This window comes from Episyrphus balteatus, chromosome 1 (genome assembly GCF_945859705.1).
Source record: "Episyrphus balteatus chromosome 1, idEpiBalt1.1, whole genome shotgun sequence".
Classification (NCBI taxonomy): domain Eukaryota; kingdom Metazoa; phylum Arthropoda; class Insecta; order Diptera; family Syrphidae; genus Episyrphus; species Episyrphus balteatus.
The window spans coordinates 145300478-145372566 of record NC_079134.1 but is presented as its reverse complement, the minus strand read 5'-3'; the positions used below and the strand labels follow the sequence as shown (position 1 = coordinate 145372566).

Here is a 72089-nt window from a genome sequence, read left to right as displayed (position 1 = left end):
GGCTTTTGAACTTCTTGAGGGGAGGTTAAATGTGTTTGTTTTTTGTTTTTTTTTTTCATCAAGTGGAGAGAAATTGTTTGGAGATGAAAAAAAAAAAAAAATTCAAGTAGGTATCGGATTTCGCACGTAATTTCATTTAAAACAAATGATATCATTTTGGGTTTAAAGAAGTGATAAAGTGTATCTGTCTCTGTCTCGACCTGCAGCCCAAACTACTGCAGCAATTTTCTTCAAACTTGGCAATTAAGACTTTTGGTAATTTCCTAGAGGGTAAATTGAATTTATTTTTTTTAGGACTAAAATTAACGGCACCTGTCATATAACGGAAATAGAAAAGTTACTTTTATTTCGAAAACGGCTCTAAAGGCTTTGATTAAAAATAATACGTGTACTAAATCAAATAAAGTCTTACCTACTTTGGAAATAAAAAAAAATATTTTTTTAACTGTTATTAACGGTACCTGCCATAAAACCGTTTTCTTGATTTCTGACTTATGATTTTAGTTTTGTGAAGCTATGAAAAACTTTAGCTTTTTAAGCAACTTTAACAATAAGAGCAAGTACGTGCACTTTAATTTAATAATGACGACGACTTTTATATTTAAGGGAATTTTCCTTGAAATAGGGATAAACCAAGCCATTTTGAGCTGAGGAGTTATAGAAGACTAGATTTAAGGGGTTAGTGCGAAAAAACGTTCTTTTTTGTGGATTATTTGTGAAGAGGCATTTAATTATATAAACATAAAAAATACATGTACATATAGCAAATTTAATGTTTTAAAAGAATTCGCTTTGTATTTAAAAAAATATTGGGTTCCGTTATTTTTGTAGTAGATATCCTAAGACGACCTAAAAAAAAAAGGTGTCTGGCGGTGAGCAAGATATCTCTGATTCAAATCACCTTAAATAAAAAAACAATTCCTTTTCAGGATAGACGAATGCAGGTAATGAACGAAGGAATAGTCAAAATTTTGATTTTTGACAAAATGGCGGCTTCCCAAGAAAAAAATCGTTTGTTTTCACGAAAATTTACACTTTAAAGTGGCTTAAAAAATCGAATTATTTTCAAAAACCTTATTCCTTCGTTCATTACCTGACGAAAGTATCTAAGAAAATTGTGTAAGAATTTCAAGATGATCACTACAGCCGTTTAGGAGAAATTTTGCTCACCGACTTTGAAAGCACAGTTTTGAGAAAAATTTTGGGAACCATGTAAACTAAGTAAAAAAGTCTTCACAAACACGCTATTTTCTCCGAAACTAATTGCGGTATCAATGTGATGTTTTTTTAAAACATAAATCTTTGATGTAATAAAATCGCCTTAAGAGAATGAAATAGTTGATTTAACAGGGTAAGTAATACATGTTACCAAGTGAACATGTGGATTTAAGGCAAAAAAAAAAATTTTTCAATTTTAATTCAAACTCATTTTAACTGGTCAACTCATAGATTTCCTTAAATCAAGATTTTACAGTACCAACCTCAATACTCAATTTTTCAAAACAATTATTCTTCAATAAAACAAAAATTGAAACAAAAATAAAATTAAAAAATGACATTTCAAAGCACAATCTTAAGTTTACTCGGCAAACTTTGAAAGGATACTAAAGTAGGTACTACTCGTAGATATTATACAAGAAACGCATCAAAGCAAACAGCAGCGTTACAAAGTCCATGATGATGGATAAAAATATTTTTATAATTTTTATTTGTTATCTTCTAAAGTTGTGTTCTAAATTTGCCTAATGTCGAGCAAATTATATTATTATATATAAAATGAAATTATTAAGAGATAACACAATCCCTTTCGTACCTAGTTAATTATCTTTTTGCTACCTCGGTAGCCAAATTACTCCAAATTACTGCAAATTGGTTATTTTGCAGCTTCTGGTAGTTTTTCGACAAAAATACACCCTAAAATCAACACAAAGTTTATTTCTAAAATTTATCTTTTCCAAAAAAAATTTGTTTTTTTTGCTTAATGATTAATTTATTACCAATTTCAGCCATAAAATTAAAAACTAAGTTTAATCAAACTGTTTTTATATTTTGGAGAATTACATAATAAAATGCATAATAAAATGTTACATTTTGTTTTTAAACAATGACGTTTACTGATTATGAGCGAAACGCTTTATAAATTTGGAGTTGAGGTCACTTGAACTTTAAAATTGAACAAAATTTTTATGTCACCACAACAGTTTTGACAAAACCTTTAACCCAAAACAACACAAATCCATCCAAACATCGAGGAAAACGTCAAAAATTTTGCTGTCACGAAGCTTGCACAAAAAACCATTGAATTCTGCAACTTTAAGCTGCACCCAATACTTTACTTTATATAGGTACTATAGGGCAAGTTTAGGATTTATAGAAAAAATTGAACTCGAGATAACAATTTTACATGACATTACGATGATGGAGAATGCCAAAAAAGTGAGTCCGGCAATTCTGTCTGTCTGTCGGTATATACCTCGAGCTACAGCCTAAACCTGTGAAGTGATTTTCTTCAAATTTGGTAGATAGCAGTTTTTGGTGATTACCTAGAGGGGAAATTGAAATTTTTTTTTTATGACCAAAACTAACGGTACCTGCCATATAACGGAAATAGAAAAGTTAATTTTGTTAAAAAACGGCTCTAACGATTTTGATTAAAATTTGTGAGTGTAGATTTTAACATTTAACATAAGAAAACATTTTTGAAATAAAAAAAAATTTTTGTACCGTTATTAACGGTACCTGCCATAGAACGTTTTTTTTTTTGGTTTCTGAATATCTCGTACAAGATTAACCCGATTTCAATGAAAATTTTTATACAAAATCGTTTAGATAAAGGTAATATTAAAATTTTAGAAAATTTTCAAGAAAATAATTTTTGGGTTTTTAAAAAATATTAAAATTTTTTTTTTTTTGAAAAATCAATTTTTTGGAAACAGGTCAATGAAAAATTTTGAAATTTCGTGTTTTTTGTGTAAATTAATTATTTCTTCAAAATGGCATACCAACTTTTTTTTGGAAAAGTGTTAGAAATTTTTTATAGATAAAAAATTATTAAAAAAAAAAACGGCTGTAACGATTTTTTTCTAAAAATATCTTTTTGTACAAGTAATAAAATGGCGTACTTGGTTTTTGTAAACATCATTTAAAGTGGTGTTTAATTAATTATAAAAACAGATTTTTTTTTATACTACTTATGAAATTTCTTAAAAATTTCAAATTTAAAAATTTTCCTAATTTTCTTGAATGAAAAGCTTTAACACAAGAGTAACTTTTAGCATAAGAGCAAGTACGTGCGACCCCAGTCGTGCATTTTATTTTGTTTCTTTTGGAGAATATTTTGTTCGCAACTAACTATATTTTTTGTTTAACCTTCCCCTCCTGGTCCGGGTAATGCGCGTGACAATGCAAATCGTGAGGTCACGTCATCTCAGCCGTACACATAACACAACAAACCCGCGTATATTCAAAACGAAAACGTAACCAAAATGAAACACACTTTTTTTTCTAACCAAACGCAAGATCAGTGTGACATTTCCTTGTTTTGCCAAATAGAATATTTCGTGCTGTGTGTGTTGTTGTCTATTGTTGTTGTTGTTGTTGAGCTGTCACGTCGGTCGCGCTGAATGTAACATTGAATGGGGGTCGCGTTCTCTACATTTCTCCCACATTTTGACTTTGGGACACCGTAAATAAGGAAAACAGTGCCAGATTCGAATCCTTGAGAGTGAAATAAATTTACGCATGCATCTTTCCAGAAGTAGCAACAACAGCAGCTGCCTCTCGATATGGTGCATTGTTTGTTGCAAAAAAAAAAAAATGAATAACAACAAAAACACAGCGTGTGAAATGTCGAATGCCTTTAAATGGATTACCACCATCACAGACTTACTCACTAATTAATTCTCCGTTAGTTTTGCGAATGATAGACATGACGGTGACACATTAAAAGCCAGTTTATTTGCACTTTGACAGTTGGGGGAGATGTGCACTTTGTTTCCACCCAAAAGTCAATTCACTCTAAAACAAAAGACCACATTTTCTAGATAATGCGTAGGCGGGTAATCTTTCTCTAGACAATGGCATTCCACGTTTGGAGATGAGTATTTAACACGGATATAGTCTGTCGTCGTAGTCGGGGTGACAAAGAGCTTAAAAGTGATTTACTGACATGTCCTTCAAAGAATAAAATTTCGAATGATTTAGTGACACTGCAATGTCATACCGTATATATCGCCGCCAAGTCGTTATATAGTCCGCCACAAAGAATGAGGTGACAATTAAAGCCTTTCATTCAGATCGCTTTTGAGAAGTCACCGAAGAAGTATCGTCGTACTCAAATGTCACCATCTGTCAAAAATGGATTTAGTCTTTTTTGCCTTAAGAGTTTTTTTTTGGGACAAAACATTTTTATGACAATTTATTACTTCTGCGAAATGGACGCATCCGAACGAAACAAGCTGCATCTGGACGCATGCATGGACATTTTATTAAAAGGAAACGCGAATCATTTTTGTTGGCTGACTAATTGTGTGTTGCGGTTTAATTAGATGAGAAATATATAAAAATGCCAGTAGGGGGCGTGTATTTTGTAATGATTGATGAAGCGAAACAAAGGTCTTTGATCCTTCAAAAAAAAAAGAGGCGGATCCTGCTTCGATCTTTAAACCCGGAAAAATGGAATTGAAGTTCTTTTATTGCAGTCAATGAACTTAGTTTTTTTTTTGTATTAATATTGTGAAGAGAAGATTCATTCAAAAAAAAACATGGAATTTTTGCAAGTTGACACTTTCGTTGTTAACTGACATGTGTCAGTGGGGAATTGTGACAAACAAAATGTCACACGAAATCCTTTAATAAGATTTTTGTTTTGTGTAAATCTGGAGCAAGAATTTTAATGTACTTTTCTGGTTGAGAAGTGAAACGATTTGATAAATCATTTTAAGTCGTATTGACATTTATGACATTTAAATGCAGGAAAAATAAAGAAAAATGATTAATATTTAAAGTGGACAGAGTTATTTGTTTTATTCATATTTTAAAACAATTGGAATCAAATATATATCAATCAAGGATGATATATTTTTTGAAATAAAAACCTGTTAAAATCAGTAGGTGTAAATCAACGAAAAGTTAGGTGCAGCAAGGGCCTAATATAAAAGCATTCTCTCTCTAGGCCCATTTTTTCTCTAAATCTTGTTTCCCTCTAACAGTAAATGAATATGAAGTGCATTGATTTAAAAAAGACAAAATGTTGTGAAAAGTTGATTTATATAAATTGCGTTAGAGCACACAAAAATTAAAATGCAACGACTGGGTCGCGTTCTTTAAAGGAATAAAACAGAATTTAAAATCCAATTTCCCTCCAAAACAAGTATGCAGTTATATTTGATATAGGTTTTAAGATGCATTTTTAGAAAAAAAAAATTCAAAATCTTTAGAGCCGTTTAAAAAAAAAAAAACTAATTTTGACAGCGCAGCGGGTCAAAATTCTGGCTTCAAATTCTGATTTTTTTAACAAAAATTATGTTTTTCAAAAGTCTGCTATTTTTCTATTTTGCCTTTCAAAATTCTGCTTTTAAAAACTCTGCTTTTCAAAATTCGGCGCATATTTTTGAAAAAAAAAAAAAAAATCTGCTAATTCTGTGTTGTTTTTTTTCGGGTTGGGGTCAAAATTCTGCCGTTGTCAAAATTCTTTTATCAAAATTCTGCTTTCAAAATTCTGCTTTACAAAATTTTGCTTTGAAAATTCTGCTTTTCAAAATTCTGTTTTTCGAAATTCTGTTTTTCAAAATTCGGCTTATCAAAATTCTGCAAAAAATTTAAATTTTTTAATTTATTGCAGAATTCTGTAAAATCATCTTTTTGAAAATTTATCATTTTTTAAATGCGTATTAATTTTTGTTTTATAAATGAATAAATTTGAAAATATCAAAAAAAGGTTTTTAATACTAAACATTTCCGAAAATAATTCAAATTTTTTTTTAATTTATCAAATAAAAATGAATATTCAAAAATTTGAATAAGAAAAGGAATATTTTGTATCAAACAACATCGGTTCCAATTAGTTTATATATTTTATTTGAAAGAAAGTCAGTATATGGAATTCAAAAAATATTTGCGACACTTAAACAAAAAAATTTAGGATAGTACCAATGTTGAATTACATTAATGAGTTGTATTTTTCTTTAGTCAGCGCAAATGCTATTAAAAAAAAAGCAGAATTGGCAGAATTTTTTTGTTCAAATATAATGCTGGCAGAATTTTGAAAAGCAGATTTTTAATAAGCAGAATTTTGAAAAACAGAATAGAAAAAAGCAGAATTTGAAAAACAGAATTTTCGCTAAAAAAGCAGAATTTTGAAGCCAGAATTTTGACCCGATCCCTTTTTTTTCATAGCAAATGTGCTTACAGCTTATTAATGAACTTCAACTTTAATACTTTTCTTACTGTTTGTTGTTTAACTGTCGCAAATATTTTTTTATAATGCAAAGAGGGACTTTCTTAAACCTAATAACACAGCCACAAAAAAAAAAAAATAAAAAGTTCCTGTGACATTTTTAGAGGTTATCTCGAAAACATGACGTGATTCGGCAAAATAGACTTCAAATCCAGTTTCAGCTACCCAAAAAACATATATTTAACATAGTCGCACCCTCAGATCAAACAAAAAAGCACTCACTTTTTAACATTCTCCAAACCTTTTTTTAATTTTTTGCAGAATTTTGTAAAACAGAATTATGAAAAGCAGAATTTAGAAAAACAGAATTTTGAAAAGCAGAATTTTAAAGTAGAATTTTGTAAATAGTCGATGAATCTGTAAAACTAGTAAAGGGCTGCATTATTTAAAGGTCAAATAAGAAAGTTAAAAAAAAAAAAAATTTCACCGCTCTCGATTACAACAATTTTTAAGGACCGTTTACTGTCATTCCGTATTAAAGCGTTCAATCGGAATTGCTGTCTCATTTTAGATTTTGCTCAAACTTTGTAGGGTTTCCTCGTTTGACAAAAAATCAGATTTGAAATGAACAAGATACCAAATTCTAAGAGGCCTTAATTTTAGCCTGTTAGCATATTTCGTTTGATCCATTACTTTCGGCATGTACGGGAATCTCCCTATATATTAAAAAAAAAAATATTTTGAAAATTGAAAACAAACAAAAATTGTATGATATCACTTCACGGCTTGCTTCACAGGTATGTACTAAGGTTAAAATGGTCACTGTGGCGTATGTGTAACATTTTTTTCACAAATATTTTTTTTTTTTGTTTAGATTTTTTTTCTTTTGCATTATAGCAAGAACAGTTCGACAAAGTAGACACTTTCTTTTATTCAGATACTCTTAACTATACCTGAGTTATGAGTATGTCTACATTCCCTTTAGGAGAAATGACATTTAAATATCCAACCGCAGCCTTTTATTCAAGCTGTTGAGCTAATACTCTTTCAACACCTTTACTTTTTCAAAAGGCTACTTAACTTTAAAGTTTTACATTTCAAACTTACTTAATAGTGTCACTTTTGTCTACACTCTTTACTATTGTTCCACGAAGTTTGAAATTGGTCCTTAGCCTACAACACCACTAAAGAACTTTCAATTGAAAAAAAAAAAAAAATAATAATAATAAGTCAAACAAAACAAGTGGTAAATATGAGACTGTATTGTTTTGTTAGACAAGGACGTAACCTCTGGTTGGGTCATGACCTTCATGACCTCTCCCAACAACATTTGAACTTGTCGTAATTCCAGTCGACACCCATAAATAACGTCAAGAAAAACAACTTTATTTTCCCTTTTATATTTTCTATTTCAATATAAAATCATTCAATATATCTTTTTATTTTTTCAAACGCATTGCAATCTCTTTCACACTATAACAAGGATAACACTATCAGTATAAGAGTCTTCACAATGGTGCCACATCACAAGAAAATTTAATTAAATTTTGGACGCGTTACAATTTAAGTAAATTTGTATAAATTATAACAACAAAAGCTACCTCTGTCTGGATGCATAACACAAACAAAAAAAAAAGGACTCTAAAGGAGGCGGAGGGAGTCGAGGTATAAACTCTTAGTAATTTTATTAAAATTATTAGGTGCCCTTTTGCAGCTGGTTTTCGCGTTGCAATATGATGATTCCCATTCCTATCGTTTCGTCGTCCTTTCTCAATCAACATGCATATACTCTCACTTTAGAAAGTCTAGAGACTAAGAGTCCTCTAAAGTAGACAGTTTAAAAATTCAAATTCGAGTGTCTGCGGTGGGCGGCAGAGGCAATGTGTCGGATGGCGGCAAATGAAGAAAAGGACACAAATGGTTCCAAAGGAGTTGTAAGAACGTAATGAGATTCCCACACTCTCTTTCAAATCAGAAAACATGAATAAGAACATTTCGTAGGAAAGTATATGAGCTTGCAGGTTTTGCAATATGCAAGTCGAGAGACTATATATTCTTGGGTTGAAAATATTATGAAATGATGAAATAACAAGGATATTCTTCTTCCCCCTCAAATAATCCTGTAAAAAAGTATAAAATTCATAGAGTGAGAATATATTTTTTCCTTTTCATATTTTATTTTGAACGTGAGAGGGAGTCTCTGGGTATTATTTGGCTCATTTTCTGCATCACAAAAAAAAAAAAAAAAAAATAGGTATGCATTTTTACAGGTATCTGGTGTATCCTTGGCTCCTGCCGAAACACAGTATTCTTTCATTTGCATATCTAGGTACTTGGGCGAGTAGTATAAGAGATACGATGCAATGCGATGAGTTTTTTTTTTCACGATGACAATTTGTTGTGGCATAAATGCAAATGAGATTTGGTTTTTTTATCAGTTTTTTTTTTTTTTTATTTTCAACAATGACAGCGACAACGACTGTGTTCTTCACTTCAACCCTTCGAGCTGTGATTGAAGTATTAAGTTGAGTAAGTTGCAGTGAATTGCTAGCAATTCCATGCGGATTCCGTTGGGAAATTGAAAGCTAAATGGAGTAGGTACATATACCTAGATCAAAATTAAAGAGGGACACGAAGAAAAGGGAGTAAGTTGAGAAATTTTCTTATAAGGATTCCATAGAAATTGCATTTTTTTTGTGTGTGTAACAATTTGAATAAAAAACTGTAAGTGGTTGCGAGTAAAGCTTGTCTTTAAATTTGAAAATATTAAAAGAACTCTATGATTAAAAGAAAAATAAAAACATTTAGAAACATATTAAGAAACAATAACTTTATACAGGTACTGTTTTATACGGCTTTTTTTTTTCAATGAATGGAAAACTACGTAAATGTATTATTTATTTAGAATATTCAATCCAAAGGTTATATAAACAATTTAACATGCATTTCAACTTCTTATCAAAAAAAAGTTGTCCTCGAGAAATTAACCTTCTATAAAAGAAACATTTTCAAGTCCAATATAAGCCACTAATCTATGAGAAAAATGTAAATTTGAGTTTTTAAATAGAAAAGACATTGTTTTATTTTATATTTTTGTGTTCACGAAACGACAAATCAATTTAATTAGCAAGTAAATTGCACTGCGTTTTAACAAAATTAAAGAAAAATATTATGCAACTTTGCCTAAGACGTAATAAGGAGCTGGTGGCAGAAGATATACCTACTTATAACATAATCTTCGTTGTTTGTAATTTAAATTTCCATTTAAAAATGAAAGTCGCTCTTAAAAGCTTAAGAAAGCTGTAGTTTTTTTTTTCATTTGATCATCGATTTAAAAAAAATGTTCCACATACGCCATAGTGACCCTTACGGTGAAACTTAAATATAATTTTTTTTTTTGAAAAATCAAATTTTAGAAAATGGGACATTGAATTTTTTTGAAATTTTTTTTATATGTTGATTATAGTGATTTCTACGAAATGGCATACCAATTTTATTTAAAAACTTTTTTTCCAAAAAATTATTTATACAAAATTAGTTTTTTAAAAAACGGCTTTAACGATTTTGAAAATTTTTTTTTCTAAAAATGTATCTTAATATATCAATCAAAACTGCATACTTGTTTTGGGGGGCAATTCGATTTCAGATTTTATTTTATTTTTTATAAAAAACGAATTTTATTTTTTTTTTAATTTTTTTTTCTGTATACAGTAGGTACCTACGTTTTCCAAATTTCTATATAAAAAGTCTTAAAAATTTAAGCAACTTGAACTCTAAGAGCAAGTTCGTGCGACCCAGTCGTGCATTTTATTTTGAGGAGTTCTCGTTTTCTGGCTCTCAAGGAATCTAGCAAGAATTGGCGGATGCATGCTATTAATTGGGTTGGTTATGATCAAGGTCTTAAGAAAATCATTTTTATTTAAATACGCATTTGGTTTCCAAAAAGTACTAACAACAAAATATTTATTGCACATAAAAAAAAAATCAATTAACAAAAAAAAAAAAAAAAATTGCAACTAAAAGTAATTTGCATTAAAAAAAAAATGTTCTATATTAAAATGAAATGGAAAATGTGTGCATTAAATATTTTTTTTCGGCCTATTTATTCAAATTTACACTTTAATTACTTAAAAACCGTAAGATTTTATGTTATATTGATAAATCTTACGGTTTTTGAGTAATTAAAGTGTAAATTTGAATAAATAGACCGAAATCGTAAACAATGATAAAAAAAATTTTCGAATTCAAGCTTTATATTTTATAAGCTAGTAAACTAATGTAATTTTTTTTACACCATCAGAAAGTAGATATTTTAACGAACGTAATGCCCACCGACTTTTTGAAAAAAAAACTCATATTTTGACACGTGAATTTTTGATTGAAAATTAGGTTGTTTTTTTGATATTAAGTCAAAATAAGGTGAAAAAATAAATGTTTTAAACCAAATAAATTACAGTGTATTTGGGACATAATAATATATGTTTTCACAAAATGTCTTAGAAAAATTTCATTTTTTGAAAAAGATAAAAATAAAAAACCAAAAACTCGGTTATTTGAATTTTTCACATAAATTTTTAGGTTTTGTGAACAAATTTATCTTTTTATTACCTACAACTTTGCCATACAACTTTTTTCCATAGGACTTATAGTTTTGCCGGGAATCGAGATATACCATTTTTTAATATTTAAAACTCAACCCACCCACATCCCGAACTCGACTCGCCCGTAATTTATTTTTCCTTTCATTTTTATCATATTCACCTACTTTTTCAATGGGTTTCATTCTAATATGATTTGTTTTGGGGTTGGGGTCGAAATTCTGTATGTTGCGAAATTCTGTATTCAAAATACTGTATGCCAAAATACTGTATGTCAAAATTCTGTATATGCAAAATGCTGTACGAACAAAATTCTGAAAGTCAAAATTCTGTACAGCAAAATTCTGGTTGTTCAAAATACTGTATTTCAAAATTCTGTACATCAAAATTCTGTAAATCAAAATCCTGTAAAAATGCTGTAAAAAAATATCGTTTTGATAATGTAAAAAAGTGCGCGCGCACTTTTTTACATTATCAAAACGATATTTTTTTACAGCATTTTTACAGAATTTTGATATACAGTATTTTGCCGTACAGAATTTTACAAAACAGAATTTTGCATGTTAGTATTTTGTTCATACAGTATTTTGACGTACAGAATTTTGTATTTACAGTATAATGACGTACAGAATTATGGTATTACAGTATTTTGACCCCACAGAATTTTGTCGTACAGAATTTTGACAAGCAGAATTATGACCCGCTCCCTTTGTTTTGGTTTCAAAAATTATCGACTCTGGTCTATAAAGCGTTTTTTTTTTTGAAAATATGAATACATTAAGAATGATGCGAAATATCGGTCTAAAAAGTTTAGATAAAATCGACCCAGCCCATTAAAAAATACATACACCAAAATGTCAGTTCTCGCAAATAATAAAAGGAACGCCATATTTGTAAACTAAAAATGCAGTTTTTTTTGGAATAACTTAGACCATTACTTACTCCTAAATTTAATCGAAATCGTTAGAATCAATTCATTTTTTGAAAAAAAAAAACAAAATGCAATATCTCGAAACATTTGTGTGGAAAGTACATTAAATGAGATATTAAAAAAAAAAAAAAAAATGGAGTCCTATTGAATTCATTAATAAAATTTAAAAAATTTAAGCAGTCTATACTTCAAAATAATTTTTTTATGTTTACAGTCATATTTTAGGAAAATATTTTAAGAAAATGCATTGTCTTACTCTAATAAATTAAAGTTCCTTGGAATATTAAAGCTTTGAAAAAATGCAAGTAAGAATAATTATTTTAGGAAATAAATAAAAAAAAAATATTGTAAAATTTGGTTTAAAGTAACAAAATCTCAAAACGAAGTATTCTTGTATAAAAAAGAATTTGCTCTCATTTCAATAAAATTCATTGAAAATATTTATTAAAAAAAAAAATTTTTAAATCCAAAAATGATATTTTTAAATTTTTTTTCTTAATTTTATTGTTGAATTTAATAAAAAATTTTTGTACAATTATTTCTATTGAAATCGGTTGTATCGTTTATGAGAAATTCAGACATCAACAAAACTTTTCCATGATGGCAAGTATACCTTTAATTTTGGTCCAATGAATAAAATTTTCTATTTCACCTTTAGAAAATCACCAAAAACACGTAATGAAGTAAATTCCTTCATTGGTTTAAGTTGTAGTTCAACACAGACAGGCAGAATTACGAGACTTATGTGTAATGGAGACTAATCAAATAAAAAATATATTTGCTTTTTCATCAGGAAATTTTGTTTTACGTTTGAGTAATTTTATATTAGGCGATTTTGAGTGCATTCTGATACGAAATTGAGGAGAGAATTTTTCTCTTTTATCTCTTAGACCATTCTTTCAAAAATAAGGAAGGATTGTTTTGGAGTGGTCAAAAAAGTTAGAGGGAGGTCAATAATGTATAAATGTATCAATATCACACAAAATAAAAATTGATAAAAAAGTTTTCGGACTGTTTCAAATTCAAAAATTTCTATATGAGAATGAAAACTATTGTAGGTTGTTTGTCAAATATGTCTTCCATAAAACTTAAGAAAAATCTCATCTTGTCGATTTGGTCTTGCTTTACTCAAGGTAATTTATTTGAACTTTGAAAATCTATCTTACTTTTTGTTGAGATTCGCCAAATTTGTTGGATAGTTTTCAATGACTTTAACTTCCCTGTACTAATATAGTCTATCTTTTTTTTTTTTTAAAGCTGATATCTTAGCTAAATTTTGAACATTTCACTAAATGCCTTGAATAAATACATACACTTAATATGTAGGTTTAAGAAAATATATCAATTTTTACTAAACTAACTTTTATCAGTGCCTAATAGCGGAAACGGAAATTAGTTCCACCCGCGTGAACTTTAGAATAAATCACTATAATTTGTAGTAAATCCTTGAGCAACCACCATTCGAAATGAATTCCTCCCGCATTATATGCATTATGAGCTTATTTTTTTTTATCAAACAACAACAACAAGCAAGAAAAAATAAAGTGAAATAATAATTAAATTCTATTCTTTCAACCCTGAAGTTTTTGTATATCCACCAGCCAATCAGAGTGACTAATTATGGTTTTGTTCATATCAAAACGACTGCGGCGGCGGCAGCGTCGTCATATCTATAGTCGTTTGTTAATGCAACAAAGTTATTAAAGTTCAATGTCGACCCCATCAGTGCAAGCATTTGGAACCTACCAATACTACTTTTAATCAACACCGGCACCTTTTTGTAAAAAACCGCCACCACCGCCTCGTATATTGTAATCAGAACGTAGTTCTTGCTGCAAATCTACCGCAGTTATGGAAGGAAGCAGTTAAAACGAGCGTTAAGCGTCGTAACCGTGGCTATATGAAGGCTTTAGCCGCAGCAGGCAACTTAGCAGAACCTCCAACTGCGACTACGAATATAGACACTGGCACTTCTGCCGAGGTGATTACCAACGTTCGACGTAATTAAATTATTCCCGTATTATCAGTCTCTATAAAAGGTGCATTGCATATGTTTATTAATTAGTCCCGCTCATCCCGCCGCCGCCCGCCCGCCACTAATAGGCCAACTTTATTAACCCAAAGCTTTCCTCCATTCTTTAGCCATCCCATCACTATGCTGTGCCGCTTTATCATTTTGTTTTTTTTTTTTTAATTTTTTTAATCAAATGCGGGCAATATGGGATTGAGGGTGGTAGGTGGGCGGTATAAGAGTGTGTTATGGCTGGCGCTTGGAATTCGCATCCATTTGCGTGAATATATAAATGCACTGCGTGTTATTACGGCGCAGTGCAAGGCAATAAAATTGGTTGGAGAAATAAAATTAAAATGTAAATTTTCGTCGATGGCACCGGTTTACCTTGGGAGCGGTCGAGTAGAACCGTGCGAGCTGCGAACAAAACCGGCAAGCAGGTAACATGTGTGGACAACACCGACAGTAAAACGCGACGGGAACTATATTTGTAGAAAGAGGAGGGGGAAAGAGAGGGTAACCACCTTGTTGTTGGTGTTTTTTATTCGCAAACACACAAATATTGGAACACGAACAAGTTTTGAATTTATTTTTATTTTATTTTCTTGCTTTTATTTTGCACAACTTGCGTGCACTTGCTTCCGGGATTGATTACAGGAATTCAGTGCGATTTTTAAAAGTTATAGGGAGTTGGTGACAGCTGTGTTTTTTTTTTTACAAAAATCGATGAAAAATCCATATTTACTTTTAAAAAACTTTTGAGAAACTAAGCCTTGTTGGCGCTTACTGAAGATCTAATACATTGTGAAAACTTTTCAATGAGGACTTTTTACTCCAAGAAGGCACACTTTCATTACCTGAAGTTCTCATACATTATGAAGACTTTTCAATGAGGATATTGTACTCAATAAAATTAAATTTTTTACTCCCTGAAGTTCTCATACATTATGAAGACTTTTCAATGAGGACCTTGTACTCGATAAAATTACATTTTTTACTCCCTGAAGTTCTCATACATTATGAAGACTTTTCAATGAGGACCTTGTACTCGATAAAATTACATTTTTTACTCCCTGAAGTTCTCATACATTATGAAGACTATTCAATGAGGACTTTTTACTCAATAAAATTACATTTTTAAACTAAGCCTTGTTGGCACTTACTTAATCATTGAAGTTTTCATACATTATGAAGACTTTTCAATGAAGACATTGTACTCAATAAAATTAAATTTTTTACTCCCTGAAGTTCTCATACATTATGAAGACTTTTCAATAAGAACCTTGTACTCAATAAAATTAAATTTTTTACTTCCTGAAGTTCTCATAAATTATGAAGACTTTTCAATGAGGACCTTGTACTCAATAAAATTACATTTTTTACTCCCTGAAGTTCTCATACATTATGAAGACTTTTCAATGAGGACCTTGTACTCAATAAAATTACATTTTTTACTCCCTGAAGTTCTCATACATTATGAAGACTTTTCAATGAGGACCTTGTACTCTATAAAATTACATTTTTTACTCCCTGAAGTTCTCATACATTATGAAGACTTTTCAATGAGGACCTTGTACTCAATAAAATTACATTTTTTACTCCCTGAAGTTCTCATACATTATGAAGACTATTCAATGAGGACTTTTTACTCAATAAAATTACATTTTTAAACTAAGCCTTGTTGGCACTTACTTAATCATTGAAGTTTTCATACATTATGAAGACTTTTCAATGAGGACATTGTACTCAATAAAATTAAATTTTTTACTCCCTGAAGTTCTCATACATTATGAAGACTTTTCAATAAGGACCTTGTACTCAATAAAATTAAATTTTTTACTTCCTGAAGTTCTCATAAATTATGAAGACTTTTCAATGAGGACCTTGTACTCAATAAAATTACATTTTTTACTCCCTGAAGTTCTCATACATTATGAAGACTATTCAATGAGGACTTTGTACTCAATAAAATTACATTTTTAAACTAAGAATTGTTGGCACTTACTTAATCATTGAAGTTCTCATATATTATGAAGACTTTTCAATGAGGATATTGTACTCAATAAAATTAAATTTTTTACTCCCTGAAGTTCTCATACATTATGAAGACTTTTCAATGAGGACCTTGTACTCAGTAAAATTACATTTTTTACTCTCTTAAGTTCTCATACATTATGAAGACTTTTCAATGAGGACCTTGTACTCAATAAAATTACATTTTTTACTCCCTTAAGTTCTCATACATTATGAAGACTTTTCAATGAGGACCTTGTACTCAATAAAATTACATTTTTTACTCCCTTAAGTTCTCATACATTATGGAGACTATTCAATGAGGACTAAGTACTCAATAAAATTAAATTTTTTATTCCCTGCAGTTCTCATACATTATGAAGACTTTTTAATGAGGACTTTGTACTCAATAAAATGCTATTTTTCTCTCCCTGAAGTTCTCATACAAAATGAAGACTTTTTAATGAGAAATTTGTACTCAATAAAATGACATTTTTCACTCCCTGAAGTTCTCATACAAAATTAAGACTTTTTAATGAGAACTTTGTACTCAATAAAATGACATTTTTCACTCCCTGAAGTTCTCATACATTATGAAGACTTTTTAATGAGGACTTTGTACTCAATAAAATGCTATTTTTCTCTCCCTGAAGTTCTCATACAAAATGAAGACTTTTTAATGAGAACTTTGTACTCAATAAAATGACATTTTTCACTCCCTGAAGTTCTCATACATTATGAAGACTTTTCAATGAGGAATTTTTACTCAATGTAGATAAAATGAAAATTTGACAAAACTTCCGAAAAAGCTCCAATATGAATTAATCGTTGAATAAACTTTCGCTTAAATAAATAATATAAATAACATGTAGGTACTCATATTGAAATCGAATAATGACACATGTTCGTCCAGTCCATCAAAGCCATAAAAAACACCACGCCCAATAAATGATGACATAAGACTATTAATCGATTTGAAATGTGAAGATATTTCCATTATACGGAAACGAATAACTAAAAAAAAAAAAACATAAATTCCTTCTTCCTTATCTCTATCTTCTTTATTTCTATAATCTTCTTCTGGTTCTGAACTTAAGCCCAGCCAAAGACCATAAGTCTTTATAGCTGCCCCCCGCACTTAACTATCCTGTTGGCTGCCATAACAACCATCAAATTGTCTTTTTAGTATTTTATTATAATAATCGAAAACGCCGGTTGTGAATTTAATTAGCTCACTTCTTGCCAAGATACCATCACAGTCTTCAGTTTATACCTGGGTCTTGTTTGTAAAATATAAGGCTTCTTCACTTTTGCAACAAGTCAGCTAAACACACCTATGTTTCTCTCTCTCTCTTTCACTCTTTTAGTGTCTGGGAAAGAAGACGACTTTCCGTCCGTCCGTGTCAACTTAACATTCATTCGGTGTACACATGCATTTGTCAAATTAATAAACGCCATAAAAATGCAGCAGCACTTTTATGACAACGCGAGGCGACTCTATACTTCGTGTTCGGTCGACCAACAACCGACGGACGGGATTGGGATTGCAATTCCAATGGACTTCACTACTTGTGAATCAACGGAAGCCGAAACCAATAAAACGAGATCATACCACCGATAGAGAAAAAGACTCGACGTTGTTCTTCTGCTTCGCATATGAAAATGCCAAATGCACAAGTCGTAAAAAAAAAATTCAAGAAGAGTGCAAATTTTCATACAGCGAGTCTTGCATGTCCCTATTTAACCTATTTAAACCCGGCACCGCCATTAATAACAAAAATGAAGAAGGCGGGACGACCGACGACGACGATGGTGGTGGACTTGAGGCAAGATATTGAAGTAACAAAACGTTAATTAAATTAAGTTCTCAACACTCAACACCCCGGGGCGGGTAATATGAATTTTCTTCTACCATTCTGTACTCTTCACTTGTTCTTATGCGCTAGCTGATAATTCCGTCTTCAAGTCTTTTTGAGTTATCCACTTATAGAATTGAAGCGTTTCACTTTTGAATTAATAACATTATTAACATCAATCGGGCCTCATTCAGTTAGTACTGGCGGCGGCATGGCAGTGGCCAGTGCGGTGGTGGTCGGCCAATTTGTTATGTTGTATACATGGGCCATTTATCCGATAACACTATCCTCATTGTAAGCACAGCGATAATGAATAATTATTATTTTTTGTTTTGAAGTGTGCTTAAATTTTGCAGACAGACAGGTTCTTTTTTGAATTTGATGGAGGAATTGAAATTAGTTGAGATGAAAATTAAGTTGTTCATTTCATCAAATTGTCTTCTTTTTTTTAATGGGTTTGATTGGTTAAAAGCTACATTACCGGCCTAAGGCTAGAATTTAAAATAGGTACTATTTTGACTTCTTAATGTTGAGAAAATTATTCGGTTTCTGATGATTGTTCTTCAATTACAGGCAGGTTAAATCTTATCGGCTTCTTACAAATACATAAATGGTATAGTTGAATAGCATGGCTTTAGTTCAAGAAAACTTGAGGTTTTATTTACGCGGTAACTAAAAGCTACGTTTTTAAATTATTTAACACATGAAAAATCATACAAATTCATAAAATTTTTTTTTGTATTTATATTTTACTTACTGATCCGAAATCCAATACATTTGAAATAAAATATCTAAAAATTAGAGCTCCTAGAAAACAACCAGTGTGATTTTTAGGCTTAGTGAACCCAAATGCATTATGTTCGATAAAAAAAAATCATGTGTGCAATTCACACGTGGTAGAAGTGAAACCTCAAAAAATCATATTTTTGCAGAAAAAAAAATCGAAAAAATCTACATATTCCATCACCCTTAAATCCATATTTTTTTATGACAACCTATCGTAAATTTGTATCATCTGAAAGCTTATTGTTTCAGCTCAAAATATTTATATCGACCATGTCTATAGAACATCTATCAAAAGAGTTAGAATTTTTTGAACCAATCACTTTTCGCCAAAAAATCAATAAAATCAATCTTTTTTCTCTTCTAACAGAATTAAATATATTTTTTTAAAAAACAACCTATAAATTTTATATCAAATTTTATATCATCTGAAAGCTTTTAATTTCACCTTTTATATGATGCTTCAATCATATTTCTACCATGCCTACAAAAAAAGTAAGAATTTTTTAAAGCCAAACCATGTCGAAATTTCAAACTGAGATAACAGTACTTCCTACACTGGTGGCTGGTCATGGGCAACAGATCTCCACAGGTGTTTTTAGGTAATTTTCAAGTTTTTTAATTTAAGGCTAGGCGCACACATGCGATTTTGATCGCGCGATTATTCAGTCGCAAATTAGATGACAAGAATTTCAATGACTGTAGACACAATTTTCAAATTTTTAATCGCGGGAAGCATGTGTGTGCACAGACATTGAAATCCTTGTGATCCATTTTTGCGACTGAATAATCCCGCGACTAAAATCGCATGTGGGCGCCTAGCCTAAGATTGTGTAACTTGTAGAAAACGTACCGTTATGTGTGATATATTAAATGAAAGGTAATATTATCAGAACACGTATTAAATTTAAATCAAATTTGTTTGTGCTCTAGATCAAAAGATATAATGTGTTTAGAAAAAGAACATCTTTTCACCGTTATCTCAGAATTTTTTATATGAAATTAATTAAAATTTTGTACAGTTATAGTTTATTCCATCTATCTATTAAAACAAAAAAGTTATAATGAATTGAATTTTCATGTCGCTTTTTCGTTTCATTTTGTTTCAAATCACTGCGATACTAAAGAAGTTTTCACTTCAAAAAATTTCTGGAAATAGTTACCAAACAGTTAAAATAAGCATAACTTTAAAATTATTACGAAATTCCCCCCAAAATGTGTAAAACTAAAATATTAAAAAAAAGAGATCTCCTAGAAATAAATGAATTTGATTTTTAGGCTTACTGACCACAAAATCATTAAGTTTAATATAAATTTTTCTGGAAAATTTTAATAAACGCCCAAAATAATGAAAAATTAAAAATTAGTATGACCATTCCAAAAACAAAAACTAGAGCTGCTAGAAAAAAAAAACCCATATGATTTTTGAGCTTACAAGTCCCAAAAATTTGACATAAATCTTCCTGGAAAATTTTAAAAAGTTGAAAATTGTTGCCCAGTGAAATTTTAGTTTTTAGGAAATAATTAATAATAAAAAAAAAAAATAATAAAAAAATTTTAGGAAATTTCATAATTAATAAAAAAAAAAATAAATAGTTTTTATAATAATTTAAATCATGTTTTTAATCATTTTAACAGCAAAACAAAGTATGACGTTTGATTGTTTAAAAAGAAATAAAAAAAAAAATTTACTGTAAAAGTCGTTATAAAAATTGGAGCAGTTTTAAACATTTTCGCCATTTAAGTTTAAAATTTAAAAAACAAAATACTTTCTATCTTGAGATATGTTAAGTTTTTCATAAAAAAAGAGTGTATAGCCTGGGCACTGGGGCGTTCATTATTTAGGTGGAAAAACTGTTTCTTAATAGTAAAAAAAAAATCCCCTAATTTTTTCAGATTTTTCTTTTGACGCTAGATAGCGCCCCAAGAAGCTTTAATTTTGCTATGTGAAATAGGTATATGTTGACTTATGAGGCTTTTTTTTAGATAAAGCCTTAAAGTAAAATTTTTTGATGATTTTCTTGCTTATATTAAACACTGTTTTCAAGGACTAAGGGTATAGTCTGGACATGATGTTTGTTTTGGGTTTTATTTTATTTTCAACATGGTTGCTTTAATAAACCGAACAAAACATGCATGCCCTGACTAAACAAAATTTTACTTAAAAAAATGGCCTCATAACTCAACTTTAACTTTTTTGGGGAGCCATCTATCGTCAAAATAAAAATCTGAAAAAAATAAGGGGATTAAAAAAAAAAAAACATATTGAATGATGCGCATACACCGTAGTGAACAAAATATAAAAAAAAATTAAACTATTTTACCAGGCAGCGATTTAAGAGTATAAAATTTATGATGCGTTGATAAAAAAATCAGAATTCTTAGTTCAAGACTTCAAGTTCTTCAAAATTGCCTAATTGAGCTTTTTTTTTAACTTAATTATGATAACAGGAAACCAAAACCACTTTAAAAAATGTTTTCTATTTGCAAAAATAATTTAGTCAATATAGGTATGTATATTTTTTGTGTACAGTTTAGATAATAAAAAAAAGAACAGTTAGTGTTATGAAAGGCTATTTATTTTTTTTTGAAATAAGTACAGCCCTATTTATAAACTCAGCATAGACAGTGCATAGCATTATGTACTCTTTATAATGTCTTTAACAGAAAATTGTGATTTATAAACTTTATGCAACGTTTAATAGAGGTTGTATAAGCTAAACGCGTTTTTAAATTGGTTAGAGTCTGAATAAGAAAATATTTTGCTTAAATGTCATTTGAACTTCACATAATTTTCAGAAAAAGAAAACATATGAAGCAATGATTTGTATATATAATTTTTGTTTTGATTGAAGAATTTATTTTTTGGATTACATTTGCAATTAAGTGGACAGTTTGAAATCAACTAAAACAAAAAATAAGAAATTTGGATATTTTTTCTGATATAATTTCCTGATTTATTATATGAAATTGAGAACTTTCACTCACGTTTTTGTTTTTTTTTTTTTTGTTTATTTTCGAATCACATGGAGTTATTTTATCGACAGATGGAGTTGTTTGTTGTGATTAAAAGTAATAGTTTTCCATTTTTAGTACTTATTTGGACACGAACCTAGCATATCTATAATGTCTAAGAAAATGTTTTACAAATAGAAATTTATTTAACGTTGCATAAAGGCTACATAAAACTTTATGTATTGTATAACTATGCAACCGTTTAGAGCTGTTTAGTAAAATCTAATAAATAGAATTTTATTATAGAATTTTAAAGTATAACAATTAATTCTTGGGCAAGTGTCCAACACGTGACGTTGAAGTGCGTCCCCTTGTGCATGACTAATATGAAAAAAGGTATATCTTCATCTTATTTCTCTTAACGTAAAAATTTCAGCCTAATCTGTTTTTATTTTCAAGTGAAGTAAACGGTTAAGCCTGTTTTTCACGTGATTTATAAAGAACGTACATAGGTACCTAAATTCAATAAAGAATTTTTGGGTTAATTTTTTAAAATTCATTGGTAGGTTGGAAAATCGCTACAATATTCCTGTGCTATATAAAAAAATCTCATTCCTTCCGGCAAGAAATTAAAAGATTTCTGAACATTATTTTATTTTTTTTTTCTTAAAATTGTAAGAAAGTGGGTTTTAAAATCTTTTCAATGTTTCATACATTAACATAGAATCTAATAACCTAACTAATGCATATCACTTACTGATTTTTTTTTTAAACATAGAAACGTCCTATATTTCCTTATCATCGATATATAACAATTGACTTCAATTTTCAAGACGCCATCAAAGATTCTTATCAATCAACTACGAACTATATAAATTTAAAACGAAACTTATAAAACATCATTGCGAAATTCGAAAAAAAAACTTAGGTAAACATAAAGGTGCATTTGTCACAATAATATTGATAACCTTATTAACCTACAATCCATTAACCTTTCTATCACAAAAAAAAATTTCTCTCTTCTTATCATTATCACATACATAATAGCTCACCAAAGTTACATTATTCAGATTCATTAAACCGCGCATGCAATTGCAATCTACTATAGGTACAAATATGTGTCGCAAAATCCACGTGTGCAACAATCCTATATAATCGTTTTTTTTCGTTGACGTTTTGTATAAATATCAACTCCCGCGTTGTTCACCTTCATATATTTATACGTACATAATTATTATAAGCGCACCCTCTTACATCAATTAAATTGCGCTTACAACACCAAATGTCAATGACATATCGTCCGCAAAGTTTATAATAAAACGTTATCAATGTCACGTAAGTCCAAATAAACGAACAGCGAATACATGTTTTTACTGTCATCCACTGCATCGAGTATATCGATACGATGATTATGTAGGTATTGAAATACCTTACGCCAGCAAGTTGCATTCTTGACCTTAGGAAAAGCTTCAATCACGAAATTATGACATTACGTCAATTTGTCAAAAATCTGTCAAAACGTAACGAAATGTCATTAATAAAGATAAACGGTGGAAAAAATGAGCAAATTGAGCAAAAATGTCTGTAAAAAAGCTTCACGATAGCTCAGTTCATTAGCTCTATCTTATCACCCAGCGAAAAAGTGACGTAATATTGAAAGAAGTTCAAATAAGAATCTTTCCTGAAAGGTGTTTGTCTTATAGCCCTAGGGCAATATTCTAGACATTGAGAAGAAAAGCTACTTCATGACCTACGATATCCGGAAATGTCTTGCGCGATTGTCTCGCGCTAGGGAATTAGCAAATGCAACTTGATGCGGAAGATTCAACACAATTGATAGCGCAATTATAGACTGTTTATGTTTGTTCTCTTATACTAATCCAACACAAAGGGCATTAGAATATACGCCTGCTTGAGTCTGGAGCTTGATGATATCCACCCAGAACACTCTCTCGAAACATCACCTGTACGTATGCCAAACAAACACGAAGCAGCTCATAACTTTTTCATCATTATGGCCACCTTCCGCTATGGCGGACAGACGGACATAACAGCGTTTAGCATTGCATTGCCATCGCAAGTGCGAAATTAATGAGAATGTACTTGAGTCTTGAGCTGTTAGGCGATAGCAATGGCGTTTCAGCTGTTCGTCATCGTCTTAAACTTGTGCAAAGTATTTTGTGTTTCCTCCTTTAACTCTTTCTCCTTTTCCCAATCTCCATCATCGTCATTCGGTTTAAAAGCAACAACAACAAATTCTTGCACTTAATTTAGTATTTAGACGGTTTTATGTACTTCTTCTTTCGATTTTGTTGTTGTTGTTGTTCTTCTTCTGTTTTAGCAATTTCTCATCATTAAAGAAAAAAAAAAGGAAATACACAAAAAAAAAGACGAAAAAGGAAGGAAGACTGAAAAAGAAGAACAAAAAAGTAGAAAAAATCGTGCAATAATTGCACTTAATTTGAGTTAAGCAGCAATTTTAATGATCCATGAACGAAGGACGACGCGTCTTCTTGTGTGTTAGGCTTAAAGTTTGTTTTTTTGCACATTTTTTTCAGTTGTTTTTATTTTTGTTTTTGTATTGAGTTGAAGAGTGTGCCAAACAGAGGGAGCTAGGGGGTAAGACAGAGGAGGTTCTATAGAGAATAGAAGAGAACTCTCAGTTTTTGCCAGAGTTTAGTGAAGTGCAACGCAGTAAATTATAAGCCAGCTTAAATTTCACAGAATTTTTGTTTTTGCCTTCAGAGTTGATATTTGTATGTATATAAGGAGTATTTTTGTTTGTATGTTGCATTTAGTTTGTATGTGAAAAGACAGAGTGCGCTCGAATTGAATTAAATGATGATGGTGCACGTTGTCTTTGGTTATATGACAGTGGGGTCAGTTTTAGAAAACAGTTGGATTTTTAGATGTTTTGGTCAATTGGGTTTAATGGGTTTTGAAGAACTGCCAAAATGTGTTTCCTCTTTTACATTTTTCAGACAAAACAGTTGAAAATGAAAATTTTTTTTAGTCAGGATTTGTTTAGAGGTTTGTTATATATTTCGCCATGGGTTTTCTAAGCCCGCTGTGTTTTATTTACTATCCATGTATGATTTTTTTAATCGTAACATCAAGAGAATGTGAACATTGTTCATACTCATTCCAGAATTTTTGCATAGTACAATAAAATCTATCCAAATGTTTGAATACAAGTCTCGTCCTTTTAGACCCCACTGTGTGAATAGAAAAATTTAAAACCAAAGCTTTTTGTCTTCGCTATACTGTTCGTCGTCATTTGACTATGAATTTGGAGGAGAGATATAATTGTTATAATTAGATACTTGTTATAATCATTAATTTGCTGTTAATTAGCTACCGTTTTGCAAGTTAGCATATTCTTGAAGTTTGAAGTATTTAACCTAGAGTAAAGAATTAAAGTCAAGACTCTAATAAATTGTAGATATTTGTATTGTTCTTGTTATTTTTATGGTCATGAATTTGGTGGTGAATTTTATTTTTTTTTTTAAGTTATATAAAAAAACTGGTAAAGTTATGTATGTTTTTCCGCTTTTGAAGGTTTAAATTATTTCAATACCAAAGGGAAATATAATAAATAGACTTAAGGTTGCATTATCTAACTTCTAACTTCACTTAAGGTGAGAAATAAGTTCATAACAAAAGTTAAGATATCATGCCAAATTTTTTTTAAAAAAAGTTTTGATAGTATGCATAAACTTGAAAATGTACTATTTGAATTAAAAATATTAAAATTTGTTCGTTTTGCATTTCGAATCCAACAGTTCCGAAGAGTTCTAAAAATAAACAAACAAAAACGTTGTGTGATTCATTTGCTTTTGTTTAGCCTTAAGTCTTCACCAATTAAGACCATTCTGTCCTTAAGCCTAGTATACAGTTCTTTTCGATAAAAAAAATGAGTGGTGAAGAAAAAAATTGTTTTCTGGAAAAAAAATATCTGTGGTGGACAGATGACAATTGTAAGTTTTGTTCCTCAAAAACAATGAGCTGCACATTGTTGCACATTGTTTTGCGGGATAAAATAATATATATTTTTTTTTTCGATTTTGGGTAACAGCTATGTTGAGTTAAACAATATTTTTTTTTCGGAAAAAATCTAAAAAAATGTCTCCCATAAGAAATGCATTGGTTTTTTTTTTGCTGGAAGAACTGTATAATAAGCTTTAAAATACAGTGCAATATACATATACAAGTACTTCGATAGAATAATTTGCCTTTAAACAACTCTGCATTATTATCCGGTAGTCCAGAATTATTTTACAACTTAAAATAAAAATCTTTTTAATTTAATAACACTAGAATTAATTGTCTTCCTAACCTTAGGCAAACGAATCGCAATCTTGCAAAAAAAATTGCGTTTGAAAATACAATTATTTTTAAATTTTGTTTTAAAATTAAACGCGAATTTTTTTTTTCTTTTAAGACGAGGGGGTTCAGGATTCAAATACCTCTGTCAAAATAGTAAAGACAAAAAAATATTTTTGGCGTAACAGAAAATATTAAACAAAATTATGCTAGTTTAGATATTTTTTTCGAAATTTCAAAAGGCAATACTAATTAAAGAAATGCTTTAGATCACTTACTAAGGATTTTATGATATTCGGCTCTGATTTAATCAGCTTTCAGGTATTTATCAGCGGTTTAAAGTATAAAACATATTCATTTATATTAGATTTTCTTAAATTGATTTTCGAAGGTTATTTTAAGTGACCTAGGCTTGCTTAAATATTTAATTTGCTTTTAGAAGAGGTTGCCTATATTCTTATCTATTATCGGTTTAGTCAAAATTAAAAAATTGTTTGGATTTTAAATCCATACAAAACTCTACAACACAGCTTAATTTGTAGCTTATATTATCGAACGAATCAAAATAATCCTAATCCAGCTAAAATTCGCTAAAAATATGACCCAGATATTATGGTAAAATAGTTGATTGAATACCAACAAATTTTTTCACTTTTCATTTTCGTTCTTGTTCTAAAACTTCGACATTTTGAAAATCATCGTACTCAAAAGAATTTAGTAGCACACATCAATTTCTTGTTTAAGTTTTGAGTTCTTGAGGGTGGGGGGGGGGTCATGACCCCGTGACTCCCCCCCCCCCTGTATACACCGTTGGTAAAATACCGGGTATTATAATGCTGTTTTACAAAATTCTTTATATGAAAATTCTGTATCTTGAAATAATAGTGGTACAAAAAATTCATTATTTTTGCAAAATGTCGAAAAAGTTTAAATGCCTAACCATTTCTAGTAGTTTTGAATGATCATATAATTAGCTATAGCCGTAGTAAAATTGACATCATACCTAGATCCTGAAAAAAAATATATTTTTAAAATTCTGTATTTTAAAATGCTTGAAAAAGGCTGAGAAATCGTTTTAATAATTTAAAAAAGTGCGCACTTATTTTTAATTATCAAAACGGTTTTTCGGCCTTTTAACAGCATTTTAAAATACAGGATTTTGAAAACAGAGTTTTGAAATACAGAACTTTGAAATGCAGAATTTTGCATTACAGTATTTTAATCATACCTACAATGTTTTGTACATACAGAATTTTGAAATACAGTGTTTTAATGTTTAAATACTTCCTTATTCCGTGACCTTTCTTTTTAAATAAAGTGAATCTTCTTCGTTGGCTATAGGTCTTGATTTGAGTCTATCTTTTCTTCTTTGTCGACGTTTCACGTGTGCTTACACGCTTCTTCAGGACTAAGAAAAATAATTCTATAAAGCTCTAAAAACGTATAGAATAAATACTTATCTTGAATCCTCTAATGATCCCCAATTGATTGCAGTTGATTAAAGTTTAGGTTTTTTTATCAAGCTTATATATTTTGAAAATCAATAAAAAATGTCTTGAAAAAGACGTTTTTAATTATCAAAATTTCAAAACATAAAAACTTTTTTAATTATTTGATAAGAAATTCAAAAATGTTTCTTATCAAATTGAGTTGATAATTCAACTTAAAAAATTCCTTTTAACAAACTGACTATAAATACTACTAAGCCCTTCACAATCCGATCTCTTATTTACGGTGTTGTCTGTATCTAAAATATGTAACATTTCTAATATCATTCTCTTATTATAATGCTTTTCTGATTGTAAAATATCTACATTGTTATAATCTGGCCTATGTCCCTCACCTATACAATGCAAAGCTAGAGCAGTTTTTTCAGAATGCCCGTTATTAATATCCGATCTATGACCAGCTATACGATTTTTTAGCTTCTGCATGGAAGTACCTACATACACTGATGGACAAAAATTTGATCCATCACCTAAACTTTTGATTTTATATACTATATCTGATTTATCGTTTTTAGAAAATTCACCTTTTAAATTAGAAAAAAGTGAATTTCTCAAAACATTTACTGATTTAAAAGCTAAGCGAATCCTATCTTTGTTTCTAATAGGAGCATCTTGAAGTCTCTTCGAAAGATTAGGAATATACTAACAACTCCTGTAGGAAAACTGTGTTGTATTTGTAACTAAATTTGGTCTAACCAACGGGTTGAAATATTGGTTCAACAAACTTTTTATTATATTTATTGGAAAAGAATTTGATAGTAAAGTATCCATGATTTTGTTAATGTTATTCTGACGAAAGGCAATATCACTGATATCCAATACTCTGGTTATAAAATTTTTTGCTGTATTAATAATGATCTGTTTTGGCTGTTGGGAATTATAATTAATGAGGCGACCTGAAGATGTTGGTTTTTTATACCAATCAAATATCAAACGGTTATTTTTCCTAATTACAAGCACGTCAAGGTACGGAAGTTTTTCATTATTTTCATATTCAACTGTAAATTGAATTTTTGGATGAAAACCATTCAATGCATCTAAAATTGAATTAACATGACTAGATTTAAGTATAACAAAAATGTCATCCACATATTTTGTAATAATTTTAGGTTTAAATGGAATATTTTCAAAAACATTATCCAATAATGCTTCCATTACAATGTCTGCCAATATGGGAGATGCAGGACTACCCATCGGAACTCCTTGTTTTTGTTGATAAAATATTTTATCAAATTCCAAATAATTGTTATCTATTACACAAAATCGCAATATTTCTAAGAATTTTATTTTCGGCATTCTCGTATGATATTTAATGATATCCCAACTTTTCTCAACCAACTCTAGTGCTAATGGAATAGGAATGTTAGTGAACAATGACACAACATCAAAAGAAACAAGAATATCATCCTGTTCTAATACGAAGAAGATTCACTTTGTTTTAATGTTCATTTATTTTGAATGCAGTATTATGAACCCTACAGCATTTTGAACCCAACCCAAATAAAATATGGAGATATACGCCAATAGACAAAATATTAGCTTTACAAAAAAAAAAAACTAAAAACCACGTATCTAATAAGACTTTCTTAAAACATTTAGCTTAGTGAAATACTTAAAAGAACATTAGATACAAAAGCAGTTTTTTTTTAATAACTCAATTAATATGTTTAAAAGTTGAATAGAATTTTGAATGTTTATTCCAAATGTTTGGTTTAAAAAAAAAACATTTGTTTTAGACCAAGAGCCGGCAGCAAATTTTGGGAGTGGAATGATAACCAATTTTATTTTTGTATATATACAAATAATAATGTCTGGCATGTTTTATTTTCAACCGGGGCAGGATGGGCGTTCGGAAATTGTAATTTAATCGATTATGGGGTTCAAGTGATAACCACTTAAATTTGTATACATTTGTAAAAACAATAGAGGATGATCCATTGATGGCCGAAAAGTGTGTCCAAGACGTTTTACTTTCAGCCTTCCCCTTGCCAGACTTGCCCAAAACCCGCGAAAATCAACTTTTTACATCGAAGTGATAACCACACGAGTGATGCTTAAAAAAATCAGAAAAATTGTCCTGATTTTAAAAATGTGTGTCCAAGATGTTCTGGTTTGCCAGACGCATTTTAACATTTTTATGCGTTTTGAAACTTAATTCCTTAATGATTTTTTTCCTATATCATCTATAACACTGCTCAACACACAAATATTTTCTAGACCGTTGTTTATCATTCCTTACTAAATGGACGGTGCTTATTCCGAAAACAACATATCCACTATCCGACTTAAAATGCAGTTAATTTTTTAGAAATCGTTTATGTCGGTTTCAATACATGTTTCTATGTAGAGGTATTCGTTTTGATCGAGCTATCAAAAACGGTTTGGGGGTTAAAATTCTTTTTCTTTTTACCTTTTGCTGTTTTAAAAAATCCTGAACTCAAAATTTTTCTTTTCAAAATTCTGTTTCACAAAATTTTGCATAGTATTAAAAAAACAACCTTTTTAATTTAAATTTGGTCAATTTATAACATTTTTTTAGGCGTGTTTTTTCTACAACTCAAAAAAAATGATAAAAATATTTAATTCATCATTCAAAAGAATTGCAAACAAATGTCTTCTAACTATGTTATGGTTGAAATAGCAAATGCATGGGCAAAAGTTAAAATTATAAAAAATTCAACAAATAGCTATCATGGAAAAATATTTATTGCTCACATTTTGCATTGAATTTGTTCTTAAATTTTTTTGCTATTTTGAACGAGGGCAAGCACAATGACGTCTTTGGGATCCAAACTTATTTCCTTTCCCTAGGTATAAGCTCAAACAAATATTTAAAAAAATGTTTACTTCGACGCGCAGAGTACTGAAAAATTTGGTGAGCGAAAACTTTTATTACCTGCAATCGAATGGTAGATAGGTATTACAAAAACCGTTTTGGTTTAAAAAATTCAGAAACTCATTTGGTACGCCAAATACTAAGGTACGCACATTGGCTCTTAATTATTTAACCATTTTGTCAAAATATAATCAACAAAATAACAAAATTTCAGCTTTCAGTTTTGATTCATGGTCTGTTTAATAATAATACCTAGGAACAATGTAAAAAAAACTATTGATACCCGTACTTCCAGGTTCAAAAACAGCCCTTGCAAAAAGTTCAAACATCAATGATATTTTCCAGTTCCGACTCTACCCTTATTTTGACAAAAGCCTTTCAAACTGTCAATTTGATGTCAATATAATTTTTTGTTTTGTATTTTTTTTGTTGTTGTTATTTTTCAAATTCTATAAGCTGCCAATGACCTTCCATGAAAGTAAACTGACAAACACTCTATAATTTTGTATTTTTTTCTGTCTGTGTGTGTTTAAACAGAAAAAAAAAAAAAAACTCCCACCAGGCGCCCGAGAGAGAAATGTTGCGATGACACACGTTTTATACGGGCATTGACGACAACAACGACGATGATGATGATGACTTCGACTTGGACGTTCGTCCTTGGACTATGTCGTGGGGCAGGTCATGGTTGTGCTCCATGCACTCAGCTGAACTGGGTTGAACGCCATCTCGCCTCGCCTCGCCACCACAAGCTGTCTGATTTGCTGTAATAATAGCGTATTAATAACAGTTTATACACAAAAAGAGCGAAATTAGTCTGGCTGAGGCTGATTGGTATAATATTGGGAATATGGATGGAATTGTGTTGTGGTATGAAATTGGACTTGTTGTGTATAGCTTTGCTCGGTGGCTGGTTCCGTTTTTTTGTAATTTATCTGTCGGTGTTTAAACATGGCGATCTGTGTTTTGTTTCCTGTTTTTTTTTTTTGCGAGGGTGAAGGGTAAAAAGATGACGATGATGATGACACTGACAGCATTCAGTCACGACTGCGGAATGAGAATTTTTATTTTTATTATATTTTGTTTGTTTTGTTTTGTTAATTTTGTTGTATTTTTTTGAATAAACAATTATTTTTGAGTTATGAACTTTTTTTTACTGCTAAATGGCACACCCAATAGTCGTAGTGTAAACACATCGCATCGCATCGTAGCCATTTTCTTCGTTGGCGGTAGTAAAAGTGCATACATAAAAAAAAGAAAACCTCATGCTGTGTAAACAATTGCGGGCGCTTAAATGGGAATGGGATTGAAAATAAATTTTTATAAAATTTTTAAAACCAACCAACAGGAAATTCGAATTCGATTGTTAAAATGGAGATGATGGAGAAGAAAGAGAGCTAGAGGAAAATTTTAATCACAAATTTGCATCAAGGAGACATTTTGATCAAACAGACGTCATGGGAAGTAAAAAAAAAACGATTTTTGTGATGTTTGTTTACAATTATTCGGAGGTTAAGCAGTTAAATTTATTAATGACAGATCATTGCACCTAAATGAGAATTGAATTATCTTCGTGTGTGTCAATTTTGTTAAATTATTGTAATAAACATCAACAAGAACTTCTCACGCTTAAGAGGTGCAAATAATTTAAACGTATGTCGTTTTCTCAGACACTTTCAAGCCATCAAAACTTAGAGTTGCATGGATAATTGAAGATATTGTTGTTTATCCAAACATAATTGTTATGCATTAAATATGATTGAATAATGGGAATTAATATGCCAAGGCAAACATTTCTCTCGTCGTCATTTAGAATTTTTAAATTAAATTTTCTAAATAAACGACAAAGTCATTATAAAAATAAACACCAACTTGATATATAACTATCAAATGAAAATAATTGTTTTTGAACTGTTTGCCCATAATAACGAAAAAATGGGCATTGATAGCTTATTGAAGTTGAGAATAACAAAAACAAAAAAGTAAAAATGGAATACCGCCGCACCACGTCCACAATATATTAAAAATTTCTAAACCACTGTACCACCGCTACACCAAGTCCACACCATTTAATTTTGAATGTAAAAATTCGGTGCACCACCACTGCACCACGTCCGCACCATTATCAAAAATCACTGCACCACCACTGCACTACGTCCGCACCATGATTAACAATTTCTTAACCACCGCGCCACGACTGCACCACGTCCGCACTGATTCATTTTGAATGAAAAATTCGGTGCACCACCACCGCACCACGTCTGCACCATGATCAAAAATTCTATTCTCGTACTTATACAAATGTTTAAGTCGTCTTCAAAGTTATTTCGACTTAAGCAACAAATTACCAGTTCGTACAAACATGCGACTTGGTGTTCCAATGGTTAAGGCGTTGGACTTCTAACTATTGAAATTGCTCTGGGATACTCGGGTTCGAATCTCCTTCTCGTCGGTAGTCTTTTTTTATTTATTTTTCAATAATCCAAAATTATGTATCATAGTGCAGCGAATTTTTCATACAAAATGAAATGGTGCAGTTATGGTGAATCGATGGTGCACCAATTTTTTTTTTTTAATTAAATGGTGCTGAAGTGGTGCAGTCATGGTGCGGCGGTGGTGCACCTAGATTTTCCGCCAAACGACGCACGGTGGTCCATTGTTTTCAATTGTCAATGAATTTTTTGACCTTAATCCTTCAAGAAAAGCCTCTTTACTTCCGAAAAAAAAAAGATTCATAAATCTGACCTTGAGCGTTCGGTGAGAGGCTTCCATACTAATCAAAATTTCAATTTACTTTCTCGAAATTTATATCAACAAGCTTTACAGTTTTTTTTTTAAACTTTTTTCCATAATATTTTCGATAGGTACTCGAACTCGAATCCTTACAGGAGCAAAAGAAAAAAAAAAAAAAAACAAAGTCGTTTCTTTTCGTATTCATCGACATCATCGTTATGAAATCAAAATGAACTCTTCTAAAAGCCCATTGAACTGAGAGAGCAAATGGGGTTAAGTGAAGACTGAGAAGACTCTTTACTCATACATAGATATAAATGCGGAGTCGAGTCGATAGGAATGGATGGCTAAGCGTCAAAGATTGCCATGGTTTGGTTGTTAAAAAAGATGTGTTTTATAGCAAACGACATATAGACTTTACATCAGTGCGGTATAGTTGTTTTTGTGCAACTTGCAGTGTAAAAGATATCGCATATCGTCCTGTGTTTGCAAATGCATCAAGTTGCTCCTTTGTGGCGCAACAACCCGTGTATGTGTATATGCCATGAATTTTATACAAAGTGAGTGGCTTCTTGTGTTTTATTTTCTATCCATCCACCCGCTACCTCCAGTTTCTTCTGTACAAAAAGAAAAATAAGAAGAAAAATGGTTGCAATAGCAACAGCAGCACTCTCTGAAACTGTTGCGGTATATTGGCGTATGTTACATGTGAAATGTAATAAGGACAAAATTTATATCAAAGGGTTGCAGTGAGTTTTCCCTTCAACTCTTATAGGAGACTATTATTTTTTTTTTCTTCTTGCATTTAACACAGTCAAAGAGACTTATTTATGAGTCTAAAGATTTTTCTTTTACAACATCTTTGGCTTGGGTTTTTAAATACTCACCTTGTCTCTTGAGGAAAATGCGTAGTTACGTACGAGTGCTTAAATTGGCTTGAGAATAAAAGTGGTCTAGTTTTTATGTGAGACTTTTTACAAAATGCTGATTTTTTGTCCAAAAGAAAGTTTATTCCTTTTGAACCTTTAAGAGACACCTCAAATAGGTATTTAAAATAAGACTGGAAAAAACTTAATTTTGTTTATAATCCTATTTATCTAAAATTATGAAAAGTACACATGCTTACGAAGGGAGAAAAGACTTTTAGATAAACAAACGTCACTCTTTCTTTTCTTAGTACCAGCTTTTGAAATAATTGTAATAAGCAAGCAAAGAACAGGACTTCATTAAGCAAAATGTATGACCTTAAGACCCTTTAAAGGATGCGAATTCAGGACTTCACGAAGCAAAAAGTATGACCTTAAGACCTCTTTTAAAATGCGAATTTATGAAAGAAAAAAGCCTTCATGTCGAATCAGGACTTCACGAAGCTTAAGACCTCTTTTAAAAAGCGAATTTATGAAAGAAAAAAGTCATCATGTCGAATCAGGACTTCACAAAGCAAAAAGTATGACCTTAAGACCTCTTTCAAAATGCGAATTTATGAAAGAAAAAATTCTTCATTTCGAATCAGGACTTCACAAGGCAAAAAGTATGACCTTAAGACCTCTTTTAAAAAGCGAATTTATGAAAGAAAAAAGTCTTCATGTCGAATCAGGACTTCACAAAGCAAAAAGTATGACCTTAAGACCTCTTTCAAAATGTGAATTTATGAAAGAAAAAATTCTTCATTTCGAATCAGGACTTCACAAAGCAAAAAGTATGACCTTAAGACCTCTTTTAAAATGCGAATTTATGAAAGAAAAAAGTCTTCATGTCGAATCAGAACTTCACGAAGCAAAAAGTATGACCTCAAGACCTCTTTTAAAATGCGAATTTATGAAAGAAAAAGTCTTCATGTCGAATCAGGACTTCACAAGGCAAAAAGTATGACCTTAAGACCTCTTTTAAAATGCGAATTTATGAAAGAAAAAAGCCTTCATGTCGAATCAGGACTTCACGAAGCTTAAGACCTCTTTTAAAAAGCGAATTTATGAAAGAAAAAAGTCTTCATGTCGAATCAGGACTTCACAAAGCAAAAAGTATGACCTTAAGACCTTTTTCAAAATGCGAATTTATGAAAGAAAAAATTCTTCATTTCGAATCAGGACTTCACAAAGCAAAAAGTATGACCTTAAGACCTCTTTTAAATTGCGAATTTATGAAAGAAAAAAGTCTTCATGTCGAATCAGGACTTCACAAAGCAAAAACTATAACCTTAAGACCTCTTTTAAAATGCGAATTTATGAAAGAAAAAAGTCTTCATGTCGAATCAGGACTTCACGAAGCAAAATGTGTGACCTTAAGACTTCTTTTAAAATGTGAACTTATGAAAGGAAAAAGTCTTCATGTCGAATCAGGAATTCATGAAGCAAAATGTATGACCTTAAGACCCTTTAGAGGATGTGAACTTATGAAAGAAAAAAGTCTTTATGTCGAATCAGGACTTCACAAAGCAAAAATTATGACCTTAAGACCTCTTTTAAAATGCGAATTTATGAAAGAAAAAAGTCTTCATGTCGAATCAGGAATTCATGAAGCAAAATGTATGACCTTAAGACCCTTTAGAGGATGTGAACTTATGAAAGAAAAAAGTCTTTATGTCGAATCAGGACTTCACGAAGCAAAAAGTATGACCTTAAGACCTCTTTTAAAATGCGAATTTATGAAAGAAAAAAGTCTTCATGTCGAATCAGGAATTCATGAAGCAAAATGTATGACCTTAAGACCCTTTAGAGGATGTGAACTTATGAAAGAAAAAAGTCTTTATGTCGAATCAGGACTTCACAAAGCAAAAATTATGACCTTAAGACCTCTTTTAAAATGCGAATTTATGAAAGAAAAAGTCTTCATGTCGAATCAGGACTTCACAAAGCAAAAAGTATGACCTTAAGACCTTTTTCAAAATGCGAATTTATGAAAGAAAAAATTCTTCATTTCGAATCAGGACTTCACAAAGCAAAAAGTATGACCTTAAGACCTCTTTTAAATTGCGAATTTATGAAAGAAAAAAGTCTTCATGTCGAATCAGGACTTCACAAAGCAAAAACTATAACCTTAAGACCTCTTTTAAAATGCGAATTTATGAAAGAAAAAAGTCTTCATGTCGAATCAGGACTTCACGAAGCAAAATGTGTGACCTTAAGACTTCTTTTAAAATGTGAACTTATGAAAGGAAAAAGTCTTCATGTCGAATCAGGAATTCATGAAGCAAAATGTATGACCTTAAGACCCTTTAGAGGATGTGAACTTATGAAAGAAAAAAGTCTTTATGTCGAATCAGGACTTCACAAAGCAAAAATTATGACCTTAAGACCTCTTTTAAAATGCGAATTTATGAAAGAAAAAAGTCTTCATGTCGAATCAGGAATTCATGAAGCAAAATGTATGACCTTAAGACCCTTTAGAGGATGTGAACTTATGAAAGAAAAAAGTCTTTATGTCGAATCAGGACTTCACAAAGCAAAAAGTATGACCTTAAGACCTCTTTTAAAATGCGAATTTATGAAAGAAAAAAGTCTTCATGTCGAATCAGGACTTCACAAAGCAAAAAGTATGACCTTAAGACCTTTTTTAAAATGCGAATTTATGAAAGAAAAAGTCTTCATGTCGAATCAGGACTTCACGAAGCAAAAAGTATGACCTTAAGACCTCTTTTAAAATGCGAATTTATGAAAGAAAAAAGTCTTCATGTCGAATCAGGACTTCACAAAGCAAAAAGTATGACCTTAAGACCTCTTTTAAAATGCGAATTTATGAAAGAAAAAGTCTTCATGTCGAATCAGGACTTCACGAAGCAAAAAGTATGACCTTAAGACCTCTTTTAAAATGCGAATTTATGAAAGAAAAAAGTCTTCATGTCGAATCAGGAATTCATGAAGCAAAATGTATGACCTTAAGACCCTTTAGAGGATGTGAACTTATGAAAGAAAAAAGTCTTTATGTCGAATCAGGACTTCACAAAGCAAAAATTATGACCTTAAGACCTCTTTTAAAATGCGAATTTATGGAAGAAAAAAGTCTTCATGTCGAATTAGGACTTCACAAAGCAAAAAGTATGACCTTAAGACCTCTTTTAAAATGCAAATTTATGAAAGAAAAAAGTCTTCATGTCGAATCAGGACTTCACGAAGCAAAAATTATGACTATTAAGACCTCTTTTAAAATGCGAATTTATGAAAGAAAAAAGTCTTCATGTCGAATCATAAGACCTCTTTTAAAATGCGAACTTATGAAAGAAAAAAGTCTTCATGTTGAATCAGGACTTCACGATGCAAAAAGTATGACCTTAAGACCTCTTTTAAAATGCGAATTTATGAAAGAAAAAAGTCTTCATGTCGAATCAGGACTTCACGAAGCATAAAGTATGACCTTAAAACCTCTTTTAAAATGCGAATTTATGAAAGAAAAAAGTCTTCATGTCGAATCAGGACTTCACGAAGCAAAACGTATGACCTTAAGACCTCTTTTAAAATGCGAATAAATGAAAGAAAAAAGTCTTCATGTTGAATCAGGACTTCACGAAGCAAAACGTATGACCTTAAGACCTCTTTTAAAATGCGAATTTATGAAAGAAAATAGTCTTCATGTCGAATCAGGACTTCACGAAGCAAAAAGTATGACCTTAAGACCTCTTTTAAAATGCGAATTTATGAAAGAAAAAAGTCTTCATGTCGAATCAGGATTTCACGAAGCAAAAAGTATGACTATTAAGACCTCTTTTAAAATGCGAATTTATGAAAGAAAAAAGTCTTCATGTCGAATCAGGACTTCACGAAGCATAAAGTATGACCTTAAAACCTCTTTTAAAATGCGAATTTATGAAAGAAAAAAGTCTTCATGTCGAATCAGGACTTCACGAAGCAAAACGTATGACCTTAAGACCTCTTTTAAAATGCGAATTTATGAAAGAAAATAGTCTTCATGTCGAATTAGGACTTCACAAAGCAAAAAGTATGACCTTAAGACCTCTTTTAAAATGCAAATTTATGAAAGAAAAAAGTCTTCATGTCGAATCAGGACTTCACGAAGCAAAAATTATGACTATTAAGACCTCTTTTAAAATGCGAATTTATGAAAGAAAAAAGTCTTCATGTCGAATCAGGACTTCACGAAGCATAAAGTATGACCTTAAAACCTCTTTTAAAATGCGAATTTATGAAAGAAAAAAGTCTTCATGTCGAATCAGGACTTCACGAAGCAAAACGTATGACCTTAAGACCTCTTTTAAAATGCGAATAAATGAAAGAAAAAAGTCTTCATGTTGAATCAGGACTTCACGAAGCAAAACGTATGACCTTAAGACCTCTTTTAAAATGCGAATTTATGAAAGAAAATAGTCTTCATGTCGAATCAGGACTTCACGAAGCAAAAAGTATGACCTTAAGACCTCTTTTAAAATGCGAATTTATGAAAGAAAAAAGTCTTCATGTCGAATCAGGATTTCACGAAGCAAAAAGTATGACCTTAAGACCTCTTTTAAAATGCGAATTTATGAAAGAAAAAAGTCTTCATGTCGAATCAGGACTTCACAAAGCAAAAAGTATGAATTTAAGACCTCTTTTAAAATGCGAATTTATGAAAGAAAAAGGTTTCATGTCGAATTAGGACTTATAGTGTCTAAATCAAAGTTTAATTTAAATTTAAGACCTTAACTCTCAAACACCAAACCATTTGGCTAAAAAAAAGAGTTTTTTTTAACTTTTTTAGAATTTGGGTAGAGCTGCCGAGTATACTTTTTCATATTGAAGACATATCAATATTAAAGAGAGTGTCTGCCAAATATTTTATTTTTATTTTAGATTTTATATCTATAAAAAATGATAGATATTTGGTTAAAAAGCGTTCTACAGCATTTAGAAGTTACCTTTTTTTTACGACTTCCAAAAAGGAGGAGGTATTCAATTCGTCTGTATTTTTTGTGTTTGTTACCTCATAACTTTGGACTGAGTGAACCAGTTTTGATAATTCTTTTTGTATTGGAAAGCTGGTGGCTGCAATGTGGTCAAATTTCAATTTCATCATAGGAACTATTAGAAAAAATAAAACCCATTTTTGATCCATGGAAGTCGGTTTTGTTTTTTGATAAAAAATGATTACATAGTACATATATAACTTAAAGTTTAGTTTCGACTTTTTTAATTTTTTTTTCTTAACATAAAGTTGATCTGACTGTCGGATTCCTCGTAGACCTTTAACTGTAAATATTTTGCAAGTCTTATTATTGCAAAGTAAATACTTATTTAGACGAAAATAAATTTAAAAAAAAATAATAATTAAAAAATAAATATGGGTCGCAGACATTTATAATGCAGAAAAACAAATTTGCTCCACGTCAAATTGATTAGAAATGTCACGTTTTCTCGCAGCGCAGCAGCGCGAGATTATATTATGAATCGTTGAACCCGAATTAAAACTGCTGCCGTTCCGTCGCCGTCGCGTCGTCGCCATCTATGTCAAATTGTTTACTCAGCATCAATTTAGTTTTTTTTCATTATTATTATTTGCATTGATGTTTTATTTAATACAATTTTCATTGATGCTCTTATGAAACAAATTATAATTTTTATTTTTTTTTATTGAAATCAAAGACAAATTAAACAATTCAAAAATCATTGCCCTCTTGTGGTGCTGGCAGCCAGGTGATGAAAGATGATCAAATCATTATCATTCTTCCACACACCAGCTTCAGCCCTCTAGGTCTTGCTCATTGATAAATATTTGTGCTACCATCTCGGCCTTTTTTTTTGTAAACTGACAGCAGCAGCCGTGAATCCATGATTCTATTTTGATTTGATTGCCAGCGCATCTTTTTGCTCCAAGTTGGTTTGCATTGCACAGTCTCATGATGCGACGCATATTTATCTGAAACTTCCAGAATTCTTAGCTCGATCTATATCGTTTGGGTTTTTTTTTCTCCTCCAAAGTCATAGGTGGTTTTTTGCTCGTGATGATGGTGTTAAAAACACAAAACCCGGATGATCTTGTATAGATACCTTACTTTTGCACTACCTCTACCACCAACCGCGGTAGCGGAAGGCATCCATTTAGAAATAAAAATATTTTTCAATGCAAAAAAAGAAAATAATATCCCATAAAAACAGCTGTGTGCGTTTTGCTGACATTGAGAAGGTATTTTGACCCCTGCCTTCCATGCCAATGGCGAACAAAATTAAAATAAGAATCTCTTTTCAATTTTGAAAATATAATTCTTGCATGCAAATTGCATATATAACTTTCTTGTTTATGTATATTTTTTAAAACAGGCTGCGTAAATATAGACTCAAGACCTGGAGGGAAATATCTCATCATCAGTAAAAGGAATTTGGGTTGATCTTATTGGATTTTTCTTATTATTTTTTTTTTTTCTGAGAGAAAGAGCGATAAATGGAATGTAAATATTTTGACCAAAAATGTTTTTCAATTTTTTTTTTTTGAGTTATTTTCAGTTTACAATTTTTTTTTTTTTTTTGCTTGAAATTGCAAAAGAAGATTGTAAATTGTGCAAGGGAAGTTACTGTCAATAAAAAGTAAAAAAAAAAGAAAGTAAATATTTATTATTTAATTATGGATTATTTTGAGAATAATAATTACTACCGGGTCCATATTCAAGTTTTTTAGGACACATCTGGAAAGGAAATATAAAAGATTTACGATCATTGCCATGAGAGGAGACTAATTTGTGCCGAGGTTACAATATTTTGCACCTCAAAATTTTGGTGTTTTAAAATTACATCTTTTCAAAAATTTAGGTGACAGTATTCCATAGAATACATAGTAGATACTAAAATTTTGTGTGTAGGACTTTTTTCATAGATTTTTTTGAAACAGTTTCTCAAATTATTTTCTTAGGTACCTATATTTTCAAAAACGGGTAGTGAATATTTTTGAATTCTTATAAATCGCATCCGAAATTTTTATTGTTAATTAAAGACAAAAAAAAAATTTACTAGGTATAAATTTCAAAATCCATTTTTTTTCTTGAAATAGGTAATTTATTCCTAAAAGTTCTTGTTTACAGAAGAAATCAAAATTGAAAAAAAAACTTTAAAAAATTTTCAAAAAAGATCACGTTACTGTACTTGAAGGCCCTGTAGTACTTCATTCTACACAACATTTAAATACATATATAAAACATGGTATGACAATTATTGGAATTGTCTAAAAGTGGTAATAAAACGATTCCACTGAACGTTATAACGATTCGATAAAAAAAAGTTACGCATACGCCACAGTGTTCCGTTTTTATATTCGAAACACAGGTTTACCGGGCAAGTTTGAAATTAGTGAAAAAAATCGAACTTGAACAGTCAGACACAAAATTATGATGATAGAGAATCAAAATAAATTGCACGACTGGGGTCGCACGTACTTGTAAAAATTACTCTAATGTTAAAGTTTCAATTGAACAAAATAAGGGAAAAATTAAAATTTGATATTTTCACTGAATTTCGTTAGTGGTGCAAAAAAATAAAATCTATTTTTATAAATAATTAAATACCGTTTTAAATGCTCTTTTACAAAAAACTAAGTATGCCATTTTATTTCTAGTACCTATTAAAAGGAATTTTTAGAAAAAAAATTTCGAAAACCATTAGAGAAGAAATTGATATGCAATTTTGAATAAATAATTAATTTACACATAAAAACGAAATTTCAAAATTTTTCACCAACCCGTTTCCAAAAAATTGATTTTTCAAAAAAAAAATTTGTTGGAATATTTTTTAAAAATCCAAAAATGTGTTTTTTGAAAAATTAAAAATTTTTTTAAATAATGATTGTTTAAACGTTTCTGTATTAAAAATTTGGTCGAAATCTGTTTTGTCGTTTATGAGAAATTCATAAATCCAAAAAACCGTTCTATGGCAGGTACCGTTAATAACGGTACAAAAAATATTTTTTGTATTATCAAAGGCGGCTCTTATCAATAACAGTAAGCATAAAAATTTTAATCAAAATCGTTATAGCCGTTTTTGAAATAAATCAACTTTTTTGTTTCCGTTATATGACAGGTACCGTTAGTTTTGGTCCTAAAAAAAAAAATTCAATTTCTCCTCTAGGGAATCACCCAAAACTGTTAACTACCAAGTTTGAAGAAAATCGCTTCAGTAGTTTAGGCTGTAGCTCGAGGTTCTTACAGACAGACAGAATTGCCGGACCCACTTTTTTGGCATTCTCCATCATCGTAATGTCATGTAAAATTGTTATCTCGAGTTCGATTTTTTTTACGAATCCTAAACTTGCCCTATAGTTACGGTGACCATCCGTCCCGGTTTACCCGGGACTGTCCCGTATTTCTACAGCTTGTCCCGGGTTTTTATTTAAGAAACCCGGGACGTATAAGTGTCCCGTATTTTGTTATTTGTCCCGTGATTGTCCCGTATTTGCACATTCTATTTTCAATATTTGTACAGAAAACAAGAAAACAGTGGTTGGAAATTAAATTTTTTCTAATTTTTCGGATAAAGCATTCAGCTCAGTACGCTAATGAAGCAAAAGGAAAGTTAAAAAACTTTTGGAGCAAGAAAAATTGACTGGACAAATAAATTGGAGTGACAAACGATTGAAAACTCTCCAAGTATTCTAGCACAGGTAAGAATTTCGTTGGCTAGACCGCGTAATGTGCAACGAAAAGAAAAAATTTCCCTTACGATTTCGTTGTACTGGTTACGTATGAAAATTTTCTCTAGACTAGGTTTTAGTTCTTAAAATTGTTAGTCAATAAGTTCCAGGTTTTGTTTGTCAGGTTGAAAAGCTACAAGAGGAAATTTTTTTTTTCGAATAATGAACAACAAATGAAAGAGTAAAGAAGAAGAGTTTATAAACTTTTAAGGACAAGTTAAAAGTTGAATTAAAGATCATACAATTTCAAATTAATTTAAACAAAATTAAAATTTTAAAAAACAGCTCTCCTGATTTTGATTAAAAAATGATTTCTGATTTCGTAAACGATTTAAATGAATTCATCAAAAATGCTCAAATTAAATCGTTTAGGAAATCTTGATATCAAAATAAGGAAAAATTATGAAAACTCATTTCAGAAAATGTTATTTTTTTTTCTGAAAAATTAATATTTTCAAAATGATCTTACGATTTTTTTTATTTGTCCCGGGTTTCGCTTCCAGAAATATGGTCACCGTACCTATAGTACCTATATCGCAAGTAAAAAGTGGACCCCGAAATCCTGACTGTCTGTGTGTGTGTCTCTCTCTGTCTGTTTGGCTGTCTGTCTATTTCTACAGCTCAAATTAATGAAGCAAAATTTGGGTCGAACTTGGTGGTTATATGTTTTGGAAGATTTCCTAGAGGGAAGTTGAAATATAAAAACCACTAGCAGGTAATTCTAAGTAATAGCTTGTAACCGAAATTTCACAAATATTAAAAAAAAATTTGGAGCTTAAAATTTAGTTCATAATTCTTAAAAATTGTAAACAATTTTTTGGGATCGGGTCAAAATTCTGGCTTCAAAATTCTGCCTTTCAAAATTTTGCTTTTTTAACGAAAATTCTGTTTTTCAAAATTCTGCTTTTTTTTCTATTCTGTTTTTCAAAATTCTGCCAGCATTATACTTGAACAACAAAATTCTGCTAATTCTGTTTTTTTTTTTTAGGCATATGCGCTGACTAAAGAAAATTCACCTCATTAATGCAATTCAACATTGGTACTTTCCTAAATTTTTTTGTTTAAGTGTTTTTTTAAATGCATAGACTGACTTTCTTTCAAATAAAATCTATAACTTATTAGAACCGATGTTGTTTGATACAAAATATTTCTTTTCTTATTCAAATTTTTGAATATTCATTTTTATTTGATAAATTAAAAAAATTTGAATTATTTTCGGAAATGTTTAGTATTAAAAACCTTTTCTTAATATTTTCAAATTTATTCATTTGACAAATTATGTTGGTAAGAAATCAAATAAGCAGAACATTTTTCAAGAAGATGATTTTACAGAATTTTGCAAAAAACTAAAAAAGGGGTTGGAAAATGTTAAAAAGCTTTTTTCCAAAGCCTTTTTTAATTTTTTGCAGAATTTTGAAAAACAGAATTTTGTCTTCGAACTTCAATATCTTTTTAAGTACCTAAATACCTATCTACCTATAGACATTAAATTAAGAGGCATTTTTAATCTAACAATTAAAGAAAGAGACACATTTTTTTAAAAACTATTGTTATTTTGATTTAAATATTTTTTTTTTTTAAACAAAACCAATTTCTATGACTTAAAAGATCTTAAAAATAAAATATTATAGCCTCCAAATTCTATTTTTGAATTTTCAATGCGATAATTTTTCACTTATATAGGTACAATCTCTAAAAAATTACAAAAAAAAAATCGAATTATTTTTACATTTTCATTTTAACTTGCTCAATAGGGCATTGGTTTCGTTTCAAAAAAAAATGTCGAGATTTTAATCAAAACTAACATTAAGATGATAGAGAATTTCAAAAAAGTGGGTTTCACCATGACGTCCGTCGGCGTCGGTCTGTGCGTCGGTGCGTCCGTGCGTCCATATGTACAAGTAGCTACAGCCTAAACGGGTCACCGGATTTTTTTGAAATTTGGTATAGATGTTTATTTTCGATTTATTGCAACTTTCTCGAAAACGATTTTGATTAATTTTTGCATACATAATATTCAAAGCGATGGCAATAAAACTGCATTTTTAGTTTTTCTCAAAAAAGTCAAATAACAAAAAAAGAAGTCATATGTGCAATTCACGGGTCGTAGACGTGAAACCTCAAAAAAAAATTTATCTTGCAAAAAAAAAAGAAAAAAAAATCTACCTATTTTTTATTCTATCTCCTTTAAATACATGTTTTTATATGACAACCTATATTTATTTTATATCATCTAAAAGCTTATTGTTTCAGCTTAAAATATTTATATCGTGCATGTCTATACAACATCTACAAAAAGAGCTTATTTTTTTCAAACCAAATCACTTTTCAACAAAAAAGCAACAAAATCAATCTTTTTTCTCTTTTAACACCATTAAATATATTATTTTAAATGAAAACCTAAAGTAAATCTTATATCATCTGAAAGGTTATTTCACCTTTTATATGACGTATATGAATCATATTTCTACCATGCCTAGAAAAAAAAAATAAGAATTTTTTAAAACGTCAACAGATCTCCACAGGTGTTTTGAGGTATTTTTCAAGTTTTTCAATTTAATATTGTGTAACTTGTAGATCTCGTACAGTTAATTGTGATATATCAAATGAAAGGTTATGTTATCAGCATGCGTATTAAAGTTAAATAAAATTTGTATCTGCACTAGATCAAAAGATATAACGTGTGTAGAAAAAGAACATCTTTTACCGTTATCTCAAAATTTTGAATATGAAATTAATTGAAATTTTGTACATTTATAGTTTATTTAATTACCTATCTACAGTACAAATTTCATTTATCTATCTATTAAAACAAAAAAGTTATAACAAGTTGAATGTTCGTGTCGCGTTTTCGTTTCATCTTGTTTCAAATCACTACGATACTAAAGAGGTTTTCACTTCAACAAAATTGTATTTAACAAAAATTTGGGGTTCATGTCCCCTTCATAAACCAAATTTCTTAAAATTTTTTATAGAGGCAGCTTTTATAATCTACAAGTAAACTAACATAAAAGTGCTTTGAATTACAAGAGCAAGTACGTGCGACCCCAGTCGTGTATTTTATTTCCACTAGTGTGTTTGTAAATTTTCGTATGGATTCAATCTATCGAATAATGGTGAAAAAGTTTAAGCTCGTCCAATTAATCTCAAAAAAATGTAACGATTTCCATTGACATGACTGCTAAGATTTTCAATAAGAATAAAGTTACTCATACGTCACAGTGAACCTTTCTTTTCAATTTATCATTAAGAAATTTAGTTCAATTAAGAAATTTAGTTGTTTTGCAAATCTGCGGTAATTTGCTGTCAGCTAATGTACAAATAAAAGTAATTTTCTTCTGGAATTTGTATGACCAAAATAAATGAATAAATTCCCTTTTTTCAATTTCTTTTTTCCAAAAAGCAGAATTTGACTTGAAAATCGATGGAATATTTTCTAAGCATTAACAAGAACGATATGGTTTCGACTTCTGATAACTTTGCTACAACACTTTTATTTTCATTTTTTTTAAATACTTTTTTTTATTTCATTATTATTTCCTTTCCCCTTATTAAAAATGTTATGATATAAATTTCTTAAAAAAAAAGCCCCTACAGCAACACCTTAACCGTTGTCAAAGTTTTTACTACAAAATCATCGTTTTGATTTTTTTTTCTTTTTTTTTGATTGAAGAAAATGAATGTTTGCCAAACATACTTGTGCAAAAAAAAAATACAAAAAAAACCATCGTATTTTGTTAAACAAATAAACACAATCAAAAAAACAATCTTGCACACACAACTCATATACCAAAAAAAACCGATAACGAACGCCAAGTTGTGCAAAAGAGATACACTCTCTCTCTCCATCTTGTTTCTTCACATTCACACAATATACGATGACTACGACAAGACCGATACGAACGTCGACGTCGTAGTCGTCGACGGCAGCAATTGCCTTCACATTGACCTTGAAGTATTCAACAGAGGTTGGCGAATTGAATGACCTACCTTAACCGAAAACGTAAAAAAAAACACACACACACAGAAATAATACACACATACAAAAAAAATAGTGTAGCATTAAAATTGTGTTTGCTATTTTGTGTATTTTTTTGTTTTTTTTTTTTTTTGTTTGTTTCCTCAAAAGAAATAAAAATTATATTTATTTCTAGATGACAGAAGAGATAACAATTTTCTGTATAAAGCTGTCATGATAAATGAGGTTATGTGTGTTCTTCGTGGATGGGATTGAGGGATGACAGATAGTGTACTGTACGACAACGACGACGGATGGATCTGTCACTTCCTCATTCGGTGATTAAATTGGCAATTCCCTGAAAAAAAAAACAAACGTTTATAATTCTGCTCACACCCAAATTCAGCAACTATGCAATGATTGCGACGGAATTGACCGATCCAAACCGACCAACTTGTCGTCGCAATGGATGAGCTATGAAGAATGGCACTTTTTTTTTTTTTGATATATTCGTCATCGTTCATTCAACCCTTTGAACATATTAGCCAGAAGTCAGTGCTGTCATTTCTATTTTTAAAACTTTTGTAAAATAAAGAAAAAAAAAAAGTAAAGAAAATTTCAGTTGTAAAACAGTTGCAAATCAGTTGCAACTTAGTTAAAATGATTTTTTGTACAATTTTCGGCTTAAAAAATAACTGACACACAGAAAATGTTTAAACAAAAATGATCATAAAATATAAATGCAAAACCCAAAAGTTTTAATCTGGTTTAAAAGTGGTTGCAAATCGGTTTTTTGCGTGTTCGGTTCATATCTTTTATTTATTCACTTTGAAAATTTTTATTTTTTATGAATTTGGAGCTGAAATTATTTCGATACGATCGTTAAATTTTTGAGATCCATAAAGTACATCAAAAAGGATTAAGTTGCATGCAACTTTTTTTTTTTTATTTAACTCTTTTTAAAATTATCGTAAAGTGGCAACACTGTTATATCATTGTTAAGTACTTGTAATTCCAACTCTTATCAATTTTGTGTTTTATCATATGTGGAAGTTAAACTTTTATTGAAACAGATAAAACAGTTAAGTTTGTTAAGGTGAAAAGTGGAGGAGACTCCACTGCCTTTATCTCTATTTATTTTATTTTCTAATCCTTATCAAGAATCAAAAAAAAAAAAAGTAATAAATTGTTAAAAGACCTTGAGTGAGGTAGATGCACCTAACTTTTGCATTAGATTGACCTTGAAAAAAAACATGACTTTTGTTTATCAGGCAAAATGTGATTTTTTTCCCACAAAATAAAAAAAAAGAATGCCCAAAAAAATACGAGTAAACAAAAAAAGAGTTTAATTAAAAATGATAAATTGACTTCTTTTGTAACATAACCAAAAGAAATTAGTGAAAAAAAATTCAATTGTGTGTAATTATTATTCTCATTTCAATGCAGAGGATGGAACTTAATTTATTAAAGTTAGATATTTGTACCTGTAAAAAGATTCATTTGTATGTTAAGACTTTTAGACTAATTACAGAATGTACATATTGTAGATACTCAACTCATTCATATATTTTGTACAATATAGAAACACGTGTATTCATATTCATATAATGAATTGAAATTCAAACAAAGAAGAGGAGAACACATGTATTCAACAAAAATTTTTGCAAGGTCAATGTAATAAATTTTTATGCTTAATGAAGCAAATCATTGTTTACCGGGAATAAAAAGATGTGTTTTTATTCAATGAAAAGAATATAATATACTATACTATTTGATTTAATTAGATTTTACCTATCACCTATACACTTCATAACGTAAATAACCTGAAAAATATAGAATTAATTATGAAGTAAGAATTAAATTTCGAGGTTTGTTTTAATAGGATTTGTAAACAATGTTGTCATTTTTTAAGGTATAAGAAATTATATTTACTTCATGCCATATAAAGGTTGTTTAAGTTGGACATTCACATTACTATCAAAATTGAAAAAATGTAATTAAAAATAGAAAAATTTAATAAACTATATTTTTAAATAATAAAATTTTCTAACTGAGCTGTTTTAAAACGAAATCTTTTAATTAAAATAAATAATTAATAAGATTTTCCCATATAGATTCATTTTTATTTTACATTATTATATTTTTAAATTTAACACTAAAACAAAATTGTTCAATAATAGTATATAATATAACTCACTGTTGAGGTGTACGTCTAAAAAGTTTAATTCTCGAGGTCACTATAGGACAAATTAAGGATTCGTTAATAAATGACACTTCACGACATTACTATTATACTGCCGTACTAAGCAAAAAGGGCCCATTAGCCAAAAATCCAAAATTGATTTAAAGGCATATTTGACATCCTAAAACAATGCCTTATTTATGTGTTAACTAAAAACAGCGCATTTTCAATTCCAAGTGGCTGAAAATAGTCAATGAAGATGAGCACAACGATATTACTCCGCTATATTAATCAAGAGAAAAATGCATTTATTACTAATACTCCAGTCAAAGCGTCGGAAAAAAGGGCCTAACCTTGCGCACAGAGGCACTGTCAGTTTTTATTTCATGGATCGATAGGAGTACATTTGAAAGGCCTAACCCCAATTTCTCACCACCTGATCATTCTTTTTAGCGGAGTTATTCACAAAAATGCAATTTTTGGGATATTTTACTTTTAAGCTAATATCTTTGCTCCACTTTGTCGTAGACCAAAAAATAAACATACATTCTCTTCCTTATAATATTTTCTATTGTTGTATGTAATTTCATTGTATTTGAGTGAGTTAATAAAAAATGGCAGCCAGTTGAAGTCAAATTCTAGTAATTAAAAAACACATTTTCGTTTTTATTTCGAAAAAAGTTTATATTATGGTTAACATTTTTCTAACCTATTAGCTCTCTACGACCCACGGGAGCCGAGTTATTATAATTTAAAAAAAGCAATTATCCGTAAGAAAATTTAAAAAAATATCCCTTGTTCATGAGTCGAATAATAGTTCTCTGTGAGAGGGGTTGTTTTCATTGATTCTTGTTACAAGAGGATTTGTCTCATGTTTTTCGTTGGTCATTTGGAACTTTTTTTAAAAATTAATTTCTCGGCTCCCGTGGGTCGTAGAGAGATAATTTTTTTTTTTTTAATTGTAGATAATTTGAAGGACAACAATAGTATTTTAATTTGTTAGCCAATACTTGCACCGATTACAAAATAATAAGTCAAGAGTTTGCTAAACAAAAAAAAACGACTTTGACTTAATATTACTTATTTTTTATTTGTTTCAACAAAAATAATTTGCATTAAATAGATAGAAAATATTGTGACAAACAATTAATAGCTTTATTTTTTGCTGTAGAACATCCTGAAGCCGAGTTATTCCCAAAAAACGATATTTTTTGGTGTTTTCGCACCGGTTTTGCATGCATTCATTTATCAATTACTCGGCCATCTTTGGTGATAAAGGGCTGATTTTTTCTTTAAAATGCAGGACATGAATAGGGCTACAAAATAGAAAAACGGTTACCATAATATAAACTTTTTTTGAAATAAAAACGAAAATGTGTTTTTTAACTACTAGAATTTGACTTTTCCTACTACAAGTTGCTTAAAATCATTTTTGAAATTGAGCACATTTATAACTCTCAACCTTTTCCCTTGTCAGGGAAATGCATTTATCTAAAAACTTTTTGCTTAGCACGGCAGTATAGGAGAATGCGAAAAGGTCCAAACCAGAGTGATTACATTAAAACTTGATAGATAGTAAAGGTTTTTGAATGATGCCTTATGGAGGCGAAATTGAAATTTTATTCTTGTGACTAAAATTAACAGTAGGCAATTGCCATATATGACCCAAATGAGAAATCTAATTTTGCACGAAAACGATTCTAACAGTTCTGATAAAAAAATGTGTTTAAAATTCTACAAAGTGTTTTACTTGTACAAAATTTACGTAGGAATTCGCAATACCAACAACACAATTTTGTTGATTAATGTGTTATTTTATAAAAAGATAGGTGAGATTTTTTCATAAATTAATTAAAAATAAAATAATAGTATAAATAACTAATGAAAAAAGCATTATTTGATTTGAATAAAAGAAACTAAAACTTGACTGATTTAAACTTTAACATAAAAATATTATTTAATATTACTGGTTCACTTTCTTCAAAATTAATATTTATGTTGAAATAACAGAATAATTACCTACTTATAAATTAAAATTTTTTAAAAATATTTTTGAAACTGTGGTTTTTTCGTTCATTTGAACAATAATATATTTTTTCTAATTTTTGTAAAAATTTTATTTTAAGAGTATTTAAAATATATATATATTTTTTTTTAAATTGACCCATCCAAATATAAAAATAATTTTTTATATAACAAATTAATTCAATAAATTTGTATACAGTTTATTTGATTTAGGTTGATTTTAATTATCATTATTTTTCAAGTTTTTATTTAGTTTCATACAAATTTAAATTAAAAACATTCTTAATTAATTTTTACATAAAAAGCCTTTATATTCTCATGTATTAAAAATATATAAGAATAAAAAAGTACGTATACGCCGTAGAGACCGCATATTGTTACCAACTTAGACAGAATACTTGTGTATTCAATCCTTTCTTTGGTATTTTCTTTCATGCAAAAGTCACGTTCCATGAGTTTACAAAAACCCTTCACCAGCTTAACTTCTCGAATAAACTCCATAGGTAGTCAAATTATTATTACAAAATTATTTAAATGACTTATTAATCAAGTCTGACAAAAAGATACTTCTTCTTAATTCCGTCACGTTCGTTTAGATTCCAACCACGCTTGCACAACATTTTCCCCCAACTTTCCATATTTCCATTAGACACGCACAATTCATGCCAAAGTCATCGTCATTTTACATTCCTCTTGGCTCTATCTCGTATTAATAAATTTCGAAATGAAAATCTCATTCCGCGATCTTAGCATTTAGAACTTAGAAGCCCAATCCGCCATCATCGTCTACCACAAAACTGTAATAAATCATATCAATCATTTTTGCTAAAAATATTCCTTAACCACTCCGCCAGGGGCCAAAAAAAAGCACTCACTTGCAACTGTCAAATTGAAAAACATTCCCCATCGTCAGCTGTCATTCGTTTATTCCTAAACATGATGCCAATATTCCACACACACAAACACAAATTCTAACTTACACATTGTCATAATATTTTAGCGGATACGCCATCTAATTTTAGACCGCCACGCGGTTCAATTTAGAACCAAAAAAAAAAAAAAACAATTGCTTTCTAGCGCTACCACAATCTGTATTTCGATTGCTATCTCTGTCGTTCTTCCCCCGAATCGATATTAGAATAGAAATTTTGTTTGTCACGAGTAAGGGGGCGCGGAGAGAATGATGGTGGCAGTGGTGCTCATTGCACTCGTGTGTTCCATTGACCCCCAAAAAATATTTTCAAGGCCAGGTCCGTGGCCGACTGCAAGGTGAGATCGTGCGTAATTTACGATATGACTGAGCGAATATCGGAAATTCTATTATGATTTTTGTTTTTTTTTTTTTTTGTTATTATTTGTGTCTATCGATTCGTTGGGTTTTTATTTATTTGCGCGCCTCTCTATCAATTTATAACTTTTTGGCAAATCGATTTCGATTAATTTTTTTGCCAAAAAAATATTTGGTTTGTTTTTGGGGGTTTGTTTTTGAGATTATGAGAGTAAAGAGTGTTGAAATGAAAGAGAAATGGCATATGACAAAGAAAATAACAAATTAATTGATTTGTTTTTAGATTTTTAACCAAAATTGATGATTTTTTGTTTTTTTTTTTAATTTATGAAAGTCAAACAAAGTTGAAATAAAATATTTTGAAATTAATGGATTTTGAGTGAACAGAAGAAAGTAAATACATGTGACTTTGATCGATGGCATTTTGAAATAAGTCAATGAACATGTAAAAATATCATTTAAGCTTTTTTTTAATGTATTGTTTTTTATTTTAGGAACAAAACAAAAACACAATTAATATTAACGTTTTAAAAATAATAAAATTAAACTATAAAAAATACTTCCTTTAATGATGATATGAAATTTTGTTGTTTTCGATTGGTTTCACTTAAGGATTCGCTAATTCCGAAATCCAAAAAAAAAAACTTTAAATCGATTTTTCTAAAATTTGAATTTTTTTGTTTAGAACAGGTAAAATAGTACACAAAATTAGCAAATAAAAAAGTTTGAGTTTCGGATAAGAATCAAAATTCTATAAGAAAAAATTGGAGGGGGTGAAGGTTAAAAAATATAGCGACAAAATTTTTTGTGTAATGTAATGATGACACATGTTTTTAAGGTATTTTTTGGTGCTGAATCTAATGAAATAAAAATAAAGTCAATACGATAGCTCGAAATGAAGTTATTGCCAATTAAATACAAAGGTACTGGTTTTTTTTTGTATTCAACAGGTAAAATGTAACCGAAAGCCAAGTGAAAACATGATACACCGATGAAATTCGGTATGAAGGTTTAGATGAAATTCGGAAGTAGCACCACAAAAACTGGGAAATAAATGGTACCTATACGGTATCCCAATGAAAACACTTCCCCAACAGACAAAATTTTTCCAGACCGTTGTTCGTCATTTCTTACTAAATTTAGGTTGCTGATTCCAAAAATAACATTAGTTTTTTTCTAACAGCTCTAATTTTTAAATTATTCATACTTGAAAAGGCATAGAAATTCATAAAAAATTTTTTTTTTGTAAAATTTTTTAAAATCCATTTTTTTTTGTATTTTTTTCCAAAAAAACGCTTGTAATAAAAAAAAATCTAAAAAAATCACCATAAAAATGTGAAAAATTAAAATATCTTAAAAATAGAAAGCAACAAGTGTGATTTTTAGACTTAGTGAACCTAAATGCATTAGGTTCGATAAGAAAATTTCTGAAAAATGTTGACAAACAGTTTAAATAAACAAAACTTGGAAATAAGTTGGAAATTACCCCAGAAATAGAGCTCCTAGAAAAAAATTAATGTGATTTAAGGGTTTGCTGACCCCAAATACATTTAGTTTAATATAAATTTTTCTGGAAAATTTAAAAAAGTATCCTTTTGCAATTCAGCAATTATGTAATTTTGAGATTGGAAACAAGAATCTAAAGTGTCTGTAGGTATAAGAATATTATGGTTAAAAGGGTGTTTTTTCTTATTGAAAACGAAATTCATGGGCCACCCTAATGAAATTTGATAACAACGTTGCATTTGCGATAGAAAGCAGAAATAAAGAGTTTAAAAAAAAATAAATTTAGTTGAAAGGGTGTTTTTTTTTTTTTAAGAGACAGTAAAATCTGTAATTGGTCCGAAAAAGCCATTGATTCGTGTAAAACGTCTAAGAACTTAAGTATAAACGTTAAAATTGTCATCGAAACAAAAACTAAAATGAATCATTAACGTTTTGGGACCAATATCAGATCTTACTGTCTCTTGGAAAAAAAAACACCCTTTCACGAAAACTATTTTTAAGAACTTTATAGACCAGGGTCGATAATTTTTGAAACCAAAAAAAATCATAGTAGGATGAAACCCATTGGAAAAGGAGGCAATAAAAAGATCTACAACTTTTTTTTGAAAAAAGCTGATATTTTGACACGTGAATTTTCGATTGAAAATAAGGGTGTTTTTTTGGTATTAAGTCAAAAAAAAAGGTTAAAAAATAAATATTTTAAATCAAATAAATTACAGTGTATTTGGGATATAATAAGGTAAGTTTTCACCAAATTTCGTAGAAAAATTTTTGTTTTTGAAAAAGATAAAAATAAAAAAGCAAAATCTCGGTTTTTTGAATTTTTCACATTAATTTTGAGGTTATGTGAAAAAATTGTTGATACAAAAGTTGTAAATCTTTTTATTACCTACAACTTTGTGGTACAACTTTTTTCTATAGGACTTGTAGTTTTGCCGGAAATCGAGATATACCATTTTTTACCATTAAAAACTTAACCCACCCACTTCCCGAACTCGGCCGTAATTTATTTTTCCTTTAATTTTCATCACATTCACCTTCTTTTCCAATGGGTTTCATCCTACTATGATTTTTTTGTACTTTTTAATGTTTTTGAAGGCATCGGCACTGGTCTATTATGGAAAGCAAACTTTTTGAAACAGGGTAATAATTTTGTTGTTGTTGTAAATAATGAGTTTTGTTTTGTATCCAAGTAACTATCTGCCTCACATTCAGTAGCGTAGCAAGGGGGTGGAGAGGGGGGGCAGACCGCCCCAAGTGTCATCCATTACGGGGTGGCTATAGGAAAAATGGGCCTTATAGATATAATTGGATATTTATATTACCTACAATTTTGATTAAAAAACTTATTCGGTCAAGCCAATAACTTGGGAGATCTAGACGCGTTTTCCAAAATAACAGATTTCGCCAGAGGGTTGGTGTCCCGAAAATCAGGACTTAAGTTTTTCTTACACCCTTCTATCAGATTTGAAAAAATCAGTCTTCCTATATTTCATTCCACGAAAAAGTCTAACTTTTTCTTGTACTGGTTCATTAACTCATTCGTTGGTGAATGTTGAATGTTGTAAGGATCAAAGTACTAGTTTACATAGAGTACCTACGATACGAGTACACGAGGGCATTATTTATTTGTTTTTTTCTTTTTCAAAATAAACAAATGAGTCTATTGCCTAATAGAGTCATAGTCATATCACACAACAAAAGTTCTCACAACTCATTCCTAGGCATATATTTTATGTGTGTTGTTGTTTGCTATAATGAAATTAATAAATTTTTATGTTGAGAATGAAAGAATTATAATCTAGAAAGAAATGTGTAGATTATGAAAGCATACAACCGAAATATAACTGTTATTTGGGAACAAATATATGCTCCAGTGGCGCAATTGGTTAGCGCACGGTACTTATAGACAGTATTTGATGTGAGCAATGCCGGGGTTGTGAGTTCGAGCCTCACCTGGAGCAGTGTTTTTTTTTTTTATAACATACAAAATAGATATAGTCGTTATTTTAATAAATAAAGTATGACGTCATATTACATTTCTTAATTTAAGGGGTTAAAAAGGATTATACTTTGTGAACTGTTAAAAATTGAAAATTCAAAAATTGAATGTTTTAAAACTGCAAATGAGTTTTTTAAGAAACAATATTACTGTATTATTATTATTTTTTTTTTTTAAATAAATTAATTAATAATTAATAATTTATTTAATAAAAGCTGATTTTTTCAAATCTGAAAGAAGGGTATTATAAAAGCTTAAGTCCTGTTTTTTTTTTTAATTTTTCTGATAGTAGTATAATTTTTTAGCATCATAAGAGTTGGATGTTTGACTTAAAAAACAAAATATGTATACCAAAATATTGTAAGTTTTACCATTATTTTAGGTTTTTTAAATTTTAAATTAATGGAGATATAGAGCGATTCGTTTTCCATAATGGCGGATTCCACCAGGAAGGGTGGCATCGCGAAAACCGGGACTTAAGCTTTTATAATACCCTTCTTTCAGATTTGAAAAAAAAAAACAGCTTTCCTGTACCTATTTCGTTCCACAAAATGCCTGTTTTTTTTACTAACTTTCCTGTATGTAAATTTACTTTTTTTAATTAACTTTTGAACATAGCTGAAATTTTGAAGAAAAAAGAGGTTGTCTGTAAAGCCGGTTTACGGACGATGATTTACGTGATAACGTCGTAAAAAAACAGGTTGTGTGCTTTTAAAATGAGTCAATTGAAGCGTTTATTTATTTCAAACAATCATAATTTACAAGAAAAAGCTAAAAAAAATTACCTTTTTTCTTTTCTCATTATATTAATTTTAAATTTTATACCACCTGACAGCTTATTGCTTCAGCTCAAAATATATTTATCGATCATGTCTATAAGGCATCTACAAAAAGAGTTAGAATTTTTTGAACTCGATCAATTTTCATCAAAAAAAAAGCCAAAAAAAAAAAACATATAATTTTATGTTCTCACGCTACTGAATCAATTATTTTCAATGAAAACCTATTAAAATTGTATATCATGTAAAAGCTTATAATTTCACTTTTCATATGACGTTTCAATCTTATTTCTGCGATGCCTAGAAAAAAAGTTAGAATTTTTTAAAGCTAACCACGGTGAAATTCCAAACCGAGATTACGGTACTTCCCACACTGGTGGCTGTTCATGATCAACAGATCTCCACAGGTGTTTTGAGGTATTTTGCAAGTTTTTTAATTTAACATTGTGTAGCTTGTAGTGAATGTACAGTTATGTGTGATATACCAAATGAAAGGTAACATCATCAAGATGCTCAATAAAGTTAAATCAAATTTGTATTTGCTTTAGATCAAAAGATAGAACCTGTTGAATAATAAAACTTTATTTTACCGTTATCTCAAAATTGTGACTACAAAATTGATTAAAATTTTGCACAGATATTGTCCTATTTATTATCTATCTACAATATAAATTTTATTTATTTATCTGTTGAAGAAAAAAAAAGATAAAAATAAAAAAACGTTTAAAAAAGGTCAAAAAAGTTGGGACAAAAAAACTTGTTTTTCCCGTTATTCGGTCAAAAACCACTTTGAAATACCAATTTTTTGCACATGTATGCGCACAGTCATAGACTACATGTTCTATAAGCTTGAGATTTTTTTAATTGCTACAAAAAATTAAAAAAAAAATAAACTTACCCAAAAATGCCCCAAAATAAGTAGGTGTTTTTTATTAATAATTCATATTTCAAAACGCAGAGACTTAAAAAAATCCATATTAGACCCCTAACTTTTTTTATTATCTTTCGAATGACGTTTTTAAAATTGTCAAAAAAAAAAAATTCCCCTCATGTTTTAGTTTTAGAAAACCATTAATACCTTGGTTTTGAATTTTTTTTTGAATTTTATCAATTATTGAAACGCAATATCTTTCAAAACTCGAATGCATTACGTTTTATTATCTTTCGAGAAAAAAAAAAAAAAAAAATACCGCGAAATACATATACGAATTATACCATAGCGAGTCACTCAATCTTCCTTTCTTGCATAATCTTTGTTAATTTTTGAATTACATGATGAAATTTAACAAAGAGCTATACATTTCTATAGTCACCAGCATAATATAACCGAACAAGAACGATCATGATCCAACAAGGTATTCCGAGCAGTGTCAATAATGATTCAGGCTCATAAAGGTTTGTAGAATTATGTATGTAAACGATTAAATAAATATATAATGAATATGGGTTATCGGTAGACTTGTGGATATGTTATGTGTTCTTTGCATTGAACTGTGAAAGAAGGTGTTAAATAATAATTTTTTAAACTAAGGTATTCAATAGGTACAGCAAAATCTGTATTTATGTCTAGATATGCATTTCTTAAATAAGAACTGAATCACTTGTTTTTATATTTTTAATGATGCGTACCTACGAACTTATGTAATAACAAACTGAAATGTTTATTTAAGTAATAAAAATTAAGTAAAATAAAATTACGGACATGCAAATAAAATTACCTAACAAAATGTGATATTTATTTAGAGGAAATACAATTTTTAAAAAGGTTTCGGTGGCGTATACGTACTTTTTTTATTAGTTGGCAAAAATTAAAATATGTACTTACAATAAGTGTAATTGTTTGAATTCAGTTGTAGGACTCTGAATACAGACTTAATTCCGCCTGGTTTTGGGCTGGAAATTTTTTGACATGTACAAAAATATTTCTTTCATAGAAATATGCACGTTAACAATTAAATCAAGTCTATAATTACAATATACAATGCGTTATTCAAATTAATATTATTTCTATGGTAATTTAAAGTCAAAATTCTTCCTTCCAGCTTCCACTTTTCAAAACTCTGCTTTTTGACAAAAATTTATTTTTTCAAAATTCTGCTTTCCAAAATTTTGCAAAAAAATTTTTCTTATTCGTAATCATATTTTTATTCAATTAATTAGTAAATATTTATTTTCTTTCAAAAATATTAACATTATTAATATGTATTTTTAAATTTAGTAATTTATCGAAAAAAAAAATAATATTATTAAAAAATTGGAAAACTAAGCAAGAAATCAAAAGTGGTCACAAAAAAGTGTCTTTATAAGGGTGAAAATACTTTGTTTTTTTAAATTGTAAATACAATATTCGAATTCCTCGAAAAATTCTACATCAATTTCATATACGATTCTTAATAAAACAGTTGGACCGAAAAAAGTTCTAGCGACATGAAAAAGTATCGAAAAATTTTGGAAGATCTTGCAATCGTGTATATGTGGGTGAAAAAAAATTCGAAATACAAATATCTTCTAAACGGTCAAAGGAATCAATTCAATGCCAAGGAATTTTTTGTAGAACGTCCCTACAAAAATACATCTTGTTAATTTGAAAATAATGAAGTTTCAGTGAATTGGAAAACTTTTAAAAGTAAAAATTGTTTTTATAATTTTTTTTTTTTAACTTTCACCTCGAATATCTTTATAATGGTTAGATTAATGAAAAAAGTTAACAAGACCTTTTTTGTGGAGCAATCTGTTTCCTACAAGAATATGTCATGCGCATTTGATTATTATAATTTTTCAATTTGTTACAAAATTAAGAACAAAAAACGAATTTTTAAAGATTTTCTCGATTTTTGGACCTCAAAAATCTACTAAACGGTTAGGTAATTGAAAAAAGTGTATAAGGCCTCTTTTGTAGAGCATTCAATTTTCAACAAGAAAATGGAAACAAATTTGCTAAAAAGTCAATTAATAAAAATAATTTTTTTTCGTAGAAGCTTGATGTAAAAATGGAAAATTGCGAAGCGGAGGATCGCAAATATGGTCGTACTTTTGAAATAGAATCTTTTTATTGTTTTTTTTTTGTGTTTGATTTTTTTTGTGTTGAAGAACTTAATTTAAAATTTTATAAGGTTTTTAAAAAATGACACTTTTGAATTTTTCCAAACAATTAAAATTTCTTAAACCCATTTTTTTGTAATAAATGTTCTTAAATTTTTTGTGTTTTTTTTTTTGTTATTCATTAAATGAATTTTTGTTATTTTTTCCGAACAAAAAATTATACTTGAACATTCTAATAACTTCAATTCAACATTCAAACAATTAAAACTAAAAAGAATTCATTACTTTCTTTGCTAACTGAGATATCAGTTTTTTATTTCCTGGAACACAAAATTACTTAATTTTAATTCAAAGTAAATTTGACAAAGCCAAAGAGATTTATTTCATTTTTCAGAATTTATTATCGTCTGTTGTGTCACAGTTGGTGATAAACTTCTTGGAAGTAGCGCCAAAGATGAAAGAGAAATTATTACGATTAAATTTGTTTTTTTTTTTTTTTTTTTTGAAAAACCGCAATTCTGACCTCAATCGTTGATTATTTGGTTAATCTGCTTGAAAATACAAATGTTGCAATATTTGTCATTATTTTTTTTAAATATTATGTCATGAGATTATCTAAAAAATCACAAAATTTTGTATTAAGGTCTTTTAGAAGAAAATTTCAATTAATATTAGTTAAGTCAGTGTTTTAATTCTATGGTACTCCCAAGAAGCTAACTGATCCCCCTTAAGGCCTTTAGCTAACAAAACGTGTCCATTTACCTTGATAAAGCTGACATTTTGTTAGAACTGCGGCATATCCTCGACTAAAAGGGGAGCTTTGTAAGCGCACTTTAGTCATCAACAACGAAGGCAAATTGAAAGGAAGCAACTGGAAACAAAAAAAAAACAAAAAAAGTAGCAAAAATAACCATGATAAGTTTTTTTTTTTGAAAAAAAAGTACGACGTAGTAGAAAAATACATTCGAAGATTCTTTGATGTTTTTTTTTTTTGTTTTCTGAACCAACCCCAAGCAACGAAACAGGGCGAGGGTGGATCACCTAGATTTGACTTCCAAGTGGAAATAAATACGCGAGGGAGAACATGAATATGAAAATATCCTTCTTCTCATATCTTCTTAGGGTTCTTGGTTTAATTTTTTTTTTTTTTTAGCTTCTTCTTGTCAAAGAGACCTATTCGCTGGAAATACAAAATCGTGAGTTTCCCTTAAACATGCTCGTAGTTTTTTTTTTTTTCTTTCTAATTCCTCGAAAGAAAAATATCTACTTTATTTTTCCTTGTTTGTCCCCATTTTTTATATATTTTTTTGCACAATGGCAACCGTTTTTAATTATTTGCCATGGAAATGAAAAAAACTTTTTTTTTTTTTTTATTTTTTTATTCTGAAAAGACTGATATTTTATATATCTACTTTTGGGGGGAATGACACATATCAGGGAATTTGCTTTAGTTTTTTTTTTTTTTTTAATGTTTAAACTTGATACGTGCTTGGTTGGGGTAGATGCATAACATAAGTCGTTGTTTCATTAGGGTTTATAGGGGTAGGAATGCAAAAGGATGTCACACAGAGATAGATATAGAATTCACGCTTAGGGTAAAACCATACAATACGCCCCAGTTTACAAAACGCCCCACCAGTCTCGTACGCACACAGGTGTTGTTAAGCAAACAAAACGAAAACTGTTCAAACTAATTTAAGTTGCTCGTCAATTGTATTATTGAGTTGTAGTATTCTGTGTACCCTGAAAAGAAAAAAACTGCAAAACAAAAATTTGGCACCAAAACATATTGCGGAGAGCGCAGACAAAATTTCATTTTTTCAGAAAGTATAAAGACCATATCAAATTGGTATATATAATTAGAAAGTTCAAAAAATGGGCTTCTTAGTTATTTTTTGGTAATTCCTTAAAAACAGTCTGGGTTGCTATATTTTTGCATGCCCGTATGGCACTTCGAAATTTACAAAACGCCCCAGTACAGTGAGTGTAATACGCCCCAGTAAATTATGAAGTAAAATACTCATCAACATTTTTTTAATTTGCTATACATATGCTTAAAAATTGCATTAAATTACAAAAGGACGACACTGCGGTCATTATGGCCAAAAACGAAAATTATTACAGGACCGTTTTAAAGAAGTTTAGAATTCAGCGCATATCTTGCCATATGGCGTTGCACGAGTTTTTTTTACCATGTATACATACTAGATTGCAGCATTAGCGGCCGCAAAGCATCGCAAAATTCTATATTCCAAAATCAAATAATTTATTTTTTCTAATTTAATACATTTGTAGCTACTTTTTCCATAGGGGCGTTTTGTCACTGGTGTGGGGCGTTTTACCCAGCAAATGAGTTACAAAACGCCCCACTTGAACTTTTTTTAAACGATTTATATATAATATATGCTATCATATTTTAGTACATATAAATATGCCAAAAGTAAGAAAAAAGACTATACTTTTTATATTTATCAAAAAAACTATTATTTTCCTTTATTTATTTTGTTTTTTTGAAGATTCAAAAAAAGTGGGGCGTATTGTATAGTTTTACCCTAAATTGCGGAAAATCATAATACATGTGTGTTGGATGCGTTTGGAGAATAAAGGGGAGGCTTGATTGTGATTCTCTAGGATGACCTAAAAAAAAAGGCTCCCCTTTTTTATGTTTTTGTACCTACTAACTTGGGGTCTTTGTCATTTCTGTGATTGTTTAGTTCTCCCCTATTTAAACAAAAAAATATGATAAAACAGGTAATATTGAGAATATTGTGAAGCCTTACAAACTAAAATATATGTATAAAGTACTTGCTTTTAGGTTCATATGTGACTCAGAAGGGGGAGAGTGCAATTAAAAATATGTATCATCATCATCAAAAGAAAGGTCCTTGATTCTGTTGAAAAGATGTCCTTTTGTGCAAAAGACATCCCGTACCCTTTATCTTATATCTTTTTAAACCTTAAATCATTTTTTTACATTTTTGTTCGTTCAATACTAAACTTTTAAAATGTGCAGTTTTGAGATAGAAAAAACAAACAACAAGCTTTTTATTTTGCAAAATCGACGGTTAAACTGCAAAACCTCGTAAGTCGTTTTTGACTCTTTCTTTAGAAATCGAAAAAAACCTGTTGAAACAATTAAAAAAATGAATTAAATAAAAAAATTGTTTATTTAATAACTCAAATCAACTATTTTTTTAGTTCTTTAATTTTTTTAAAATTGTTTAAGAGGTTTTTTTCGATTTCTAAACAAGAGCCAAAAACGACTTACGAGGTTTTGCAGTTCAACCGTCGAAATCATGTTCTTCAATGTCTCAGATTTAAAACAAACAAACATGAAAGGATTTGGTGGAAGAGAAATCTTTATTAATTTCAATTCTGGAGTTTTTATACTAATTTGTATTTTTGCAATTAACCGATTTTCTTGTTCACACATAAAAATATATGAAAATAATACATCTATATTGGATGCAATCTTTTATTTTACTTCTAATAAGATACAGTTTTATTGTGGTTATTTTTAACAAGAACTAAATAATTTGTTTTATTGACTAGACTTTTTTGTTTTTAATAAATTTATTGAAAAATTTTAAGAAATTAAGTTTTTTTTAACCTTTTTGGTTAATCAGTTCGAGGACCAGTTTCAAAAATACTTAAAAACACTCAAATAACTTGTAGGTATTTAATTTTAACAAGTACGAGTACAAAAATACAATTTGTCTAAATTTAATACAATTTTTTAATCTGTGTCTTAAAAGTTCTTTTGCAATCTAAGATTTGAAAAAAGAGGAAATCAAAATAATTAACAATAAAGATTTATCAATGTAACATGAAATCTTACGTTTTTTGAGTAATTAAAGTGTAAATTTGAATAAATAGGCCAAAATTGTAAACAATGATAAAATTTTTTTTTCGAATTCAAGCTTTTTAATTTTTTGAATTTTACTAGAACATGTTCTATAGTATACTTATGTAAATTTTTTTTACACCATCAGAAAATAGACATTTTAACGAACGAAATGCTTACCAACTTTTTGAAAAAAGCTGATATTTTGACACGTGAATTTTCAATTGAAAATTAGGGTGTTTTTTTGGTATTAAGTCAAAATAAGGTAAACAAATTAATATTTAAAATCAAATAAATTACAGTGTATTTGGGACATAATAAGGTAAATTTTCACCAAATTTCGTAGAAAAATTTTTGTTTTTGAAAAATATAAAAATAAAAAACCAAAAACTCGGTTTTTTGAATTTTTCACATAAATTTTGATCTTATGTGAAAAAATTGTTCATACAAATGTTGTAGATCTTTTTATTACCTACAACTTTGCTATACAACTTTTTTCTATAGGATTTGTAGTTTTGCCGCAAATCGAGATATACCATTTTTTACCATTAAAAACCCAACCCACCCACTTCCTGAACTTGGTTCGCCCGTAATTTATTTTTCCTCCCATTTTTATCATATTCACCTCCTTTTCCAATGGGTTTCATCCTACTATGATTTTTTTGTACTTTTTAATGTTTTTGAAGGCATCGGCACTGGTCTATAAATTCAGAAAATAAGTTTAAAAGCAAAAATAAAACAAAATTAATTTCGTTCAAGATTTCGTTAACGAAATTTTGTATGGAAAATTTCGTTTTAGCTGCGTACTAGGCTTTACGCAGAAAAAAATGACATGTTCATTATTTCAATACAATTCTACCCATTTCAGTACAATACAAATGAAATTTTTGGTACAATTAAAAAATGTCATTTTCCATCCCTGATAGGAATAAACTTCTGAATTATGTAGTCCACCACAAAAACAACAATTGAAATATAATATAACAATACATATTTATAATATTTATAAAAAATCCAAGGTTTTGGACTTCCCTATCATTGCTATGTCACGAATCGTAAACTTTCCCTACAGAACTTATTCGAATACCTCTCCATTGCAGGGTTGTAAAAATATCAAATTAAAAAAAATGCAATTCTCGTGAAATTGAAAAAAAAAAAATTTTTATTGCAAGTAAAAAAATTTGCATTGAAAAAAAATTTTACTGCAAATAAAAAATTTTCTGCATTGAAAAAAATAAAAAAATCCATTGCATAATGTGTGCCAACTAAAAAAAAATATTTACTGCAACTGAAAAATATCTCCTTTTAAAAAAAATTTGTATTGCAAATAAAATTATTTTGCATTATTAAAAATGATTGCAAATGAAAAAAATTTACATTGCAAATAAAAATATTTTGCATAAAAAAAATTTTCTGCCTTGGAAAAAAAAATGTGTGCATTAAATATTTTTTTTTAATACTCGTCGAATTTCTTCTTATTAAAGTTGAAATAGATTATAATCATAATAATACATAATTATGTATGCTTAAATAGCCCAAAATTAAGAAATTCGACGATTAATAAAAAAAAAAATATTTAATGCACACATTTTGCATTGAATTTTTTTTTCAATGCAGAAAATTTTTTATTTGCAATAAAATTTTTTTTTATGCAAAATATTTTTATTTGCAATGCAAATTTTTTTTGCATTCGCAACAAATTTTTGTATAATGTAAAATAATTTTAGTTGCAATAAAAATTTTCTTTAATGCAAATATTTTTTTTTTTTAAGTTTGTAATGGAAAGCAAATGCATTTAAAATAAAATGATTTTTTTAAAACTCTGCTCTATTCTATTTGTGATTTTTTTTTTTTTAAGGTGAGTTTTGAGGTGTAATACACGCATAAAAAAAAGTTGGACCCAACATCCATATTCACTGCAAGCTATATAATAAAAAAAAATTGTTTCTTAAGAATTTTGAGCTTGGAATAAAATTTACAAAATTATTCATCAAAATACATACATATATCTTGAATTAAAGAATTTTATATTGGTTTTAAGAAATGTTTTTTTTTTTTTTAATTTTGCTGTTCTCTTCAATATTTTTTTATATTAATTTTTTTTTATTAACCTAGTTTACAATTTTTTTTTTTATTCGACCCTGTGTGTGTATGTATGAAAATCATAATTTAAAGGATTATCATCATGAATTGGTGTTGTTGTTCCGCTATTACTATTTACTTGAAGAAATTAAAAATTAAAAAAAAAGGTTAAGTATACACCACAGTGCATCACAAATTGTTGAGTTTCGCTTTTCAATGGGGTTTCTAGACAAACTCACCAACAAATTTATATAGATCCAATATAGAGTCATTAATGCTGTTAGATATATCCTTTTGAGCCGCCAAGATTCTTGATTAATGGTTAACAGATGGTTCGCATACTTTTTCTCGTTGTTATATACCTAGTACAATAATTTCACACCAAATTTTATAATTTAAGGATTATATAAAAAAAAGGTAACGTTTTTAACGCTCAGCCACTTTGAAATGTCCATACTTTTCAGTATGATTATTTTGACAGTAAGCAAGTTTTGTGAAAATGTTTTGAAAATGTCACAAATATAGGAGTTAGCCTTTGAAATACCCTGTATTTCCGCAATAAAATCCAAAAAACGGGCTCTATCAAGCATAATAATTGTTGTGACTAGGTCTTAAATAAAAATTAACTTAAACAACAAAAATAAATTCTTAATTTTTACCTTTTTTTGACTAAAGCAAACAAAAAAACACATTTTATAAAGATTACTTGATGTAGAATTTCACAAATATCATAAAATCTATGAGTTTTCTGGCAAAGTTTTATATGACTTTTTTTGTTCAATACTGTATTCTACATAAGAATAAATTTATAAAACACTATGTTTAAAATACATTTATCGAAGAAAATCGGCCCCAAAGTCAAAAATTATCATGGGTAAGAAAAAATGAACACCTTTAAAAATTTATATCCGAGTAATTAAAAAAGATATTAACATTTTTTAAATGCAGCTACAAAGAATAAGATTTCTCTTAAAAATTAAGACACTAATGAAGTTTCTATCATAAGAATTAACGGAGAAATTAACATTAACATGAGAAAAGGCATACCAAAATAAGCGTTTTCTTAAATTATCGGTAAAGGGTAGGGGGAAGTGGTCACCCTTCGTACAGTGAGCTTAAAACAAAAACTAAACGGTATTCAAACACGTGCTTACTAGTGTGCATAGACATAGTAGGCGCCGAGCTGCTAGATAAATTTTGAATCCTAAGTGCAACGGATTCGGTCGCCACAAGACTTTTAGTGTTTTTTAGTGCTCTGAGTAATTTTTTTATGTACATTTGATGTCATGTTGTGTTTAAGTTAAGTATGTTTTTGGCTAAACAGTAATGAAGAATTGTTGTTTAAAGTGTTAAATTTGTGTTTTAATTATAAATATTGCAAAATCTCAGTACATTTTTTCAAAAATCGATTTTTCTGCATTATGTACAGCTTGGGGAGCATTCGTACAGTCAAACATGGGGCACATTCGTATGCATACGTATGCCCGCCAGTAAATTTTCTTGAGCAGATAACAATCAAAACACGGAGTTACAGTTTTATTGAAATGAAATTTAAACCTCTATAATAAGTTTTTCGCATTCTATAGTAAATTAAGGTTGGTATTTTTATATATGTAAATCATAATTTGTTTCAGAATCATCGAATCGCGAAAAATTAAGTTTTTTATTTGTTTTTGTTTTTTTCTGATTCAAGTTCAATTAATTAATAAATTAATAAGTAATTAAATGTTTTAAAACTCATATTTGGCATTTGACAAATCAAAAGTTAGTCAAATTAACGTTTTAAATATCCTGTACGAATGTACCCCATGTGCTGTACGAAGGTACCCCACGGGTGGGGAGGATTCGTACAAAAATCTAGTCCCAGTAAAATGGCTATAACTATTTAAGCCTTTGACTTGGAAGTGTCAAATTTTTTTGTAAAGTGTAATAATATACATATTACAAATAAAGTCCATTTTCTCGAAGCTGGAGTGAGTAAATAAATAACTAAAAATAAATAAGTAAAAACTGTACGAAGGGTGACCACTTCCCCCTATCAACTTTGCAGATAAAGAGTTACTGTAGAACATTTTTTTTCTTAGAATATACCCAAAAATCATCCCCTAAAATGCCCTCATCTCATTCTGGGACACCCTGTATTAACGTGATTATTATTTTTGAAGTGAAAACTTCTTTAGTATCGTAGCGATTTGAAACAATATGAAACGAAAAAGCGACACGAACAATCAATTGATTATAACTTTTTTGTTTTAATAGATAGATGAAAATTTATATAGTAGATAGGTAACACTGGTCAACAAAATTAAACTTTTTTTTTGTTACAGAAACCAAGGTATATTTTTCTATAGGATTTTGGTGTGCTGAGCTCAAATCCGAAGTCAAAAAAATTCTATCACATCACGTTTTTGAGATAATTCCGTTAGAAAATCGAAAATGCCGCTTTTTTACCAGTTTTCGAGATTATTTCTTAGCTTTTGGTTATTTGTTTTAAATAAATTTGTAACGGTTTCTAATAAAACTAAATGTTGTCTTTCTAAATCCGTTTAAATCTTTTAAAAATCTCTTATCTTCTTTGAGAAATCTGAAATTGAAATCAACGTGTTTGGTATATCTCATATTTATTTGCTTTTAACAGTAAATCTCGAAATGTTCTTTGCCAATCGCTTTCAAATTTTGACACAACGTTCCATTTAGAATCTTGCAAGTTTTTATATTTGCGAAGGTGGTGAATCGCAGTGAGATACATCAAAGCGTGACCGTGTCAGATACTTATACTAAATAATTACTAGTGAGAAAAATATAGTTTTTTTCTTGTTAAAAACAAGATAAGAACTTACTGGAATGTAAATGAAACGTTGTGTCAAAATTTGAAAGCGATTGGCAAAGAACATTTCGAGATTTACTGTTAAAAGCAAATAAATATGAGATATACCAAACACGTTGATTTCAATTTCAGATTTCTCAAAGAAGATAAGAGATTTTTAAAAGATTCAAACGGATTTAGAAAGACAAGATTTAGTTCTATTAGAAACCGTTTCAAATTTATTTAAAACAAATAACCAAAAGCTAAGAAATAATCTCGAAAACTGGTAAAAAAGCGGCATTTTCGATTTTCTAACGGGATTATCTCAAAAACGTGATGTGGTAGAATTGTTCTGACTTCGGATTCGAGCTCAGCACCCAAAAAACCTATAGAAAAGTATATCTTGGTGTCTGTAACAAAAACCTTGTTGACCAGTGTAATTAAATAAATTATGATTGTGCAAAATTTCAATTAATTTCATATTCAAAATTCTGAAATAACGGTTAAAAGATGTTCTTTTTCTAAACACGTTATATCTTTTGATCTAGAGCACATAACAAATTTATTTAACTTTAATACGCATGCTGATAATATTACCTTTCATTTAATATATCACACATAACGGTACGTGCTCTACAAGTTACATAATCTTTAATTGAAAAACTTGAAAAATACCAGCCAGCAGTAGAAGAAGTACCGTAATCTCAGTTTGAAATTTCGACATGGTTGGCTTTAAAAAATTCTTACTTTTTTTGTAGACATGGTAGAAAAATGATTGAAGCGTCATATAAAAGGTGAAATAATAATGATAAAAAATTAATTATAGGTTGTCCTTTAAAAAGTTGAATTTAATGGCGTTAGAAGAGAAAAGAGACTGATTTTTTTGTTTTTTTATTCTTTTTTTTATGCAATGCAAAAATAAAAAACCAAAAATCTAATCAAACTGCTTCAATATATATATTGAAAAATATACTGCAAGATTTTAACTTCAAATTTCCATGACTGAACCTAATACCAACGTAAAATATCATATAAAACTATGACCAAAATGTCCTTATCTGGCCCTAAAAAAAACAACGTTAGTTCCTTTTTAACTGCATAACAAAATTGTTCCACCCTTTTTAAAAAAAAACTTATATTTTTCAGCAATAAATATTAAGTAAATGTCATTAAAATCCCATTAGTCTGGCTGACACTATATTTTATTTATTTTTCTTCTCCAAAAAAAAGATTTAAGTCTGAGAAAAAACAGTTTAAAAAGAAAATCCAAAAAAAAAAACAACTCCCATTCACTCTTAATTCTAACGACCTTCAAACCTTGCCATAAAATATAACCTTTAAAAAAAAAATAAAAACCATTCACCTCATTTCTTAACATCAACCAAAGAGAAAAAGAGAGAGATATATCTACCACGTGTTAAAGAAAACAACAACACATTTGAACCCGGCTCATTTTTCGAGGCCAATAGCCTAAGCTTCTCAGCTTTTTCATCATCCCGGGGCATTATATCATGATGCTCACGGTATTAGCTCCAGCTTCAACCAACGTCAGCAGTCAACAACCCCCCAAAAAAATTCACAATTCATTCAACTTATAAACATGCGTTTAGAGAAAAATGAACTCATTCAACGACCCCAAAAATTACATTACTCCTATAAAGATGACATAAGGGGTGAGTAAGTCAGAGTTTTTTTTTGTTTTGGCGGTGGCAGGCCGATGACACAGCACAAAAAAAAAATAAATACAGAGCTCCACCATAGTCAATTTAAGTCAGTCACAGATATTTCTCTCCCCTTTCCCCTCCCCCAATGTTACATACTCGCACACACAAAATTCCTATCACGAAGTCTTTAACAAACGCACACGCATCTCTGGGCTCTTTTCTAAACTCCTATAATAACTTTTGCTGGCTGTAAATATTTGTAAAGTTGTAGAACATCACGTCTCTCTTCCGAATGAGAGGAGAGAAGGTCGTTCACTGGAATCGCGCGCTGGAAATCCCAAAACACCTCCTCTCCTCTCCGCCTCGTCTCTCTCTCTGGTCTCTCGGATAGATGACAGGCAAAAACGCAGAAAAAAGCTCGCACACATAACACAAACAGGAAAGTCATCGTAAAGCTTCATCTCTTTTTGGAATCCAGAGTAACTGATGGCAAAAGAGTGGAGAGAGGAGAGGGAGGTTGTTGAAGTACTGGGGACTTTTATCCAATGGATAAACGGTGAAGAGGGCGCCATCGGCAGGCAAGTACCTATACCCTCTCTCTCGCTCGACTCGGCTCGTTGTTGGTTATTTGGATGGCTGGTTGGCGTAATTCGTGCTCAACTTGAATAAACACAATGAGTCTGGTGGACTGGAACTGGATTCTCGATTTTCCTGCTGCTGTTGCCTCCCTTTCAGACTCTCCCGCTACCGCACTCGCACCCGCACGCCACTGACTGTCACACTACGAGAGTATAGGAGTGGTGCGAGTACGTGGGTATGTTTTGTGATTCGTCTGGATCGTTTACCTCTCGTGGGGCTTGGGGCTTGTAGCCGGGCTCTTTTAGTGCTTAATTTTTATTCTCGTCGCTCTTTTTTTTTTTTTTGGGATTTTGTGTTTGTTTGTGTCTTGGGTTCTGTTTTTTTTTTTTTGGAACGTTGTCGTAGGTCAGTAAATTCATTGCGAGTTCAAGAACGGACATTCGCAGAGCGAATGTAAGATACTTGCTTGTCGTGTATATTGTTTGGATGGTTTTTGTGATGTTTTGCAGAGAGAGAGAGGAGATGGTGATTCCGACGCGCAGAGGGAGGGCGGGCGGTCGTTTGTGAGAGAGTCAACGACTTTGGTCCGTATTGTGTCGTATATAGTTCTGTCGTGTCTCTCATCATTTCGCATGAATTTTTTATTTTTTTTTTTTGAAGTAAAACTCTTAAAGTGCTTATGTACGCTGATAGAGAATAGGAGAAGGGGGGAAGGGGCTTGAAAAAAAGGTACAAAAGATACACCTCAAGTCTGTGGAGCTTAGAAGAGCACCTAACCAAACCAATCCAAACCAAAACTATGATGATGAAGATGAGCTCAAAACGTATAAAAAAACACGACCAGACGTGTCTTTTTTTTGGAGTTGGGTCGCTGTCTTGAGTTGGAGCAGGTTTTATATCTACGCGTCTGGCTTTTTAATATTATTTTAAACCAATTTTTTTGTGTTTTGATCTTTTTTGGAACTTCTGGAAGTTACAACTTTTCATGACTATTTGGGTGCAGAATAGTCGTTTCCTTTCGATTTTTTTGTAGAGTCCGTCTGTCTTGAGGTAGGTAGATACTTTTGGGATTTGAGCTTCTGCTTATAGTCGACGAGATAATAATGACAGCGATTAAGACTAGTTTTAAGACTTTTTTACTATATTTTTTTTTTCTTGGTCAGGTTAGGTATACTCTCTGGTGTGGAATATGGACTTGGACTGGTTTTTTTTATGTTGGTGGAATCAGGCATCTTGGTTCTTTATAATAATTCTAGCTTGATGGAGTGGGTGCGGTTGTTGGTTAGTAGTGTTGTCCTTGGTCATGCGAATGTGAACGCTGAGTGTTGTTACCTACGGAGGTATACAACAAAATGGCCAATTATGATGACTTTTGTGGAGGCAATTACTGTTTCGGAATTGGAATTCCGCGTCAACATTGAGGAAAATTGAAAGAAAAATGAAATGGAAGGAATAATATTCGTGCTGCAAGACAGGTTGTAATGTTGAAGAAATGGAAATTATAAGTAAAAAGAAGGTGGATTAAAGCTATATTTGCTGAGGTTTTATCTTGATGCAATATTAGATTTTTGTTTTTTTGATATTGAGAGTGGAGAATTGTAATGGAAATTGCAAGAAAATTTAAGTAATTAAACTGAAATGGACACGTTTTGTTGTGGAATTCTGGTTTATTATAGAATTTGTTTAATGATACAGCAAGTTGTTAATAAATATGCATTTGAAAATTATTCTTACCATAAGTCGAGATTAAAATACGACTTCTTAGCATAAGGGTAATTTATAAGGTAC

General features: G+C 29.8%; 1 non-coding gene across 1 annotated transcript; it reads left to right on the top strand.

Annotated features, from left to right (window-relative positions):
• The first annotated feature begins 55373 nt into the window (after positions 1-55373).
• Positions 55374-55467, top strand: Trnai-uau (transfer RNA isoleucine (anticodon UAU)). Its single transcript has 2 exons — positions 55374-55411; positions 55432-55467. It is a non-coding gene; the product is annotated as a tRNA-Ile (tRNA).
• The last annotated feature ends 16622 nt before the right edge of the window (positions 55468-72089 follow it).